The sequence below is a fragment of the Dryas octopetala genome, chromosome 2, assembly GCF_963921425.1.
Source record: "Dryas octopetala chromosome 2, drDryOcto1.1, whole genome shotgun sequence".
Lineage (NCBI taxonomy): Eukaryota > Viridiplantae > Streptophyta > Magnoliopsida > Rosales > Rosaceae > Dryas > Dryas octopetala.
Window position 1 is genome coordinate 20,291,176 of NC_141367.1, and position 70,989 is coordinate 20,362,164.

The 70,989-nt window shown below is 37.0% G+C and overlaps 6 protein-coding genes across 9 annotated transcripts; 2 read left to right on the top strand and 4 right to left on the bottom strand.

Moving 5' to 3' along the window:
- Positions 1–371: 371 nt before the first annotated feature.
- LOC147293917 (uncharacterized) lies at positions 372–1,577 on the bottom strand. The gene has a single exon (XM_086231148.1). The coding sequence runs from the start codon at positions 1,575–1,577 to the stop codon at positions 372–374; it is 1,206 nt and encodes a 401-aa protein (XP_086087274.1).
- Positions 1,578–6,745: 5,168 nt separating this feature from the next.
- On the bottom strand, positions 6,746–10,048 carry LOC147293918 (SMAD/FHA domain-containing protein). Its single transcript, XM_086233719.1, has 2 exons — positions 8,642–10,048; positions 6,746–7,236 (listed from the first exon to the last, which is right to left on the bottom strand). Exon 1 carries the CDS (start codon positions 9,955–9,957, stop codon positions 8,680–8,682), a length of 1,278 nt encoding a protein of 425 aa, XP_086089845.1. The 5' UTR covers positions 9,958–10,048; the 3' UTR covers positions 6,746–7,236; positions 8,642–8,679.
- Positions 10,049–11,941: 1,893 nt separating this feature from the next.
- On the bottom strand, positions 11,942–24,747 carry LOC147293919 (uncharacterized). 4 transcript variants are annotated; one of them, XM_086232928.1, is made up of 9 exons: positions 24,541–24,747; positions 21,782–21,870; positions 18,229–18,298; positions 17,551–17,810; positions 16,625–16,741; positions 15,315–15,366; positions 13,063–13,616; positions 12,357–12,466; positions 11,942–12,264 (listed from the first exon to the last, which is right to left on the bottom strand). In XM_086232928.1, the coding sequence occupies exons 2-7, from the start codon at positions 21,866–21,868 to the stop codon at positions 13,078–13,080; spliced, it is 1,125 nt and encodes a 374-aa protein (XP_086089054.1). In that variant the 5' UTR covers positions 21,869–21,870; positions 24,541–24,747; the 3' UTR covers positions 11,942–12,264; positions 12,357–12,466; positions 13,063–13,077. The 4 variants fall into 4 exon arrangements, with proteins under 4 accessions (XP_086089054.1, XP_086089055.1, XP_086089058.1 ...); XM_086232929.1 differs by lacking the exon at positions 24,541–24,747 and adding an exon at positions 23,454–23,472; XM_086232932.1 differs by lacking the exon at positions 24,541–24,747 and having other exon boundaries at positions 12,357–12,462; positions 21,782–22,835.
- Positions 24,748–25,342: 595 nt separating this feature from the next.
- On the top strand, positions 25,343–25,657 carry LOC147293920 (phosphoglucan phosphatase LSF2, chloroplastic-like). The gene has a single exon (XM_086231149.1). The coding sequence runs from the start codon at positions 25,343–25,345 to the stop codon at positions 25,655–25,657; it is 315 nt and encodes a 104-aa protein (XP_086087275.1).
- A 17,725-nt stretch (positions 25,658–43,382) lies between these two features.
- Positions 43,383–53,561, top strand: LOC147293921 (TNF receptor-associated factor homolog 1a-like). The gene is made up of 13 exons (XM_086231933.1): positions 43,383–43,543; positions 44,361–44,584; positions 45,528–45,639; positions 46,206–46,294; positions 46,394–46,462; positions 46,546–46,675; positions 47,084–47,242; positions 47,585–47,933; positions 48,762–48,874; positions 49,847–49,997; positions 50,662–51,137; positions 51,222–51,426; positions 51,760–53,561. Exons 2-13 carry the CDS (start codon positions 44,407–44,409, stop codon positions 53,143–53,145), a joined length of 3,417 nt encoding a protein of 1,138 aa, XP_086088059.1. The 5' UTR covers positions 43,383–43,543; positions 44,361–44,406; the 3' UTR covers positions 53,146–53,561.
- Positions 53,562–67,456: 13,895 nt separating this feature from the next.
- Positions 67,457–67,899, bottom strand: LOC147293922 (glu S.griseus protease inhibitor-like). The gene is made up of 2 exons (XM_086234406.1): positions 67,841–67,899; positions 67,457–67,722 (listed from the first exon to the last, which is right to left on the bottom strand). The coding sequence occupies exons 1-2, from the start codon at positions 67,854–67,856 to the stop codon at positions 67,529–67,531; spliced, it is 210 nt and encodes a 69-aa protein (XP_086090532.1). The 5' UTR covers positions 67,857–67,899; the 3' UTR covers positions 67,457–67,528.
- Positions 67,900–70,989: the final 3,090 nt, after the last annotated feature.

Sequence of the window (70,989 nt, forward strand, 5' to 3'; positions counted from 1 at the left end):
CTTCACATACATGCTCACAGTCTCCAAGTTTTGGCAGACCATAAACCATATTTTTATCTTGGAGCATCTTCAAGCTATCGTAGTTCAAGTGACCAAACCTTCTATGCCATCTCCAAGAAGAGCCTACAACAGTAGCTCTATTTGCCATCATAGGATTAACACTTTCAAATGTAAGTGGAAAACATCGGTTTCCTTTCATTTGTACAGTGGCTATAGGTTCCTGCAGATTCATGTCTTCAAATATGCAGGCCATGAAATCTCCAAATAGAATCCAATATCCATGCTCAATCATTTGTCCCACACTAAGAAGGTTTTCATCAAGACCTGGTACAATCATAACTTCTGGAATGTATCTAGTGCCACTCTTTGTCTCAACAATCAAGGTTCCTTTTTCCTGTTGACTCCACAAGATCACCAGTGCCCATTTTGACTTTACATCTTACACTCCTGTCAATATTGATGAGAAGGGACTCACTGCTGGTCATGTGGTTACTACAACCACTGTCCAGATACCATACATCATGGTCCCTTTGTACTGATGCCTTATGACAGGCATAAAACATCGTGGCAGTTTCTTGAACCTGATTTGCATAATTCACAACTTGACCTCTCTTGATGGGTTGATGACCGTCTTTCATCACATGGCCAAATTTATCACAATTGTGGCACTTAACCTTCCCTTTGAACCAACACTCACCATAGTGAGCTTTGTCACAGATTTTGCACTTAGCCTTCCCAAATTCAGAACCACTAATCTGCTTCACTATTGGCTGAGTTTTAGTTTCCCATTTTTTGGGTTTTGTCTTCCAATTCTTCTGTGTTTTTCTTGCACCATCATATGTAAATGGTTTGTTCTGAGGTTTTGGAGAGATACTCATGCTTGCAAAAGCTCTCTCAGAACTTATAGCATCCTCATCATGCCTATTCAAACGTTGCTCATAGCTCTTGAGAGACCCAACAACTTCTTGCACAGTAACAGTATTCAAGTCTGAAGTCCTCTCAATTACTACACATATTGGATCATATATCTTAGACAGACTAATCAAAACCTTTTGTACCACTCTCTGATGAGTCAAATTTTCACCATATGATTTCATTTGATTTATCAAATCAAAGAGTCTAGTAAGATAATCTGAGAGGGGTTCATTATCCTTCATTCTCATATATTCAAAATCACGACGCAGACCTTGAAGTTTCACTGACCTCGCCTGCTTGTCACCACGAAATTCTTCCTGGAGCAGATCCCAAGCTCCTTTTGATGTCTCCTGATTTACGATGCGAGGAAAAATTTCCTTTGATACAGCACTCTGAATGATACCCAGAGCTTTGGCATCCTTCATGAGTTGTTCTTCAAGGTAAGCATCGATTTCCTCATCACCATCATCAGTCCCTGATTCACCTGCCTTCTTCAATTTCTCCTTCGCCTTCTTCTTCGATTCTGGAATAGAGACCCCTTTGTCAACGAGCTTCCAAATCCCATGAGATTTGAAGATAGTAACCATTCTAACTTTCCAAAAATCGAATTCCGTGCCATCAAAGATGGGAGCCCGTAGCTCACCACTTCCAGATCCAGCCATAGTTGATTGAATTGAGTCGAATCCGAGAGTTTTCTCGTTGGATTTCTCTCGCGATTCACACAGTAAATGACGCCCAGTTCAAATCGAACCTGGGAGCTCTGATACCATGTTGAATTCTAAGCTCAATAATCTGAAAGAAATGCAGGAAATGAACAGAAAGAAGATGGATCAAAAACGTGGAGCAGAGCTCACGTTGTGCTCTTCATTCCAGTATATTCATTTCTATTTTCTGTTATACCCACGCCAGGAGGCTTATAGCCACTACAACAGAAAAAACAAAAAAAGAAGGAGAGAGAGAGCCTATATCTCATCTCAACCATTCATCATCATCCTCTAGATGATGCCACCTGTCAATCTTTAGTTTAATTACAACTGATTAACTAACAAACTAATCTAATTAAGGCAACTAATAAATCAGTTAGCAGCCTTAATGTCAACACTGTGATCAGAGATAATGATGGGCAATGTGTGGTGGTGGCAACCAAGTCGGTGTTTGGTGGCTTCTCAGTTGAAGAAACAAAGATGATGGGGGGAATTTTTGGCTTGCAGGAAGCACATGATCTGCGGTTAAGTAATATCATCCTGGAGATGGATTCTTGTAATGCTGTGAGAAGAATCAACAACCCTCTCCCATTTGTGGCGGATGTTTACACCTTAATTTGGTTTGGGCCGAAATCACGGCTGGGCTCAAGTTTTATGTAGTTTTGAAGGCCCAACAAGATAGCCTAAGACATGAAACGTTCTGGAAGTTTCCTAGTGCAATTGTGCCGAGAAATCCTTGGTAGATTAGGAGTTCCAAATCAGGCAATTGAAAGTAACTTTGGCTTGAAGAAAAGAAAGCAAGGAGTCCTAGTTCGAATTGAAGAAGGATTTCCTGAAACTAAGCAGGGGAACAATTATATAAAGAGGCATCATGCATTCAGAAGGGTTCTCTCAACAATCAATCAACACAATAACCTACAACTTTTCAATCAGTTCTCAGAATCCTCAAGATCACAAGCAATTTTTGTTCTTCAAGTCCTCAAGCTCTTGTTCTTGTTTTTAGCTCTGCTAAGGTTTACTTTTCCTTAGTATTGATTTCTTTCAAGTTTCGACTCATAATTTTATATTTGTTTACCATGAGATTTATTGTTAGAACTACCATTGTCACTTGTTTTCATAATAATCAGATTATTCACACTTTTTTCATTAAAGTTCATTATTTTGTTGTTATCCAATTACTCAACACACAATCGTTCGCACTTACGAGTTCAAGAACACAGTCACCGAAACCTATGATTAAAGTCCTTGAGGATAAAGGCAAGGAAAACTTTCGGCAGGTTTCTTGTTCCTTTTTCTTGCTTGCAATCGTTTGGTTAATAGTCAGGTCCGGTGCAAGACATAACAAATACATCTCAATTCTGCAAACAGCCCTTGGCCGAAAGCAGTGGCACGCCTACAATTCACTAAAGGACTTTAGTGTTCTTCTTAGAATTCTTTATGATCTGTGCCATGAATTTTAGGGGTAATTACAATGGCGGATAGAACGCTTATAGAAGATTCAAAGACCTCTTGGTCAGTTTCAATTAGGGTTGGGTCGGTTTGATCGAAAAACCGAGACCGTATCCAAAACCGCTTCAATCGATGTCGAAAATAACCATATCGGAAAAGAATCGTACCGAGATATCAGTTTGCCAACCGAACCGGTATGTTCGGTTTCGGTTCCGGTTCTCAGATTCTGAAACCGTTGATTTACCAGGTATTGTTAAAAGATCATCAATTCCTAATGAAATGGATGTAGCAGTGGCTTGTCGGAATCCCAAAGTCTTTACTTGGTCCAGGATGTGTGATGTATATGCCATTCCGAAGTGATCTATTAATCTACTAATAAGTCGTTTAATAGCAGTTCCATCTATCACTTTATTGTGAAAGACCAGATTGGCCCGTTCTGCCATAAGTACCTCCCTATTCCGCTGAGTGGGGTTCGACAATGGGTTTGAGTCAATGATTGGAAAACTTCCTTTTCTCGATCTTGATTCGAAAAGAACTGTCTTTTCTGTATACTTTCCCCGGTTCCGTTGCTACCGCGGGCTTTACGCAATCGATCGGATCATATAGATATCCCTTCAACACAACATAGGTCATTGAAAGGATCTCGGAGACCCACCAAAGCACGAAAGCCAGGATCTTTCAGAAAATGGATTCCTATTCGAAGAGTGCATAACCGCAATATATATTCTTGTAGCTTTTACGCTCATCGGTTTTGTGGTTCAAGAGGTTGAGTAATGAGTATGGAAGAAGTGGTTTTTAGACCCAGGGGCTCCGCTTATACCAGCGCCGTGCTGGGATAGAGAAAGAAATGGGAGGAGGAGGGTGGTACACTGGGCTGGGCTGGGCTCTCTCTCTCATCCCTCTCTTTGCTGCGTTCTCTCTCTCTGTGATGCGTTCTCTCTCTCTCTGATGCATTCTCTCTCTATCTCTCTCTCTGCGATCTCTCTTTCTTTGTTTCCGGTCAGAGGTCCATTCCGAGCCGAGCCGACCGAGAATGCCGGTTCAACTGAGTGCCGGTTTACCGACATTTCGGTACCGGTCTCGGTAATCAAAGTGGCCAACCGAGAAAGGTCCGGTCAGTACACGGTTTGGGGGTCTCGGCTCGGTAACCGTACCGAACCCACCCCTAGTTTCAATAAGAGTTAATTACACTTACACCCCCTGAGGTTTATCGTCTTTTCACATACACCCCTTAGGGTTTCAATAATTACACATACACCCCCTGAGGTTTTAAAACTGTTGCATATAACCCCCTATAGTGAGACGAAAATAATGAAAAATTATGCAAAAAAGCATGCTAAGGGATTAAATAGCCTAATAAGATTATTCAAGGTGTAAGGTCCAACCTGAATACAAATATTTTCTTTTTTATTTATTTATTTATTTTTCTTGTAAGGGGTTATATGCAACAGTTTTAAAACCTTAGGGGGTGTATGTGTAATTATTGAAACCCCATGGAGTGTATGTGAAAAGACGATAAACCTCACGAGGTGTAAGTGTAATTAACTCTTTCAATAATGCCAAATGTCAATTTAGGCAGAGAGAGTCCAACAAAACCGCACACTTTTTAGCTCATTATGCCTTATCTAACCATGGTTGCAATATATAGTTAGATGTGGATACCGGCCCTCCTTGGCTCCATCCAACTATGTATGAGAATTATTGTAGTTGAATAAAAAATCTCATTTCTCTTCAAAAAAAAAAAAAAAAAAAAAGAAAGAGAAGGTAACCATTCGACATGGTTTTATGTATATTCTCCTCAAAAATACAAGGCTTAATTATCGATTTACCACCTAAAACTGTAACTAATTCTCACTTTACCACCTGAAAGTTTTTTTGTCCCAGATTACCACCTGTAACTTACATCCATGTCCCATTTTACCTTGTTCCGTCAACAATTCCGTTAATGCTGACGTGGCGCGCTAGATGTGCGCCACGTGTCACATCTTTTTTTATTTTTTCGCATTTTTTTATTTTTTTATTTTTATAAACTTTGAAAATTCATTAAAAATAGCTCCGAACTCAGAAAAATATACGAAAAATTCCTACGGACTCGTCTTGACTAGCACTAATTTTCTATAAGGTTAAATTACCAATTTGCCCTCTAAAAATTTTCAAAAAAATTAGAAAGTCCAAATTTATTTCTAAAAAATTAAAATAAATTTTCCTCTATTAAAAAAATTCTAGAATTTTCGTAAACTCTTGGACAAATTCTCAAAAATATTTTGAAAAATTACCAAAAGCTTGTTTTAGAGAATTATTTCGAGACTTTACAGAAATTTTAGAATTTTTCTAGAATTTATTTTATAGGGAATTTTATTTTTCTCTAAGACCGAGAGGTCTTTTGGGTAGCAAGTGTTCACGAGAAAGGTAATGTTAGTTTTTAGAAGACTAACGGTGCATACCTCATATTTTTTGGAGTTCGGGAGATTATTCTATGAATTTTCAAAGAGTCTAGAGTATTTTAATTTTCTAGAAATAAATTTGGACTTTCCAAATTTTTTGAAAATTTTTAGAGGGAAAATTGGCATTTTGACCCTATAGTAAATTAGTACTAGTTAAGACAAGTCGGTAGGAATTTTCCGTGTATTTTTTTAAGTTCGGAGCTATTTTTAATTAATTTTCAAAGTTTATAAAAATAGAAAAATCAAAAAATACAAAAAAGATGTGACACGTGGCACACATCCAGTGCGCCACGTCAGCATTAACAGAATTGTTGACGGAACAAGGTAAAATGGGACACGGATGTAAGTTACAGGTGGTAATCTGGGACAAAAAAACTTTCAGGTGGTAAAGTGGGAATGAGTTACAATTTTGGGTGGTAAATCGATAATTAAGCTAAAATACAAATAAGGAATATAGATGCAGGTACAAATACTTCGGAAAAACTGAAATAGATTTTTAGGTACTTTGTGTAGAGATAGAGTTATGGAAGGGCCACCAAATTCCATGAACCACAAGAAATAATCAAATAAAATTGCACCAATCTCTCCATCCAATCATTTACAAAATCGTAAGTACCACACAGAAGAGGGAGTATTGATAAGATACTGGAATGCGGCTTAGCAGGCTGCAGGTGCCACACAGAAAAAGAAATGGACAAAAATGTCGTTATAGCCTTTTTTTTTTTTTTTTTGGCCAGAGTAGTTGTAGCCTTTTGAGGTTTTGTTTGTTGTAGTTGTAGCCTTTTAAGTTTTAACCAATCGAATGTAGAGTGGACATGATTAGAAAGGTTGGGTTGGAGAAATAGAGGAAAGAAAATAAGAAAAATTTAGGGCCCATTTAGCAATAGTTTGATTTTAGTTTCTGTTTTTAATCAAAGATTAAGAAGAAAAAAAATGAGAGAATAGGCTAAAGAGATTATAGATGGAGGATATAAGAAAATGTATATGTAAAAAAAACAAGTATATCCTCATTTCAGTTCACATTTCGACATTATCTTCCCTCATATCAAAGGGGTATAATGATCATACTCCATGCAAACATATTAATTAAATGAATCAGTTTGTATAATACCTTTCATTATTCTTTTGAAATTGAGAGTTCTGTAACATTGTGGAGAAAAATACTATCGCTATACACAGTGATAGTCCACAAATTTTAAGCGACGTGGAGCTTTTAACTTCATAAAACGATGGTCCATCTCATCGGCTCTCTTCGCTTTCGCCTTTATTTCATCATCAAACCTCTTAAAAGCCGTGGAAAAAGTGGATTCACCACCGAACCTCTTAAAAGCCATTGAAACCCAAAGGGCCAACAACATACACCTAACAGTCTAACACCATTGGGTCTGCATAAGGTCGAATGGAACGCCAATGCATGTGAATATATGATAAGGAGACCCCAAGATTCTATCAATGGAATTAACAGAACAGAGCATGAGAAAGACATAACGCATTTCCTCCAATTACTATTTGCTTATATTTAAAATTCAGACCTATAGGGCATTACATTTTATAGAGCTAAAACTGAAATTGGATAAAAAGGAGAACTAATATAAAGTTGACATACTAAGTCAGTTAAGGGAGGTAATACCACAAAGCTCAAGCATTTCTTTGGTGAATTTGCCAGGTACTGTGACTTCTGTGAAGGTTTCCTTCTGAAATTTGGATTTGCATACACTAATATCCTGGAAAAAAGCCACAGAATAAACAAAGAACATAAGGCGTTTACATATGACTAGTCATTCATAGGTCTTGGTATGTAGAATGCCACCAATAATTTCAACTTAAGACAGGCAAAAAAGAACTCAACTTAAGAATTAATGACTCTTGTCATACATTGAGAATGTTACAGATGAATGAGAACTTCTGGTCAGCAGTAGTTGCTATTTTTAAGTTGCAATCTACGACATATTGTTTTCTCAATATTCCGCATATTTAAATGATCAGAAAATAAGTTTCAGCAATTGTTTTCTTAAATTACTTACATATAGGAGTGCAAAATGAACCATTTATTGGGTAATGTTTCCACCAAACCAACCGGACAATATTTACTACCCTCTCCAAGATCCATATAACACACAAAATATATCTGACATTCCCACATGTTACTCTCATAAATACTAGGTCTATTGATGAGCTAACAAATTTATAGCAGGACATGTAGAACAGTATAAGCAGGCTAAAGGAGAAATCCATAAATTGGTTGTCCTGGCAAGTTAAACTCTCATCGTCTCTATCTACCAAATGCTTTCTCTTATTTCCATCCTACCTTCAGATTATTTCAGAAAAGGGAGGACAAATTAGAGCGAGAGGTCCTCTCCCTTGCATAGCACACACAAGAATAAACTAGTTCTAAAGGCCTCCTTAGAGAGAATGCTTTCTGCAATAAAGAATTCAGTTATTTCTTTCACAACACAGTGAACACACACACACAAGCAATTGGCTATACTGAATGGAGCATATTATATGTACCCTCCCTTTTTTTCTGGAGAATTAATCTAAAACCAGTGCTTCGATAATATGCATATGCCAACTCCTCTGTATCAATAGTAGACAAAGCCAAAGCCGACTTCAAACAGATAAATTCAGCACACAATCAACCTACTCAAAAGAGGACAGACTCTATATGATTGCACTATCATATATTAACAGGTAGATAACTTGATAGAATTGCAAATGTTGAACTAGCCCCCTCAGGCCCTCACTATGATTTATGTTCACAAATGCAATTAGATTAGTTTAATCGCATTGCATACTTCGCATAGTAAAGATTCAATATATTCAACTTTATATTCATATCCAAGACTTAAATCAAAGACCAAGTAACCTTAGCACAGTTAACTAGCCCCCTCACTATGCTTGATGTCACATTGAATTATTTTCATCTCATTGGATTTTTTCCCATATTAAACATTCGATAGATGCAACTTTGTGTACACATCCAAGATTTAAATCAAAGACCAAATATCACAGTTAAGTAATGACATATACATAATAGTAAGGTCTATGTATCATAATAAAACCAATACCGTACAAATTCTTTACAAACTCATTCATATAGAAAAACAGAGAAATTAAGCTGCAAATTACCACAAAGCACAAGGTGCTGATGCTCTCAGCTCCTCCGTTTAGCCGAGTTGACCCTTCACCTTCTTCTGCTCTATCACATACTTCCGAACCCTCTCCGCCTTCTCTGCCATTGCTGCCATCATCTCATCTGTCGCATCAATTATCTGTTTCGGCAAATAAATCTCCAAATAATCAAACCACTGACCCATCGTCATCTTATCCAAATCCGGCACCTGCCCACCCTCTAAACTCTCTTTAACACCAGAACCACTCCCACTCCTACTCCCATTCTCACCCTTATCATCACTCTCCCTAACATTAGCCTCGCTAGCTGCCTCTTCATGGCTCTCCTCCTCCAAATTCAGCCCCTTTTCACCATTCTCTCTAACATTAAGCTCACTAGCCGTCTCTTCAAGGCTCTTCTCCTCCAAATTCAACCCCTTTTCACCACTCTCTCTTACATTAAGCTCACTACCTCCCTCTCCACGATTCTCTTCCTCCAAATTCAAACCTTTTGCACATTCATTGTCCTCAACATCAATCACAACCCTATCTCCCAAACCCCTCTGCTCCAAGACATCAACTTTATCACACTCCGGTAGCTCTTCAGGACCATTTTTCTTCCTCCTCCCGCCGCGCGTCTTTCTCGGCCCAATCTTCACTTCTCCACCTTCAATTCCAGACTTCCCCTCAATCTTCCCCAATTCCGAATCAGCCACCACACATTCCTCATTCTTCGAGCTCCGAGTTTGCCTCGTACTCAATTGCGGCACAGGATTTTGCTCCACCGGCTCATCACTCTTTAAAACCCTAGCTTTCCTCGGCCGACCCCGCCTTCGCTTCCCTACAGCCTCACTCTCCTCGCCATTCTCTCCCTCCAACTCAAATTTCACTTCGCTCTCCTTTGCAGCCTCAACCCTACCTCTCCGGCCTCGATTCTCTGCAACCAACCCCACCGTAGCCACCGCCGCCGCGGCTCCTCGCCTCGGGTTCCGTCTCAACCGGCTCTCTTCGCTGCCACCGTGGATCTTGACGGCGATCTTCGTGTACTCCCCGATTTTGATTTCGTCGCCGTCGCTGAGATCCCAGGGCTTGTTCGGGGGAACCTTGGTGTCGTTAACGATGGTTCCGTTGGATGAGTCGAGGTCTCGGAGCACCCATATGCCCGATTCGGATTCGATGGAGAGGTGCTTGGAGGAAATGCCGGAGTCTTTGATTGGGAGGGTGTTGCCGCGGACGAGACGGCCGATCCGGACATTGGATCCGGGTCGAAATTCTAGGGTTTCGCCCTCGCGCGGGCCTTTGAGAATTACTAGTTTCAGAGCAAAGGGCTCCATTTTTTTGAGAGAAATGGGCGGGACGGGAAGTTAAGAGTTTGAAATGCTTTTCAGTCTTTCAAGGCTCGCTCGGCAATAAGCTAGTTTTTTAAAAAAAAGTTTAAAGAAATTCTAAAGTATATATACCCTGTGGGATTTCTTATGGGCCCACACAAATCGTTTTATGTTTATCCGAACTATCTATTTTTTACATTTTTTGTCTATCTAAAAATCAGTCAAATCGAAAATTATTTGTCTATCTAACTATGATCAAACAAATAGACGAACCAAATATTTTCGATGAAACTCTTAATTTGTTTGATCTAAGTTAAATAGACAAATGATTTTCGATTTGGATAATTTTTTACAAAGATGATCTATCAATGAAAATGTAAAAAATAGACAATTCGAATCGACACAAAACTACCTGTGTGGGCCCCAAAGGAAAATCCCTCATTGGAAGGCCCCTAATATATATATATATATATATATATTTTGTTCAAAGAAATTATAAAGCTATATTTAAAAAACAAAACAAAAATCTTGAAATTAATAATAAAAATTATCTTCCATTCCATAAGGCTTCTCCAATGTATACATGCAAAAAATGCATTGACCATTTGAATATCGTAGCACTAGCATTCAAATGCTCGGTGTATTTGCATTCTGCAATGCGGTTAACCCTATTAAACTTATTTACGAGATTTCATTTAAGAGGGTTGACTGGTTGAGTAGTGAACCAATCCGATTAACCATATTGAACTAGTTCACAGAATTGCATTTGAGAGGGTTGAGAAATGAACTTTCCGCAACCACAAGTTAGTGTATGAGAGAACATGCTATGTCAACATTATTTTTCCTGGATATGGTTTCGTTGAAACAAAGTTTTAGGAGACATGTTTTATCTCATGCAATGTGCAGTTCACATGGTACAATAATGTATACCTAATTTCAAGAGAATGTATAGTTAATTAGCCAAGCTTCGAATGTGATCTACTTGCCTAAATGATTGTGATGACATAACAAAGTTGGAAAGTAGCCTATTTATATATGTCATCAGGATAAGAGAGGCTTTTTGGGCATCAAGGTGCTCAAGAGTCTAAACTAAAATGTATGAGTTAGTAGCATCTGTATGCATCCACATATCATAACTAATTAAATAAGGCAGTGACTTGAGCATAACGATAAGGTATTTTGTTCCTTAAAAACGAAGGTCCACAAAGAATGTATTGAATTAATCTCTTACAAAATATGAACAAACATATTCTAACACATAAAGAAACTCATAAGTGCATAATAACATGGTTAGCACTTAGCATGGTTGGACTAGTAGTAATAGACTGGTAGATATCCCACATCGAGAAGTTCAAGAATTTTACTGTGGTTTAAATGGGCTGGTATAAAGCAGTATGAGTAACTGGGGTGTGGGGTCGGGAATTGCTCGTGACCCTATTAACCCTAAACCCTCCCATTGCGGGATTTACTGTGGGGGTCTTTATCCGGTGTTTCCCCCATGTGGCTAAACAAAGAAACATCGATGCTCCACGTGTTTAATTCCCGAGTGGACCAAAATGCCCCCGTGAGGTTTGTAGGTGGTACTGCCTGCATCTGGCTGGTGTATCGCGGTTACTGGTTTCCTCGCCTCTCAAGCACCCCCCTTCTTTTTTACTATTTCCTTTTTCTCTTAAGAATTACTTTTCTTTCATAATAATAATTACCCTTGAATCAATAAAATTTCCTCCCATTTCTGTTTATATGGTAATAATTACTCTTGTAAGGATGGAAGGATGCTATAGAACTTGGCTTTTTTTTTTTCTTTTTTTTTTTTCCATTTTTCTCAAACTCTCACATGGAGTTGATCCTATATAACTCATACAATATCATAGCCCTCAACTCATGTGAGAGGTTTGAGAAAAGAGTTAAGAAGTCGGTTTCGAGATGTTGGACGAATTGTATGCTGCATATAATATAGGGATGGAATTAGGATACAACTTCTGTGGCAATAGAAAGTAGAAACCTGGGCATTTTCTCTTTAAATAGGAGTTTAGACGAAATATGATCAGTAAAAGTATATCATGATTCATGTCACAATTCAAATATACATCAAGATAAGAAACAAGCATCTCAAGAATTGGTGCATATTAACACTGCAAGGAGTCAAAGCCAGGCAAAAGAACTGAGCCTTCAGCATGTCTGGCTCTGCAAATTAGCCACTCGGGAAACACCGTCTGCAATCAAATTTGAACATGTATTCCAGATTGCTCTCCTGCTTCAGGGCTCTACATCTTGAACTTGATGATAAAGCATCCATCAATATCCAACAAAAGACTGAATAAATAACAAAAGAAGCATATTTAACAAAGCATGTAATGAATTTTATAACAGTACACAGTGGAACAATATGGTTCAACAAAGCTTACTCATGAATATCCACAACCCCATCCAGTAAGTGTGCTAAAATAAAATCGCTAGATTGAAAAGAGATGAATTGCCCCCGGCTATGCTATTAGTCCAATTTGCTCCTGCCTTCCTAGGCACCAGACCGAATATGAAAGCCATTAGAGATTTGTCATTATTGAATCATCACAACCAGATGGCAAATTGAGTGCACTTCATATCATAGAATAACTATTGCATCACAACTTCAACAACTTTTGCTCCGAAGTACTTGCTTCTCTTTGAGAAAGCAAATCCTCAGGACCAGCAAAAGTAGCACAAGCCCTGATTGCCTTGTTTAACTTTAGATACCCATTTAAGGCAAACTGATGCACAAATTTTAACCGCCTCCTAGTAAACTTTATCTAAACTCATTTTCACACATCAATATAATTGAGAAAAGTACTTAATAATGTGTCATGCATCACAAACTAATCTACTTTTACCACATCCGAATAATAGTCATCAATCTAAATCTGCTTTTGCCACTCTCAGACTTTGAAATTTACAAAGCCATGGTTACAAGAGATAGTAAATTCCTTGGACATACAATCTTAAGCTTCTGCTCATGAACGATAGTAAATTATATACAAAATCACATACAGACCACCATGAGGTCAAAGCAACCTAAATGCCATTCAGAAATTTGCGTGTTATAACTAAACATAGTATATACCAATGTAAACTTACTGTGAGTGAAAACCCTCATTTTGGCGTGGACGAGGGATGATGTCCCAGAAATTTCCAATGGGGCGGCATTGCACTTGTCAAAGGCATTCCAATCTCCAAGACACCCTTCATCCATTTAACCCTGTTTACAAGTTCCTCCAAGTCCAAAATTGCAGCTTCTAATGTATCAGACCTCATTGAATTCAAAACTATGCTTGCATCAGTTTTCATCCTCTTTAAGGACCCATTGTCATCAACTCTGTCTTTCCCAGTTGTATTTCTCCTCATTTCATTTGATGCATCTTTAATATGCGAACTTGAAACGCTATCTGAGCAACTCGTCTTCCCAATCGCACTATCTGCCATATCCGAATCGACATTTGTTTCTGGTGTGGGTGTCTCCTTTGCTGTTATAATACCTAAAGGTTGCCTTGCCATTTCCTCTGATCCATTGAGAAGTCTTAATGAGCTAGCAGATATATGAGAAGAAAATGAAGGATCTGATACTTTAGCACTAGCCTGGACATCCCTACTTCCATCACCCACAGAATGAGCCATCAACTTTGGAATGCCTCCTGCAACAAAAATCCCATCTAAATCAGGTCCATTGTGTTACTAATTCTAGTTCCTGTTGGAAAGAAAAAGGGAAAGCATAGATTCAAAGGCAAGAGGCAAGAAGTTGGGGTAACATTTTATTGCATGATACCATACAAAGTGAAGTCATATGAAACCTGGTATCAAACATCTTCTATAAAGTCACTAAAAGCCCATGGATACAGTAACCAAAAATTCCACTACAATGGTGGGATTCTTATAGTCGTTGATGTTCTCTTTTTTTTTTTTTTTCTTTTTTTCTACTACTACTCGTTTAAGCTCAATATTAGGACCAGAAAACCTAAGCACTTTTTCATTACTGGTTTCAAACTCTTGAAAGTAGTAGCTGGTTGCACCTCTCCCAAGTCAACCTTAACGATGGAGGAGTTGAGCCAAGATATATAATGTTTGTTAATTGGATAGTGTTTATAAAGGACTCATAATTTGCATTTCACATCTCATTTAATACAACATTAATAAGGTGTAACTACAATGGCTACATGCTTACAACACCAAAATGTGGGTCGAGTAGTAGGGAATCATGATTAAAGCTTTAACTAGAGTGTCTATGGGTTCCACCTTTCGTAGTTGTGTATGCGTGTATATCTCTTTCCTTTTTATATAGTCCACCCAAAAAAAAAAAAAAGGCCATACCTAGATGAGCTATGTGAAAGACAAAGTCATGAAATTTTGGAAGCTCTTCTAAGTATATATCTAGTGACTAATAATCAATTCTTAACACAATTAAACTCACAAAGTTCAACTTCTTACCAAATAAGGGTTTAAATATTAATATCAATGAAGCCCTTGTCAAAACCAAATATTGAGATTCTTGCTCACCAATAGGCAATAGGCATGTTACTCCCACTCAGTCATTCATTCAACTTGAAATTTTCTTCTTGATACTGGAGATAGGGGTTTCACAACCATAACTCTCAAAATAAGCTTGGATGTTTTTACCAATCAACTTACTTCTTATTGCTCAGTCAAACAAACACAAAAGGGCTTTCATTTCGCCAGTTTGAGGTGCAATGAGTCGCATTCGAAACTCCTTCAAGAAGGATTGACAATCCCCAAAGCCAACAAGGCTGGAGAAGATGTATGGGTTTTTAAATTCTGAAGTTCCAAACAGACACCATATTCCTTTGAATTAAAAAGTTGGCTCCAACCTTGGCATCTAAATTCTATCCTTATCTTTATGTTGTATAACTATTGATCAGGTTAGAAAACAGACAAACTCTACCACAGATCAAATCACCATACTCATATGGACATTGTCATTTCCCTTAGGGTCTACTAGGACCAGAAAAAATGGATCAAAAGTGACCAACCCTCCTACCAAGTAAATAAAGGAAGAAAACCTTCCAATGTGTACCACTGACAAGTGCATAAAAGAACCACAAAAGTACTCGGCGTAACAATGTCTTTAATACCAATTTTCATGCCTTTAAAGATCGAGAAGTTGAAGTATGGTGTTCTGAACTCACATAGAAATTGAGTAAAAAACATAAATTTAAAAATCCAATGTAGAATTAATCATTTCTAATGGCTTCAATTTTATTTTATCTCAGTCAATTGTTATGAGCCCACTCCCCAGATTATAGAGCCAGAAAGAAAGACAAAACAAGAGCATACGTGTGCATGTATTTTGTTGAGAGAAGTAACATGTATATCCTTACCTTGATTATCAGGCTTAATTAACCGAACACGAGCATGTCCATTTTCACTCTCCTGCAACGACAAAGGCATTGCAAACAATTTAGTACTAGAAGGGAAAAATAATTGTTTTTAATTGAATACAAAGCATCAAAACCTACAGGCCAGAAGAACCACCTACAGGTCTAAAATTATGATACCAGTTAAAGATGAATGTTCCTTTATAAAAATTAAAGATACAATGTCAACATGGGTGACACAATGGATTCTTGGTGAGGCAAGGATTGTGGCATATATCCGGAATCCGAAGCCATGATGACAAGAAGTGAGAATCACAACAAAGACCAGAACAGAGATAATTAAAAAGATAAAGAGGTATTGTTTTCAAAACTTCCAACAGTAGAACATTCAGTCAAGAATACAAGATGCAAGGTTAAGTGACAAAGAAAGTTCTACAATGATCATGATTATACAAGAATTGTTTCATTTACAATCTTTTCAACGCTCGATCAAGAGCAGTATATAATGCACATGCAAGGAAAAGATGTTACAATATCACCCTATTTATTTGCTGAAATCATCCCACCTCCCTCTCCTTAAAGCACTCAAAATACATGATTATAGCGCAAATCAAATTGGTCAACAGAAAGATTGAAAATTTGGAACTTGTGTAAGAGAGATGGATCACCTCGAAAGACCCAACTTCAGGAACAACATGGCAGGTTGTAAAACAAGAATGGGAGGCGGCATATTATTGGTGTAGCAAGGAACAGATACGAAGGAGGAGAGGAAGAGAGACTGGAGGGGGGAGAGGATGAGAGAGAGAGAGAGAGAGATAATTTTTATTGAAAAAGAGATTTTCATGTGTGGCACCCATTAGTTGGTCCATTACATGAAGTGCCTCATCATCATGTGATGGACATGTGAACTCCTCATCAGCTTTTCACAATTTGAGCTGATGGAAGAAATTATTCAAAACAAACTCAGCTCAGGGGGAATATTTAATCGATTTTAATCTAAGGGAGGGCATAAGAATGCTCGTTTAGGTTTAGGGGTCATATTTGATATTTCCCCTTCGAACAAAGTTTTACATAAAAACATAAAATGGAGAAAAGATACAGATGGACGAAGAATGGCTGCAGTACCATGGCTGTGGGTTAAACAAAACTCAGTTCAAGGGGGATATCTATCGATTTTAAACTAAGGGAGGACATAAGAATCTTTGCCTAGGTGATATTTGATATTTCCCCTTACAAAAAAGTTTTTACATAGAAAAACATAAAACGGAAAAATGGAGAAAAGATACAGATGGATGAAGAATGGCTGCAGTTACCATGGCTGTAGGTACTGTCCAACCACATTCTGGAGACCAATCCAAGGATGGGCGCAGGTCCTTGCAAGAAACTTCATAGAATGACCCTTCACCAAATGGACGAGGTGGCAACTCAATCTGGAAAAAACAGAGAACACCAATTAACAAATAAAAGCAATGTATCTCTTTCACATCAAAGTAACAAGAATTGAAGCTTATACTTAAGATGAAATAGAATGACAGACATGATGGTAGAGTGAATAGATGCATAGCAATGTATCTCTTTCACATCAAAGTACCAAGAATTGAAGCTTATGCTTAAGATGAAATAGAATGACAGACAGGATGGTAGAGTGAATAGATGCATGTTGGCTCATCCAATCTGTTTTTCGTAAACATTGAAAACTATTAAATTTCCAAGTATTAGAAAGCCATACGATAGCCTTCCAGACCACTACACTTAAGTAAAAGACAGGTATCAATCAACCTCAGAAACGACAACTAATAACTTAACCTCCAAAACAATTCCTCTATTAGGCATTTGAAGCAAATGTAATACATCAAAACATTTATATATTTTCAGATAACATTATCTATACATAAATAAAAGGAAGAACTGCAGCTGGATTTGCACTAGACAGACACAATTCATTCTGCCTGATCCTCTAGTGATATGTGTGAATTAAGAGAAGAGCTCAAGGAAAATCATGTATGGCATGGCAGCTAGAGTAATTTAGCAAGTTGTTAAGGTACGGAGTTAATGACGTTGGTTTCATTTAAACAATATACAGTGATTCAGTGAATAAACACCAAACAATTGAGTTTAAAATGATTGGAATGATAAACAGCATAGAATCTGAAGGGGAAGAAAAATGCTGAATACCTTATCCAAATGAACCATGAGATAGAATAGCATGTGACGTAATATGAGAGGAATATAAAACTACCTGAAATTTCTCACCCCCTAATACTTCTGTCACTTTTCCAGACCAATAACAACCATCCTTCCACCAATCAACTAAATCTCCCACCTTCCAGACATCATCGATAATAGCCACCACTCCCACTACACTATTGATATCAGGCATTTTGCTTTCATGATAGAAAGGAGGAAAGCGAGGACGCAACATCAAGTGCAATTTTTTCTCCTTTCTTGACTTTTTACTATCAGAAGGGTGGTTTTGATATATTTTAATCCAAGTTATTTCTGCAGATGAGGACAATATAAGACAATGAAAATGATGGAAATTCATAAGAAAACAAAGAGAACCATTGTTCTTACCCACAATATTTATTACACTAGATAACCAAGAAACTAAAGTCTTCACAGACCTACACAAAAACTAGGCAACTACTACTATTGATCGCTAAATAATAGTAAGATTCTTTCATAACAAGGAGACCATACATTCGTTTAACAGACCATGCGTTTGATATTATATGCAATTCCAACATAATAAATCACTTTATGATCAGAAAATAGTACAACTATAATTATCATATTAAATAAATACAGAACATAAAATGAGAAAAAGAGCCCAAGCTGTTCATTCTGCCATCTAAAATGTAACTTGCATAGCCTAGTGACTCTTCATAAAGGAAACATGCCCAAAGAGATCACTTACTTTCATCTGGAAAGTCAGCATATTCCAAAGCACACGACTGCTGACCATTTCTCCAACCAAAATCATTTATCTGGATGACAATAAAAACATTATTAGAGGGCATGAAACCATTTTTAAAAGACTATTATATCAAATAGTGAACAATAGAGAAAACAACTTCTATCACATATACGGGAATAATCTCTAGCTGAAAAGTACATTTTAAATGCAAAATATGGATGTTATGCACAAGTACACCTTAAACCATAAGTCATTAAATGATACATCACACCCATTTTTTTCAGCAAAGCATCTAATAATGGTATGACCGCATGAGACATATAGGAGCATTGATGGGTAGTACTAATAAAGGTCAAGAATGAGTACATATAATAGTTTAGAAAAAAGTAAATCAAACATAAACTGCTGTAAAGGCTTAGTTGTAAATTGCAATACCCTAACTAATATTGCAGGGGTATTTATTCCACTGATAAGTAAAGGTTTTACTGAAAAAACTCAAGCACAAAATACTTAAAAGGTAGAGAAAATACAAAATCTTCAAAGAAATGGGGAAAAGCAGCCACAAAAATTCTACGTGACTTCCAAAATAGTATGCACCCCCTCAAATAAACTAAACTCAAGTACAAATATATACAACAACTATATAGGGTATTTCAAGTTGGTCCACAAACAAAAAAAAGTTTTTAAATTCATACATTAACTAACGAAAACTTACAATATAGCACGTCCATTAAATGTCACTCTGGACATAGCTAACATAGCATTTATGATACAATGGGAGGATGGTGGGTGGGTGAGGGATCTGCGGGGTGTTCTCAAATGTTTTTAGTTTTTATTTTATTTCTATTTTTTATTTTTAAAAGTTTTGGTAATTTTTATTGTTTTTTGGCCACATGGCAGAAATTTAGTGTCCATGTCATTAAAATTGCCACGTCAGATATGTCCAGCATGTCATTTTAATTTTTTCTGGATAAAAATATATATGAACATGCTATATTGTAAGTTTTCATTAGTTAATATATGAATTTGAATCTTTTTCTGTCCATAGACCAACTTGAAATACTCCTTATAGTTGGTGGATATTAGTACTTAAACTATCATTCCTCTCTAATCATAAAATATATGAGTAGTCCCCCAAGCTGCTTTACTTGCCTTCTTAACAAAAATACCATGCCATCCCACCAACAACTCAACCATAGATTTATGCAACACTCAAGAAATCATAAGAGAGAGAGAGAGAGAGAGAGAGAGAGAGAGAGAGAGAGAGAGAGAGAGGGACACACCTACCAACTGTAAGCAAATGTACAAAGTAGCAAAAAACAATTCAAATATACATTTGCTTGCAACACATACAACATCCTTCATAAGGACTAATTCTTGTTTAACGAAATTTTCCAGCTCTAGAATCTTTCAATGAAATGTACACTGAGAAAGGAAAATACCCAAGCAAATAATGAGGCCTTTGATAACATAAACGGCAAACAACTTCTTGATATATAATAAAAATAGAAAATGTAGAGCCCTCTTACAAAGTAAAGAGGACTTATCATACTTCAAACACCATTGGAGCCTATATTTCAATTTTCAACGAGAAAACTGGAAACCAATACTTTGATAAATCTATATTTGTCTACCAAAATCTAATCTTCACAGACTACTCCATAAACTTTCCATAATCTACCCCTTCACAGACTACCCGTTCTAGCGAACATATAATTCCAAAATGCTCTGGCCTTACACACAACTTAATTAATCTAATGTTGCAGGTGTTTCCGAGTCTCTCTATTGTGCAACAAACCAGCGTGGGCCCACTACAAACATAGCTTGTGCACCAATATTGTCCCCAACTTAACCACCTAAGTCCATCCGGTGAGGTCAGGCCCAATGGACCTATCTAGGTGTGAGGTTTTATCTTAAAAGATCTCGGTATTATTAGTAATGATTCCTAACTTATATATTATAGACTATTAGGTCGCCATTTCGATGTGAACTAATTCTACTTCATCAACAATTCCTAACAATCTCGTTGGATCAACTCACCATTCCCAACAATCTCGTTGGATCAAATCACAATTCTTGAAAAAATCCTCTCTAAGTCCATCTTTGAATCATCGCAACTGTCCATCTCTAAGCACGATCGATCATCCAATTTGTTGGCAAATCTCATGCAAAGACAAACCTAGATTCGAAACTAGGGGAACCCTACAATCTTTGGGAGGTAGGAAACTCTAGCATATATAGATACCTTTGAGGAATCGAACCTCAAATCACATGGGAGCAAACCACGAGCCTGACCACTCGACTAAACCCTCCTTGGTAGCATTAATTAGTCTCTAAAACTCCAAATCGAACACAATAAGGATTTTTCTTGTGTCTACTCCACCTAGTTGGTTTTAGGAATTTCTTTTGAGCTACTCCAATTTAGAAATTGAGTTGCCATTGACCATGTGTCTGTTCCACCTTGAATGTTGATCACCTCGAATGTTGATCAAGTGTTATGTGTCTCAAACGAACTATTCTATGATACTATTTGTTAGGTGCGGGGTCCACTACTAATATATCTCCCACAGTTATATTATCCTCAACTTTACCGCCTCACCATCCGAGTGGGCTCAGACCCAATGGACCTATCCAGGTGCGATTTTATCTCGAAAAAACTTGATGCTATTAGTAGTACATTCCCAATGTGATCCACAATTCCTACCACTCTCTTGGTAGCCAATTTGTTCACATTTTCTAGCTAAGGTTCCTTTGCATCTAGTTGAATTGTCCCCTTGCCTAGCTAGGGTTTTGATACCACTTGATGTAAATCGAAAAAGGTATAGCCCCTACTTTAAATACAATCAGAACCTCAATTCTTTAAGGAGAAATCTGGAAAATCCTGATATACTAAGAAAAAAACCAATACTTCGATAAAAGGCAATACTTTTCTATCAAAATTTGATCTTCAAAGACTATAGCCTTGTTTGATGCATAGGATTGGATAAGTTAAATGCTACATTCATGAGCATTCAAAGAAGAAGCTTCTAAATTAAAGGCTTTACGAAGCTTTTAACTTGAAGGAAGAAGATAGGAAAAAGATGGGAAGACGATGGATTACCCATAAGGGGAAACTTATCCCCACTAGTCCCACCATTTTTGTGGGGATTGGAAGGGATAAGTTTCCCCTTATGCTTAATCTATCTTCTTCCTACAAGTTAGAAACTTCTTTCTTAAATACACATAAATCAAGCCATTTAATCTATCTAATCTAATCATATGCCTTATACAAGGCCTATAAGTGTTGTCTCTTTTATAATTTACTTGCTAATGACTCTTCCTCTTCCCTAAACACCCTAATTATTATTTTATAAGAAATCAAACCAGTTTTGACTTCTGATTAAAGTCTATAAATGTTCCACATCAATATCAAGAAGTGAAAATCAGATACCAATACAAGAAGTTGGAAACTGTTAATCATTATTGTAAGAAAAATGGTTGAGCTTAAAATATGCCTAAGATGAAACGAAATTTGATAATGGATATTGCTAGTAATCTTTAATGTGATAAATACCTTAGATCGAAACCACGCACCCCGAAAACCTGCAAGAAATGATCTTGATTCTACCTCTTGGCCCTCTTTAAATGGTAGGTTATGCATGTCTGTGATGATTCGTCAAAAACATATAGTTGTGACATTAACATTTCTAAGTTGCGTGCAAATTTTGGCATAAAATAACATAAACAATTATTCAAGCATAAATTGGTGAACGAGTCACTAAGGTAATACTCCGAAAGAAAAAAATAAAAAACAAAAATCTTTTTTCAAGGCCCTCATTGAAGTGCCTAACTTGATTTAAATATATCAATGTTTATGCACAAAAGCAAAGCACTCAAAAAGCGAAACAGCCAAGAAAGAGACTTTTTGGATTAAAAGCTACCATAGTATGGTTCTTTATGCAATGGTCCCATATCCTATCACATATGAAACTTCTCGGGTACCTCTCAATATGTATCCAAAACTCCACAGACCTAACTGATTACTTAGTTATGATGTCCTTTTTTTTCAATAGGCTTTGTTTATTCCACCAAGATGACTGTATGAAATCTTTTCCACATTTTAACTTCATTATGAAGTGTTTGAATAAGGGAGTCTGAGGTGAGACTTAGGTCTAAATTCTAATATGGGATTTAACATGCCATAATACTAAAGTACTCTGTTTGGGAAGCTTAAGATGGGATTAGTGAATTCAGGTAAGGATATTTAGAGCCCAAATTGTCATCTTAAAATTTCACCTAAATAGGTATTACTTTCAAATCCTAAGACAATGGGTTTTAAGAAAAAAAACCAAAAAACCAACACCATTATCTTCATCACTCATCACTGCCACTGTCAACAATGAAGCAAATAGCACCACTACCTCATCCCAACCAGCACTCCCCCTATTGTCATCATCGCCACCAGTACCATCACCCCACTGTTATCTCCACCATCATCACTGCCACCACCACTACTATTGTAGCCACTATTATCAACACTACCGCAGTTAAGCCACCACTGCTACCACTCACATCGTTGCTACCATTGGCGCCACCAACTTTATCACCCCACCACCGACTCTACCACCATTACCCCATTGTCACCACCACACGTTGGTCACTGCTACTACCATGATCATCACACACTCCTCCTTTATCATAATCACTATCACCACCATTGCTACCACCCACATCGGCACTACTATTGTCGCCACCACCTTCATACCAACCTCACCACAACCACCGTTACCCCATCGCAACCACTACACAACAGTCACCGCACTACCACCATCATCACACACCACCATTGTTACCGTGTTATCATTGTCATCATCTATGTAGCCACCAATACTATTAGCTTTCTCTAACCATCACCCCTTTATCATTGTCGCCACCACTACCATCATTGACATTGTCGCCACCAACATCATTATTGCCACCACCCCCCTCACCGCCACTACCATTGTAGTCACTACCATCAACATCACTAGCACAACACCCTACCCACACTTCCACCACCACCACCCTACCACCAGCATCACCAATATCAATGTTGCCACCAACTTTAACATCAACCCCCACCACCACTAATACCATTAACCCCATCGTCACCGCCACACAACAGTCGTCTTTAACACCATCATGACCCCTAATATTTATTGATCATCATCCAAAAATTGAAATTATAAATTCTCTTACACATATACCTGCTTCACATACAAACGTATATTCTTTGTTTTTGGATTTACTACATCTTCATTGTTAAGAGGTCCCATTCCAGGAATACAAAGAATAGACCTGAACTCCACCTCACCCTGCACAAGTCAACTCCAAATATGCTATAAATCTCATCATCCTTAATAGGTTACCCACACAAGAGAGTTTATAAACTTTGGAACTTTAAATGCCATCATTTTGAAATACCTCATCCAAATGAAAGTAATTGTTTCATACCAATAGAAAATAACTCCTTAACAATGGAAAACAACTTCACTTTTTCATATGGGAAGTGATTCTTAAAATATCTCCAACCAATTGTTGTTCCCTCCCCACCTAATTTTTGTCTCCCACCTGCCATCAGCAACCTCATATCAATCACTCACCACCTTTACAAGGATTTCCATATCAACCCTCCACCAATCAATAGCCAATATTCACCAAATGAAAAAAGAGAATCTCAATCGATAGGAAAATTAGCATCCAACCCAAAATTAATTGGCAATAAGGGAACAAGCATCTTATAAACTATTATGCAAGACTTTATATTTATAACACCTCCCCAAGCCAAGTCAAACACGTGGACAACCCTTATCATAAAGAAATTGAAGCATCCAACTTAATACCAATTAGTAATAGTAAAGAGGCTCAAAACCTTATAAACTATTAAGAATTAGCATAAAAAATGTTGATAGAATACTTAAGTTACTTAGGGTCTGTTTGCGAGTGCTTCTGTAAGAAGCACTTTTGCTCAGTAGCACTTTAACGCACTTATTCACTAGAAAGCGCATCCAAGTGTTTTTATAATCCAAAAACACTTTTAATTTTTTGTCAAACGCAAGTAAAAGCGTTTATTACTATTTAAAAGTGTTTTTAAGCTTTTCAAACATTGTCAAACAAGCCCTAAGTTTCAACTCAAATCACAGAGTGTTAATAACCCATTACCACCTTTCAACCTCATTTTTCCCCTCTCAAAAATAATTTCGTTTAAAAGAAAAAAAAAAAAAACTTCAATAGCAATATCAAGGATTGGATATGAGAGAGTGAATTTCAAAGTCAAAATTTTCTTTTGGTTACCTAACGGAAAGACCTCCTTTCAACTTCAACGTCGATGGCTAGCCTCAAGTCTCTCGGAGGACGATGGCTGAGAACGATGCAATTGAAAGAGGGACTCCAGAAAGTCAGAAACCCTATTTCTACGCCAATTAAAGCACCTCGTTCGTCAGGGTTTTTGAGGTAGTATCCAATTAGGGGCTTGGATCCTCTGCCAGACTATTTGGTACCAGACTGGTACCAGACTTCTAATCTAAGCCCTTCAATTTGTTTTAATGGTTGAGATCTTCCCACATCTTAACTTTTATATTTTCATCCAAATAATATTAAAACATTAGGAAAAAAAAAAAAAAAAAAAACTCATTACTCCACTGCCCAGTGCATACCCCACCCCCGCCTCACGCCTTCTTCCTCCCAATCACTCTCCCCATCTCCTCCCCTTTCTTTCTCTCTACACTCTCTCTTCCCTCCACGATCTTAGGTGCTGGATAATTTTCTAGCCCAAGTTTGCCCCAATTTGGGTATCTTTTCTGCTTCAGCCAAAACTTTTCTCATCTTCAAAATGGGTATATCTCAACTTGTGTTGAAAGTGGGGGTTACAAAGGAATAATTTCCATTAATTTGGAGAGAAATAGATGAGGCTTACAAGAGGAAGAAGAAGATGGAGTTGTGTTCTGGTGGAGAAAAGGACAACCTGCGAGAGATGAAGGGCTGGAAAATTATCCAGCACCTAAGACCGTGGAGGGAAGAGAGAGTGTAGAGAGAAAGAAAGGGGAGGAGATGGGGAGGGTGATTCTCCGTGAGCTTCGAGGAAGGAAGTGGAGAAATGGCAAGTGTTGGCAACAATTGTTTGAGTTCAGTCTTCATAGCTCCTCTTGAAAACGATGTGCTTTTGAAGAAGATAAAGAAAACTGCTTGCAATTGTCTAATGGTGCCCAATAACTCCTTCAAATTGAACAGAGTTTGTGGGTTGCTTGAGAGTGGAATTGAAAAGAACCCCACAAGCAACAGAGCCTCCAATTCCAAGAATGCGATGGAGGAGTACAATACAGCTATGAAGAAGATGATGAGGAACCCCTATGAGTATCACCATGATCTGGGTCAGTCTCTTCCCCATCTTATAGTAGCCATTTTAGGGTGATTGGGAGGAAGAAGGCGTCAGGCGGGGGTGGGGTATGCACTGGGCAGTGGACTAATGAGTTTTTTTTTTTTTTCCTAATGTTTTAATATTATTTGGATGAAAATATAAAAGTTAAGATGTAGAAAAATCTCAACCATTAAAACAAATTGAAGGGCTTAGATTAGAAGTCTGGTACTAGTCTGGTACCAAACAGTCTGGCAGAGGATCCAAGTCCATCCAATTAGGATTTTGGAACCGAATTGCCGAAAAAAGCCACTTTTTTAAAACTTTGAAATTAACCATTTTTTCATACAAAAGAGTGGAATTTCTGGTATTATAAAGCCAACCCCACTTTGATATAAAATAAAATAAAAAAATAAAAAAAAAAGGCCAAGCCCACTCTTTTGGCGTTTACAGATTTTATCAAAAGTGGGAACCTAAGGGACTGTTTAGTAACCTACTCAAAAAAAAATTTCAAAAATTAAGATTTTTTTTTAAATGTGAGTTTTCAAAATCAATTTTTAAAATTTGAAAACGTGTTTGGTATGAAATTTGAAAATAATTTTTAAATTTAAAAAATGATGACATCTAAGCAAAAAGGAAGTGTAAAAAAAAATAAAGAAAAACGATGTTTTATCATTTTTAAAAGGAGACATGTTTTTGAATTTTTTTAAAAAATTTGTTTTTAAAAATGGTCTACCAAACACGTTTTCTTAACTAAAACTTATTTTTTTGTTTTTTAAAACAAAAAATAGTTTTTAAATAGAATACCAAACAGCTCCTAAAATACCCTTTTCTAAAATAATTTTTTTATTAAACTAAAATTATATTTTTTATTTTTTAAAAAATTTGTTTTTAAAAATGGTCTACCAAACGCGTTTTCTTAACTAAAACATATTTTTTTTGTTTTTTAAAACAAAAAATAATTTTTAAATAGAATACCAAACAGCTCCTAAAATACCCTTTTCTAAAATAATTTTTTTATTAAACTAAAATCATATTTTTTAAAGATAAAATCATAAAATAAAAAATCAGATAAAATGAATAAGAAAAAAGTAAGAGAACCAGTGTCTTTTCCCTTTCCAAACGATCTGGTTTCTTTCCTAACTCAATCTCTTTAACTTAGATAATTTTTAATAGATAATTACAAATAAGTTAATAAAACATTTCAAAATTACAAAAAAGTCAATACCAAATTTTCTATCTCATTTTAATCAATCACATAATTTTATAAATTACGTTTTGATTAATAGCATTGTCGGCCACAGCCCATTACTAGTTTTTCTTTGAGTTAGTTTTACCTTTTTGTCCTAGCCCATTGTTTTTATTTTAGTTTGTTACCTTTAATTTGAACACGTGTCAGTTTCTGGTTAGTTTTGACATTTTTGTAATTTTTTGAAATTTTCATGGTAATGACAGTGACTATAATTTGTAGTATTTGTCATGTCATCTATTGTATAATACATAATTTTATTTAATTCATTTTAGTCAATGGTGACTATTTTGGAATTTAGGAAATGTTCATTTACGGATTTACCTATTTATAATTTTGAAATGTTTTATTCACTTTTTTGTAAATAGCCCAACTTTTAACTAATATCACCTATAAAAAATAAATAAATCCTATGGTTAGAGGAGTTTTGAATTTATTTTTTAAAATTCTCTTTCGATAATGACTTTTTCTCCCCTCTTTATTAAGAATAGAAAATAAAATACAGCATATTAGTTCTCTTTCTCCATCTATGTGTCTTCTTCATAATGCATTTTTCTATCCACCAGGAATTTCTTCAATAGTTTCAATTTTAGTACTTATACCTATACACTTCAAATTATATAGTGATTTTAGGCTCAGTTTGGTATTGTTGTGACTTTGAAAAAAAACTGCTTTTGTTGTGTGGTGAGACAAAGTTGTCGAGTGTTTGGTAAAGAGTTAATTGCACTTATACCCCCTGAGGTTTATCGTTTTTTCACATATATCCCATGGGGTTTTAATAATTACACATACACCCCCTGAGGTTTCAAACCTGTTGCATATAACCCCCTATATGAGATAAAAAATGATGAGAAATTATGCAAAAAAACATGTTAAGGCGTGAAATAGCCTAATAAAATTTCTTAAGGTGTAAAGTCCAACCTCAATACAAATATTTTCTTTTTTGTTTATTTATTTTTTTCTCTTATAGGGGGTTATATGCAATAATTTTGAAACCTCAGAGGGTATATGTGTAATTTTTGAAACCCTAGGGGTATATGTAAAAAGACGATAAACTTTAGGGGGTGTAAGTGTAATTAACTCTTTGGTAAATTGTGTTTGTAAAAGTGATGTGAGTGTAAAACACAACATAAAAGTGTTTAGTAAATTTTAGTGTAGACTATAGAAGTGTAGTGGTTGTACATAATGACTAAAACATGATGCTCAAAGTGTTATTTACTCCTTTGTTTAGTAAAAAAAAAAAAACTTTTACTTGCTTTTGCACTTTATTTTTCTCTACAAAATAGCTTTTTGACTTACAACATCAAACTCACTTTAGATTAAGTTTACATCGATCCCATTTATTTAGAGAGGTGTTATTGGCACTTCCAAAAAATAGTCTTTCACTCCTTTCATTTCTTTATTCTTTAAATAATATTTTTATCAACTTCATTTCCAAAGCCCTTATTGCTTTTTTCTAAAATTTGTAGCTTACCTTTATTTCCTTTGTTGTTTTCATTTTCTCTCTTTAAGCCCAAAGTGGGAAATTTGTTGTGGGAGTAACAAAGAAGAGGTTAGTGTGCTCCAAGTTTTTTCTTGTCCTATGTTTGATGTAGAAAATTTAATATTTTGAGAATTTTATGAGATGATTTTTCACAAAATTATTATCACCAGTTCCAAATATGAAGCACGCACATCTTGTTGCCCATTATATTATGTTCCTCTCATTCTAGTTGTCTCTCGATCCGTCACCTCTCACTTACTTCCTTTATTGCATCTCTTTTTTTCTTTGTATTATCTCTGACCACTCTCTTTTGTATGAAAATCCTTGAATTTTTGTTGAAATCATCAACTACCTCAACCATATGAACTTAGACAGGTTCAGCTGCCTTGGACATCTTTGAATGGTTTCTTCTTGGTGGCCTTGGCCGTGAGGGACCTATTAGTTGAAATGATGGTGGGTCGTCGTCTTCTGTAAGTGCTATAGTCGGATCGGCATTGTCACTCTCGGGAGTGTCGAACTCGTTGGTGTTGGGCGTCTCTGGTTCACTCAATTGGACCGGAGTGTCACCGCATACTTTGCACTTTCCTTTAATTGGTCTCAAATATGTAAAAATGCGAACTTTTTTCTAGTCTTGCCCTAAAAAAATTCAAGTGCGGTCTTAAACTACAATCATAAAATTAAATAAACAACTGCAAATTAAATAAATATGCTTGATAAATAAACAACCATAAAACAATCATAAAATTAAGGGGGTGTTCTTAAATCAGATTTTAATGGATTTTAAAATCTATAGAAACCATCAAACTCTAAGGCCTCGTTTGTTTGGCCATAATAGGAGAATAGGAATAGAAATTGTACTCCATTTCCTAATTAGTCCTGAATGGAATGGTTTTGATAACTCCATTACAGCATTTGGAACAACTCAGGAATGAAGACTAGAAATGGTTTATCACTTCTTACATTTGGTAAAGACAATAATGGATTAAATAATTGAACATTTTTTTTTTAAGAATACCCTTTTAACAAAAAAAAAATGTATATATCTATTTCTCAATTATAGTTGACTAGATCTAAGTACAAAAGATTTCAATTTGATTTGCCATCATCAAAACATTATTGGGTTTTTGTGTCAAGCATTCAAGATTCAATACACCCACACAAAACAACAAAGCCTCAACAAATATCCCACTCCATTAACCATACAAAAATGAACAAAAAAAAAATTAACAAACTAAAACATAAAACTCGAAATCAAAAGCCACAAATCCAGATCGAGGCTTATCTTCTATAATTCTTGGGAGCTCATCAAGCAAAAGCGATTTTAGTAAGAACGAGTGTGAGTTGGATGACTGTAGTTCATCTTTTGTTTTTAGATTCAATTTTTTGTTAAAATCCATACTTTTGTTCTTGGGCTATAATTTTTTTTATATGTTATGAGCAATCTATACAGTGCATGTATTAACTTCTAAAAAAAAAAATTCTTTTGATTCAATTATAAGGATATCTTTGTTTTCCAATTCGTTTGGGGTGTTATGCAATCTTCTTCCACTGTCGATATGGTTATATTTATTATATAAAACATGTCATCCAGGGATGGGTAACACTAGAAATAACTTGAGATGCAGATTTTTGTTAGAGATTATAAATATTTTCAGAGAAAAAATAAGATCGAGAAATTAGCATATCAATTTTTCATTCAAGTGATTATAGCTACTCTGATGATGGTTTTTGTTGTTCTATGTTAATATGGATGTCGAATAATAAGAGGGGCAGTTGCTGTAATTTTTCATTCCAATGATTGAATGAAATTGAAGTACCACCCTCTAGTGGTAATTCTATTCAGGCCATCTAGCGGAATTTGACTCCCGTCAACTCCATAGTTCACTTTTTGTTCCAAACCATAAAAATTAACCAAACAATGGAATGAGAAACAAACTCTCATTCTTGAGATGAATTACCGCAAACAAACGTAGCCTAAAGGAATTGGCTGGAATTCTCATGAAATTTATTATGTGTAAAAAATGCATCCAATTCCATTAAAATCATTCATTTAATGAAATCCATGATTTTTTTAGGACACCTGAATTTCATTAGAATCTATTAAAATCTGAGATTGGAACATTTTGATTTCTTTGGAATCCATTAAAATCTGAGTTGGAAACACCTAGATTTCATTTGACTTTTAAAATTCAATGAAATCCAAGTTGGGGACACCCCCTAAATAAATATGCTTGATATGCTCACAATTAAATACCAATAAATAAATAAAAACTTACATCGTTGGCATCATTTGCACCGCTTGGGCGCATTCGCTCGGCCTCCATCAAATACCAATCAAGCGCAATATATTTCCATCGTGATTTAGCACCGTCAATCGCACGCATGGTTTCACCCCCAATCTATGCTTGAAAATTGCGTAAATTTGATTCCAAAGCAGGGTATTTCTTTGATTGGCACCAAGACAACCGTCGGGACTCCTCTCTAGCCACGCCTTAACTAGGACTTAATCTTCACATGGTGCCCACACATTTCCTCTAGGAGCCATGACAAAGATAAAACTTTTTTGTGTTAATTTGATATCAAAGATTGATGTTTGTGAAGAAAAACCATGGAGGAAGCATGATATATATAGGATTTTGGGGAATATGGTTGTTGGGGGATTTGTGGGATATTTTATAATTTTTCTGAATTTTTTTGGAATTTTCTACAATTTTTTCAAATTCTTGAAGACTTAAATCAGATTTATATGATTTTTAACGGTCTAGTCATCTGGGCGGTTCATTTTTCTTAAAAAAAAAAGCTGTTGGAAGTGAACCATAGTTGTTGATCTGCCAATGGGTAATGGATCTGGGCCACACGTTCCAGCCACGCGTGTTCCAGGGAGATTGGGCCGACATGTGGAGCCTGCGTCTTCAAGAGGTGGTAGCCACTGCCTCCTTCTTCCTTTTCTCAAGTAGGTGGTCCCGGGTGTATTTGTGTTTAGGTCTCACTCAGACCTAGATATTGGTTTCAGTTTGGGTCTCAAGCGATTTTGGGCCACACTTTCTGGCTCATAGTGCAAGCTTGTATGAAACTCATTTGTGACCCAAAATGAGTTTTAGGTCCCTTTTTCCGGTCTTGTAGTGGAAGGCCATAGTGGGGTAGTGATTTACTTTATTAGGTAAAGTACGATTTTTTTAATAATTATAATTTTTTAAAATATTATATATCATACATAATTACTCTTTTGCCCTAACAAAATTTGACAATTTCTTTTTCAAAGTCAAGTTATTTTGGGCAAACCAAAAGTTGGTGAAGCCTTAACACCAAAAGTGTCACATGGCTTTATAATAGTAAAGATACACACCAAACTTAAGCTCCTAGTTAGCGCACAGCCCTAATTGCATCTAAATCGTCATTGCCTTGACAATACTTGTTTTCTTTTTAATATAATATAAAGAATTGCACAAAATTAAAATCTATGCATTTAATTTGTTATTATACATTTTTTGGACTCAATTTGTTATTATGCATAATAAAAAAAACCTATAAGAATGAAATTAAACACAAACCCTAATGCGTTGAGAGTCCGACATTTTTATGTGCATTGTACGATATAAAAAGTTAATGATCAAATACTCCACTACATACTTACTAATAATAAATAAACTCACTTTTTATAATCAATACAACTCGGTCTATGTTATAAGCTTACACTCAACTTTTTCAACGGGCATGCAAGCACTCTTTATTCAGAGTTCGAGCGCCCATTGTAACTGTTGATCAATTACAAGCATATGTGGTTGTAACTGGCCAATAATTTCAATCTTATTTTTTGATTTTTTAAGATTTTTCTACTTTGAGCTTGTGTGTATTATTAATTCTTTTTATATACTTGTATATTAACATTTCACAAGTAACAGGTAAAAAAATTGACTACTTTTTTGACATAATTGTGGGCTTTAATTGATGAAGAGCGGGTTTAAATTGTCAGACAATTTCAACCGAGTTATAAGCGAGCGTTCGAAAGTTTGCGTCGAGTGTTTGAATGCTCACTTCAGTTCGAACGCTTAACAAAAAAAACTTTAAAGTGGACTGATTTATCATTTTTTTCAACGCCTATCATGTTTACTAATGTATTTACTTATTTGAACTTAAAAAAAGGGACTCTACTATAAACCCAACTATTTTTTCAACTCATCTGATAAGCTCTATAGTGTATTTGCATTAGGAAATCGAAATTGGTATTTCATTAAAAGTCATAATCTGAAAAATGACAATCTGTAATTCCCTTGTTTGGAATCATTAATAAGGAAATCTAGAATTCTAAATGGTGAATATGACAGAATTTGTGGTTCATACATCATGATTTTAAATTCAACCTAAATATGTGTCATTTCCAAAGTTCTAAAACAATTAACATTTTTAAAAAATACACACCAATGACAACCGCCACCACTGCAATCACACCATAACCATCATCATTATTGCCACACCACTAAGGCCCCGTTTGGGGTTGCTGTTTGCAGCCTTTTAAGCGCTTATTTTGAGATTTTTACTTTTAAAGTTGTTTGGTAAAAAACTTAACATCAACTTTTTTCAAAAGCAACGCGTCTCTTACAGCGAATTTAAGAAGCAGCAAAGGAGCTGCTTTCAGAATTTGCTATCAAAATAATCATGCGGAGATGTTTAATGAATATTTTTAATACCAAGAATACCCTCATTTAATTTGTGTAATGACAGCCCATTGTCCTCCTTTTACATGATATCTCCATTCATTTTTGCACCTCCACCCACCCAAGCCCAACCCCCTTCCCTTCCGGCCATCCCTCCTTGCTGTCGAACTCAAAGATGGTGGAAGTTGAAGTAGTCGCAGGTATTTAGTTGCCAAATTTCTGGAAACGCCACCCCAAATGGCAAGCTATCTATCAAATTGGCCATTTCCAAGAACAACAAAAATTGCAAGAAGATGATTATCAGAGCTCTTTGGATCTTCATTATTTGCGCTCATGGAATCGCCCAATACTTTGGCTTCCATTCCTGTTCTCAAGAACCTTGCCTTTGTATTTTCTTTAAACATATAGACTTTCTTACTGGACTTTGAAACATGAGGATTCTCTCAATATTTATTTATTTTATCTAAGGCTTCTTCATGTTTTTTCAAATTTGTTTTCAATAGACTTGTTTAATTAACTTGAAATTGCAGATTTGAGACACACGAATTTCAGTGTTATATCTATTTTAGTCATTATGCACAATCACAGCACTTCAATACTAAAATTTACCAAACACTCATAAACTGTTTTTTATATCAACAGCATTTTTAAAAATACAGATTACCAAACGTCTAACTATTTTATTTCACATCTAATTATTCTCACAGTACATTTGAAAGTGATTATTCTCACAGCACAGCAATACCAAACTGGCCCTAATACTACTGCCGCCGCCACCACCACCACCACCATTGCCTCCACTCGCTATCATCGCTACCTTTACCGTCAACACCACTACTATCGAAACCACCATTATAATTCATACCACTTTGGCCACTACCACTATCCTACTTTCATGTTGCTGTCACCACTACTACCATCCACATCCACCTTTACTCACATCACATTTGAATTACATAATATTTAATAAATTAGCCAAACAAAAAACTTTACAATTTCTACAATTTTAAATCACATCTTTAAATTGCTTAACACTTCCAAACTTCCTCATTCAATGGAAAAATTATTGTGTGTGACCATAACACCATGTGACATGATGACGTAGTGTTATCAATCTACTCAAATTATAACACGTGTATAATAATTAATTTCTAAAACCCGAAAATCTAGAAAAAACCCTTAAAATCGTCTAGGTGTTATAATTTGAGTAGATTAGTAACACTACGTCATTATGTCACGTGGTATTACAGCCACATACAATAATTTTTCCATTCAATGACACTATTAAGGTTTTTACAATATCCATAGGGTCTTATGTTTCATACCGACCCCAAACTCCTTCCCCTTATTCAATACACACCCTAAACCTAATAAGAGAAAAATGGGTCCCACAAGGTAAAAGGCCAATGAAGAAAGCTCTTGGGAGGAGCTGACCCTATGCTAGGCCTCACCAAAAAGCCCAAGGCCCGAAGCCCACCCGAAGCCCGCCCGGCCTATTAGGCTTGAAATTTGGACCGGCCCGAAAGTCTCTTAGGTTGGGCTTGGGTCATCCCCTTGAAGCCCATGGGTCGCCTAAAGCCCAGCCCGTTTCGGCCCGCCCAAAGTCCAATTTGGGAATCATAACATATTTAATAGGCTTTTCGTGTGTTTACTCTAATAAATTATTAATATACTTATTAAGTTATCATATAATACTATAATGTTAGTAAATAATAATAGTGTAAACTATGTAATACCATAAATAATAAAGTAATAAACTTTTAAAATTATATACAACATTACAACTATAATAAAACATAAATGTATATGTGTATATATAACTTTTATAATACAACTATAATTAAAGTTATTAAACCACGATCGTCAATTCATTAATTCAACGATCTGAACCGATCATTTTCTATTTTCATAGTCAAAAATCATCCCTACAAAAAATCGGCTAAATCGTAATTCATCTACCCATTCGATTATCATTAGAAAAACCACAATTATTCATTAATTCGACCACCGTTACGTCACTTTTACATCTCCGATTAAGCTAATTTTTTGCAAGAATTCTCTTTGAGTGGGGAACTAAAACTTGAACGATTCGGATCGTTGAAAACACGATCGATATGTGAGATTCTATATATAAATACACTTGAAGAGTATAATTCTAATAACTTTTCCGTTAAAACCTTGTTGTTTCCATAATTATGAAGACCACAACGTGATTTCAACAATCTGACCCGTTCATTTTCTATGTTCATAGTCAAAGATCATCTGTACAAAAAATCGGCTAAATCAAAATTCATTTACCCATTCGATCATCATTAGAAAAACCATGATCGTTCATTAATTCGACCACCATTATGTCACTTTTACATCTCCGATTAAGCTAATTTTTTGCACGAATTATCTTTGAGTGAGGAACTAAAATTTGAACGGTTCGGATTGTTGACAACACAATTGCATCATTTGTTTATAAAATTATGTAAAAATATATATAATAAAACATATGTACATTTATGTTTTATTATAGTTGTAATGTTGTATATAATTTTAAAAGTTTATTATTTATGGTTGTTGATGCCCAAAAATGGTAGAGCAGTCAACGTCGAGTCGAACCACGTAGGCCCGTTGACCCACCACTGAGCGGATGACACGTCAAAGTGGGGCAGGAACGGGTAGCTGGGGTCCGACTGGTGAGCAATGAGAGAGAATGATATCCAGAGCACCCTGCACAGGTACACAAAAGTGAGCGGGAAGGGCACCGGTGTGGTGCCGGCCAAAGGTCCTCCGACGCTCAAGTCAGTGTTCAGAGAGATCTGAGAGCAGAGTGAGTGAATAGTATAATAATGATTTCAGTCGTCCTTTTGTGACAAGAAGGTACCTCTTTTATAGTACCTTTGGAAGAGTGTCAACCAATCCGGTGATGACACGTGTCCCTTGTGATGACTTGCACTGTAGGAGCGCCACGTGTCACCGGTCTCGAGGATCCGAGTGAGTTGACACGGGTCGGGGCCTAGGAGGCTGGAGCTTAGGAGGCCGGAGCTTAGGAGGCCGGAGCCTATGGGGCCGGAGCCTAGAAGGTCAAGGCCCAGGAGGCCGGAGCCTAGCGGGGGCTTAGCTTTTGGGTCTAGGCCCAAACGACATGGTGTTAGACCTTGTGTGACTTGTCGTTATGCCGAGATGATTCATCATACGAACAGAAGTCCCCCAAGTTTCCGAGCAAAAGATACTTCTTGGTTGGGAACTTTGTACACAAAAGAGTCCGAGCAGAACGACAAGTAACCACACACTTGTTCCTGCTTAAGCTACTGTCTAGAAGTCCCCCAAGTTCCTTAGCAAGAAAAGCTGTACTGCAGGAAAGCTTGGGGGTTACATATGAAAGATTCCTTTTTTTTTTTTTTTTTTTGAGAGTTTCTGATCACCCTGTAGTCCGAGCAGTAGACGCTTCGTGTAATCCCAGTGAATCTCGTCCGATTGCAATGGTGGGATGTCGCCCTTTGTAAATGAGAATCTTGCATGAAATGGTAGAGCCTAAATATAAAGATTTCCACACCCTCATCTCTCCTTTTTTTTTTTTTTTTTGACCATTGGAGGAGAGAGAGAGAGAGAGAGATGCCCTTTTTTTCATTTTTTGAAAAATGACTCAAAATAGAGCTTTCCCCCCCCCCTTTTGTGTGTGATAACCGAATACAGGGCTCCCCCCCCCCCTTCTATTATTATTTTTTTTTTGGCTGTCTTGGAGAGAGAGTATGTATTTGTGTGTTTTTCTGTAAAAACTGATCTTTGGGAGGCTGAGGCTCAGATCCAAGGGGGGGGCTCGGATCGAGAGGGGGGCTGCTGCTTGGGTCGGGTCTGGGTAGGTGTGGGCTCGGCGCGGGGCGGAGGAGGGGCGATTCGGGTCGGAGCGTTTGCGGGGAGCGTAGCGGGTCGGACCGGTGCTTCGGGCTGTCTGGTGTTGCGCGGAGGCCGCGGGTCGGGTCAGAGACCCTAGCTGCGTTTTGGGCTTTGTGGTGGTGCGCGGAGGGGTCGGGTCGGAGTGATTGTGCCCGGGTCGGAAGCGCAGAGGCAGAGGGACTGGGGTCGGGTCTGTCTGTGCGACTGCTGGGAGGGCGAGCGCACTTCGTTTCTGGGCGGAGGGGTGCTGCACGGGGCGAAGTTCAGATCGGCTGGAGTTGGTGCGCAGCAGGGGGGGTTGCTCGGCTCGGCGCGGAGGCACGGTGCAGGGGGCTCGGGCCGGAACTGTTGGCAGCGGCTCGGGCTGTGGTGCTGCGCGGAGGGGGGCTGCTCGGAAGTTTGCGCAGCAGGGGGGGTTGTGGTGTGCCCGGATCGGTGGGCTGCTCGGCTCGGAGCAGTGGGCTGCTCGGCTCGGAGCAGTGGGCTGCTCGGGTGTTTTGAGGTGAGCAATCTCTGTAATTTTCTACTCAATTGATATACTGATTTTGCCTTGGAAAATTGAGATTTGTGAGAAATTGTGGTTGTCCAGCCCGAGGCGGACCTTGGAATTCTGTTTGTCAATTGTGAAAAATGTGAGTAGGAGCAGGTGCAGGTGCAGGTGGGTATGAGCCTTGCCGAGCACTGGGTGGGCAACATGCCTTCAATTTTTTGGACTTTGTAATTTATTGGGTGTTGTGTTTTTGGCCAGGTACATAGGAGGCAAGATAAGTGGGTCGGAACCCGTCTGAGTTGTGGAAGCTGCGAAATATAGGTAAAGCTTGGGTTTGTATCGCTCTTCCCCTTGAATTGATTTTTTGAATATTGGCTTTGATAAATGGTTGGTGGCTGAGCATGTGAAAAGTGATAGAGTGAATGTTGTAAATTTGGGGGTGGAAGAGCACATATGAGGGGTGGGAAACCAGTAGCGATCTTGATATGTCCATGGTGTTGTCTTGGTATTCCGAGCACTTCCCATCTTGATTTTTTTTTTTTTTTTTCTTGGATGGGCAGGTGGGGTGGGGTCGGAGGAGGTGGTGCTCGGGTGCACGGGTGCACGGGTGCTCGGGCAGGAGGTGGTGCTCAGGTGCACGGGTGCACGGGTGCTCAGGTGCACGGGTGCACGGGTGCTCAGGTGCACGGGTGCACGGGTGCTCGGGTGCGCGGCTGCTCGGGCAGGAGGTGGTGCTCGGGCAGGAGGTGGTGGGGTCGGACATTCCATGGTTTCCTCAGACGATTCGTCAAGGGATGATGGAGGGTCCGACCAGGCGTCTACAAGTGATGGGACACCGACGAGGCCAAGTGTGTCCCGACCCCGGATGGGGTGTGGAAACATGGGGGTGGGCAAGTGGTCGGGCAGAACAATGCATTGCAGGCTGAGCTACTGCAGGCCAGGAAGGAGGCGGACCAGGCTAGGCAAGAGTTGGGGCAGTGCGATGAGGAGATGAGCCAAGCCAAGCAGGTGGTCTGCTAGGGGCTGGCAGTAATGATGGGCATGCCAACGTTCCAGAGGGAGGTACCCAGGGGGAAGAGCCCGAGGATGGAGCATCCATAGGTGGGGAGCTTGACATGGGAGAGGATCCCAAATAAATGTTTGAAGCAAACATGGCCCGGGGGCAGGGGTGGGCGGACCATCGCCCTATTTTTGTTTGAGTTATATGGCGGGTCGGATGTAGCCCGTACCAAATTACAAACTCTTTTGATTATTCCCCTTGTACTTTATGATATTTGGATGATTTGGAGGGTGTCCAACCTGTTTATGGGGTCGGATGCCCTTCCCTTTAATACATGGTATTGTGGGATTTTCTCGAATGCATGGTACTTAGTTTCCCTTGAATGCATGATATTGATTTTTCTCTGAATGCATGGTACTTAGTTTCCCTTGAATGCATGAGATCGATTTTCCCTTGAATGCATGGTACTTAAGTTCCCTTGAATGCATGTGCCATAGCCGCGCCCTGAATGCATGGTACTTAGCTTCCCTTGAATGCATGGGCGGATATGGGCAAGGTCGGATGTCTGATGGCCCGGGGGTCCATACAGCCAATTAAGACTTTGAATAAAAATGAAGAAAAAAGTGTCCGTGGTAGGACTTCCGTGAATGCATGGTACTTAGTTTCCCTTGAATGCATTTGCCATAGCAGCGCCCTGAATGCATGGTACTTGGCTTCCCTTGAATGCATGGGGCGGATATGGGTAGGGTCGGATGTCTGATGGCCCGGGGGTCCATACAGCCAATTAACACTTTGAATAAAAATGAAGAAAAATCTGTCCGTGGTAGGACTCTCATTTATGAAAGCGATAACATAGAGGAAATTGAAATAAGTCCCCGGGGGGTACAACATGTGTCTACTTGTAAAAGTAGCGGAGGTGCTCGGCGCGCCAAGGGCGGCCGAGTTCCTTGCCGGTTGTGGCGCGGAGCCTGTATGTGCCTGGACGGACGACCTCAATGGTTTTGTAGGGCGTCTGGGGTAGGGCAGGTGTTGGAGACACAAACAGCCATAGAGGGCTTGACCTCTTTCTTCTTCTTGACTGAAGTTATATAGCAGGACCTGGCTGACACTTGATTGCCTTTGACTACCCCCGTTCCACATGGGGTCGGGAACTTGATCAAAAGTAAGTGAGTGGAGAGCCTAACCCTCAATTGGTTAAGGGCCGGTCGTCCCAGGATGACATTGTAAGCTGTGGGGCAGTCGACCACCAAAAACTGAGTAGTTGTGGTAGCGGACGAAGGATATCTCCCGAGAGTGAGGGGAAGGTAGATACTACCAAGAGGGGTGACCATGTCGCCCGAAAAGCTGAGTAAAGAAGCGACCGACCGGTCAAGCCTCTCCTGGTCGATTCCAAGAGCGGTGAAGGCTGGGGCGAAGAGGATGTTGACGGAGCTACCACAGTCGATAAGGATCCGAGCCACATCAAAATTAGCTATAGTGGCCTCAATGACCAAAGGGTCATCGTGTGGGAAGATCAAATCACGTTCCTCTTCCTCAGCAAAGGAAATGGGCGACCACCCGAGCTTAGGAGTCTTTTTGCCACGGTGGAAGTCTACAGCCATAACGCCGGAGCATGGTTGAGCACTTCGGGCGTATTCCTTCCTGGCTCTGTTGGAGTTGCCAGCGAGGGTCGGGCCCCCACAGATGGTATTGACCCGCCCCCGGCGTTGTCCGTCGGTCTTGGCCTTCTCGGTGGCCTCCTTGTCTATAAAGCCATCCAATTTTCCTTCCTGTACCAAGGTTTCTATTGCCTCCTTAAAAGCTCTGCATGCTTCGGTGTCATGGCCATGGTCGTCATGGTAAAGGCAAAAGAAATTCTTGTTAGCCCGGTATCGTGTTTGTGGTGGGCGGGGTGGGAGCTTAGGAAGTATGTCCTTGATCTGGGGATACAACTCTGTATAAGTAACAGTGAGAATTGTATAGACTTTGAACCTGGAGGCATAGGATGTCTGATAGGTTTCCTCCCTTCGTTGTCCTCCACCTCTACCATCACCAAATTGTTTCTTGGTGAACTTACTGAACTTTTTCCCGGACCCCCCATGCTGGTTACCCGAGTAGGGCTTGGGCTGGGGTGGCACTATGATGGCCTGGTCGGTACTTGGGCGATCCATGGTGGGCGGCTTTTTCCCATATGTTTTGAATTCCGCAGTAGCATAGGCAATGGCCTCTTGCATAAGTTCTTTGTAGGTGCGCGGATTGCGGCGGTTGAGTTCAAACAAGAAGTCCCCCTCTAGGAGACCACCCTTGAAGGCGGCGAAGGCTACCTTCTCATCACAGTCGCGACACCGAGATCGCTCTAGCTGAAATCGAGTAATGTATTCCCGGAGGGATTCCCTGCTGCCCTGTCGGACTCGAGTCAGGTCATCCGTGGTGTAGATTCTATCGGTCTGGATGATATACTGACCTAGGAAGAGCTCTCGGAGCTCGTTGAAGCAATCAACCGAGCCCGGAGGAAGTTGGTAGAACCAGTCCCTTGCACTGCCAGAGAGGGTGGAAGGGAAGATTCGACACTTCGTAATGTCATCAGCACCTTTAGATTCCAGAGCGGATCTGAAACTCATGAGGTGATCATATGGGTCTTCCTTCCCTGTGTATGGAGTGATTTTGGGAGGTCGGACGTCGCCAACCGGAGGAGCGGATAGGATGCGAGCTGTGAAAGGTCCAGGCAGCTCCCTTGTTTCTAAAGATGGGTGCCCAACCCGACTTCCTCCTTCCACTCTTTTCAGGCGCTCACTGATGTCCATGAGAAGTTGCTGGAGCTGGTCTGGTGGAAGAGAGCCGCTGTTACCGGAGTCAGCGACTTGTTCACTTATATAAGTGTTACTTTCTGCGCGGCGCCCAGCCGAGAGGACCTGCTCTTCTCCCCGTCGTCGCTTGGGACGGGGGGCCTGCTCTTCCTCCAAGTCTCGGGGGCGCGGGTTGGATCGCCCCTGCTCCTCCTCCAAGTCTCGGGGACGCGGGTTGGATTCGCCCCGGTTCGTCCGCTGCTCTTCTCGCCGAGAGCGGTTGTCGTCGAGCAGATGACGACAGTCCCGGTAAATGTGGAACTCCTCAGAGCGGGTAGGATGCTCGCCAGATCGAGCCCGGCTGACCGGGTGGACAAGTCTCTTTTGGAAACCTGGGGGCGGATGGCTACCTTGCCCTACATCCAATTGGCGGGGAACATTTTGGTCCCTTCGGGGGGGATCCCTCATCTCACCACTCCGGAGAGCGGTGTGTTCGTCCCTGTCATGGGGGTTCCTCCTCTCACCACTCCGGGGAGTGGTATGTCCTTCCCTGTCACGGAGGAGTCGCTCATAAAGCTGTGTTGCACCTTTTTGGAGGTCGAGCTGTTCCTGGGTTCGTTGGAGCTGAGCCTCCAAACGCTGGATGTACTCTTCCTGATCAGATTCGGCAGTCTTCTTACCTCGCTTGTCAACCAGCGGGGTGTTGTCAACTTGGTCGAGGATAGGACCTCCGTCAGACATTGTGAGGGTTGGTAGCTCGGAAGCTAGGAAGCTCGGAAGCTAGGGAGCTCGGAAGCTCGGGAGCTCGGAAGCTCGGAAGGTTTCTGCACCTCAACTGAGGGTAGAGAAATCAATGGGGAAAAGTTGTAAGTTTCCCACAGACGGCGCCAAACTGTTGATGCCCAAAAATGGTAGAGCAGTCAACGTCGAGTCGAACCACGTAGGCCCGTTGACCCACCACTGAGCGGATGACACGTCAAAGTGGGGCAGGAACAGGTAGCTGGGGTCCGACTGGTGAGCAATGAGAGAGAATGATATCCAGAGCACCCTGCACAGGTACACAAAAGTGAGCGGGAAGGGCACCGGTGTGGTGCCGGCCAAAGGTCCTCCGACGCTCAAGTCAGTGTTCAGAGAGATCTGAGAGCAGAGTGAGTGAATAGTATAATAATGATTTCAGTCGTCCTTTTGTGACAAGAAGGTACCTCTTTTATAGTACCTTTGGAAGAGTGTCAACCAATCCGGTGATGACACGTGTCCCTTGTGATGACTTGCACTGTAGGAGCGCCACGTGTCACCGGTCTCGAGGATCCGAGTGAGTTGACACGGGTCGGGGCCTAGGAGGCTGGAGCTTAGGAGGCCGGAGCCTATGGGGCCGGAGCTTAGGAGGCCGGAGCCTATGGGGCCGGAGCCTAGAAGGTCAAGGCCCAGGAGGCCGGAGCCTAGCGGGGGCTTAGCTTTTGGGTCTAGGCCCAAACGACATGGTGTTAGACCTTGTGTGACTTGTCGTTATGCCGAGATGATTCATCATACGAACAATGGTATTACACTATTACTAACATAATAGTATTATATAATAACTTAATAAGTATATTAATAATTTATTGAAGTAAATAAACAAAAAAATTATTAAATATGTTATGATTCACAAATTCGACAAATAAACTAGTAAGCTCAAAATAAACTAGTAAGATCAAAATAAACTAGTAAGCTCAGTTGATTGAGAGTTGAAGCTTGCTATGTGAGGTCTTATGTTCAAATCACAATATAACTAAAATCCTATAATTTTTTTTGAAGATATATATGTGTCTAAACAAGTTTTGGGCCCATTGGGGCCTAACCCGGCCCGGCCCTCCAAGCCCGCAAGCCAAAGCCCGATGGGCGGGCCTTGGGCTTGTGTATTAAAGCCCAAGCCCGGCCCGATCCATTGCCGACCCCTACCCTATGCAATGCCCCCGCAACCCCTTCATTTTTCTCATTTTCTTGCTTATAAATTCTATTTTTTTATCAACTACAAAAAATGCTTTGATTCTCACTACTGCATTTTAATAATCACATTTATTATTTAATAATTACATTTATTACCCATTTTTTATGACATTTATTTTATTAAAAGAGGGATTAGAGAGAGAGGACAAGAAGAGCAAAGTCACAAACATTTTTTTTTTCCCATATCATCCTTCTCCACCTCCTCTCACATAAAAATAAAATAAAAAGAACAATAGAAATGAAAATCGAAAAAAACCAAATTTAATAAAATTAGATTTTCTTTTTTGGGTTCCGCCTTTGCTCAATTCTATCTCTCCCTGCAGCTACTTCGACCCCCCTCTCTTTCTTCCTCTCTTCTTCCTCTCTTTCTCTCTCTAGAATCTCAGAGCTTCTGTTGGCCATTGTGAATAAGCTCTGGCCTTCGTTGCAGGTTCGTATCACTACTCGATCTATATGATGTCGTTTCCGATGTTCCGTTTTTTCTGTTTCTTCTTTAAATTTAAATTCCGTATCTATTGTTTCAATAGGGTTTCTATTTGATCGCCGTTAAGGGGGATTGATTGTCCGCGATCTTAGTTCATTGGGTTCAGATTGGTCTGGGGTTTTATTGGGCTTGAGTTTCCCGCAATTGGGTTCATTGAAATGGTTCTGATTTTTTAGGGTTTTTGATTGAAATTTCTTGCTTCAATCTGTTTGGTTTTAATTCAGCTTGGTTTCTTCAATTTTGTGAAGTTAAAATTCAGGGTTTATTGCTATTTGGTTTTTCGGAAGTGGGTTTTTGGTTTAGGGAATGGTAACTGTTAAGTTGTTTGGTTCCATAGAAAATTAAGGATAAAAATGAAATGAAGTTTCATATTTTTTTCATGTTCTATATCGCTTTGAGCCTGATTGCTGTAAAACTATCATCATCTGAGCTAATTAGTCAGTTGAGTTGAGGTTTTTGTTTCTTCGTCCCAATAAATAATTTTTTTTTTTATTTTTAATTTTGTATGGTCTTCTTCTTAGATTTACAAGCAACCAAACAGAAAGGTTTTTCAAATCTGTTAATTTTTAATTTGTTAACTTCTGGCCCCTGAAATTCAAAATGTTGAGATGCTTGTAATTTTGGATATAATTGTCTTATATTTTATGAATTTTTGGCATTATGGTGAAGTTGAGTAAAGGAAAATGCTTGTAGTGTACAATGCTTCTTTCATGCAATTGGAGTTGAAATCCTAATCTTGAGAAATGGGTTTCTTCTTATCCAGTGAGCAGGGTTGAAGGAGTGTGGGGACAAGAATTTTGGAGTGGGAAATGGCTGGGAGTGCTAGTGAGGAGTCTGGAGCAGGAAGGTCTATGGAGGGAATTTCAAGTGGGAGCCGTTGCCTCTCCGGGGAAGCATTAGCAGAATGGCGGTCCTCTGAGCAGGTGGAAAATGGAACTCCATCTACTTCGCCCCCTTTTTGGGACTCTGATGACGATGATGATGGTGGTATGGTTTTTGTTCTCTATATATGCTAATTGCCTTGCTTTGCGTGCCAGAATGTGTGCTCCTTTATTGCCATCAAATACCAGGCTTGTGGAAATTCCGACTCAAATGGATTTAAACGATGATATGCATTCCGACTCAATGTTTTATGGTTACTTTTGCAGATGATTTTTCTATTTAATTTCAAGCAAATGGACCTTACTCATTTATGTTTGTATTCACTTGTTGCATCATCAAATTCTATCTCTATTACTACTTAGAGGAAGAAGAGCAATGAACAGAGGATCAGTCCAAATATTTTTTCTGAAGTATGTTGATCTTTTGCTGAAATGCTTAGCTGTTCTCTTGAGTGTTTCTCTAGATCACCTCATGTGTGAGGTCATTTTAGAGAACTTAGGTGGTCTCACATAGAGTGCTTATTTGATTGTCCTACTTACCTTTCAACTTCACTTTTCCAATGCTTTGCTTGGTTTGTTTAATTATGAAGGACAATATAGGCTGGAGAATCGTTTCCATATGAATTTTTAAATATTTTTGCAAGTACTCTTCATTTTTGTCTTCGTTCTATGTAAACACCTGTTGCATTTTATTTTAATTTTTTTTATTTGATACATGGGGTGAGGTATCCTATTCTTCAATATATTAATTTCCCTGTCCTCTTCTTTAGAATATACATTTGAGTGCTCATCTCTGCATGGGATCAATCTTATAGCATGCTGTTTCAGTTTCCCTCTCCTCTTGTTTCAATTTTGCTTTTAGTATAATGCATTTTCTGACTTGCTAGAACTCTCCTGTGGTGCGAAAATTTTAATTGGCCTTTAGCATCTGTTACAAATAAGTTTTCCTTCATATTTGCCATGCATTTACTAATGAATGCCTTTTCTGCATTCAATTTTGTTTTAATTATATGGATAAATGTTCACAAACCTATTTTACTTGTTTATAGGGCCAAAACCGGCCGAGTTATATGGAAAGTATACATGGAAGATAGAGAAATTTTCTCAGATTAACAAAAGGGAACTTCGTAGCAATGCATTTGAGGTTGGCGGCTACAAATGGTATGCAACTTTGGATATGATTGTTTGCCATACATGTTCGGCACAGAAAAAAGTTGTTTGTTATGAATTTTGTTTGCTTGGTTTAGATTTTCATATGCAACCTGTAAATTCATAACATACAGACTCCATAAATTTATATGTTTTATATAAGCATTATGCACTTCTTGGGGTTGTGAGGAGGGGGTAGGGAATATATATATTTTTTGTAAGAGTAATTTTAAAGGGTAACATGGGATTTAAAATTTACAAAAATTTTGGAGGCCCTAGTAAGCATTTTTTTGGGGATTCAAGTAGAATCACCTTTTAGCCTGTTTCTTATTAAAAAAGAAAAAGAAAAAACAGAACCTTTTAATTAGTATCAGATTCCAATTTTACCAACCAGAGTAATACTAGCACAATTTAGATTCTGAAAGGTAGCATAGGTATTGGAGTATAAAGATTGTATATATGTCCTTGCATCAAAGTTACCCTTTTAAATTTGGTGCATCTGATAAATGCATGTGGCTTGCAAAAAGTCATTTTAAGACTGCACTTGTTAGTTTTGAGCTTTTTGTTACTTGTGGCAGGTACATTTTAATCTATCCCCAAGGTTGTGATGTTTGCAATCATCTCTCTTTGTTTCTTTGTGTAGCTAATCATGACAAACTTCTTCCAGGTGTGCCATATTTAATTTCTTGGAGTTGCTCTAATGATCATTTTTCTTGGTTTATTTTTGGGGTGTAATTATATAATTTCTCGTTTGTTTGTTTTACAGGTTGGAGTCATTTTGCACAGTTTACAATAGCTGTGGTAAATAAAGATCCTAAGAAGTCGAAATATTCTGGTTGGTTGGTTAATTAATGTTTTGGTTCTAGTGGGTTTTCAATTTTATTCTTTATCACATGTTGAAAATGTAAAATTTTGCAGATACATTACATCGATTTTGGAAGAAAGAGCATGATTGGGGGTGGAAAAAATTTATGGAGCTGTCAAAAGTATTAGATGGGTTTATTGATGCTGACACTCTTATAATAAAGGCTCAAGTTCAAGTCATAAGGTGCTTATTATTGTTTATTCTGTGACTGTTACTGCTGCACCTATTCTATTTCTGACTTCTACTGGGGAAAAAAAGTTTCATAATTAAGTTTCACCATGGCCACATGGTGTTCTAACATAATTTATACTATGAATTTTTAAGGATGTGTTATAAGATTGCACTCTCATCTCTGGTGATATTGAAGGGAATCTTCTTGTTGTGGTCCTTTTTATTGTTTGTGAATCCAACTTTATTTTTTCGGTGAACTTAAATCCAACTTTTGAGTGCAAAGTTAGTTCCCCTTTTTAAACACACACCTTTTGATTTTAGCGTTTGAAATTTTTTTGGGTGGCTTTGTTGTGTTTTCGTTTAACATGCAGTTTATTTGTCTTCATAAGCATTTGTGTAATTTTGTTTCTGGTTTCATAGGGAGAAAGCAGACCGGCCCTTTCGCTGTCTTGATTGTCAATATAGGAGAGAACTTGTTAGGGTATACTTGACAAATGTAGAGCAAATCTGCCGTCGTTTTGTGGAAGAGAGAAGAAGCAAACTTGGAAAGTTGATAGAGGATAAAGCTAGGTGGTCAAGGTATTCTATCTTTGCCTTTGGAACTTTATGTCATATTACTGCTTAGAACGATCACCATGAGCCATAACTATACAATATTTTACTCTGGGAAGACATGAATTTTTGAAAGCTTTTACAGTGTTGGTGTGGTTCCTATAAACATGGATTACCATGGATTTGATGGCATTCTGCTGTGTGTCTGCTGGATTTTTATTAACATGTTCACTTGTATGTAATGTAATACAGATACATACACACATCTATGTGCTCATGGATGCTTGTGTGTTTGTACGTAGGCGATTTATTAGCTTACTGGTTACATTTAATTCTCTAATAACTAATAACGTATTGATATGGTTGCAGCTTTTGCTCCTTCTGGTTGGGAATTGAACAAAATGCTAGGCGCCGTATGTCCAGGGAGAAGATGGATGCAGTCCTGAAAGTAGTCGTTAAGCACTTTTTTATTGAGAAAGAAGTCACATCTACATTGGTAATGGATTCATTATATAGTGGTTTAAAGGCTCTTGAAGGCCAAACTAAGTGCAAGAAAGGTAGGGTGAAATTATTGGATACTGAAGAAATGCCAGCACCAATTGTTCTTGTGGAGAAAGATATGTTTGTATTGGTGGATGATGTTTTAATGCTACTTGAGAGGGCTGCCATGGAACCATTACCTCCAAAAGATGAGAAGGGTCCTCAAAATCGCACAAAAGTGAGTCGCTAACATCCTATGTTGAGCAATGAAGTTTGGATTGGTTTGCTCGATGCATTTAAGTCCTACTATTGGTTGTGTGGTATTGGGGATTACTTTTTTTTTTTTTTTTTTAAATATATATTTCTAAGTGATGTTTGTGTATATTAATTTTAGTTGATTTCTCAGCTATTCCAGTTTGGCTAATGTGCAGGACATTTGGGACTCAGTATGGGTTACAAAAAATATTATCTAGACAAACTAAGCTTCTCTAATGTAGGATTTAGGTTCAAAGTTCTGTCTACCTTCTGAAAAAAAAAAAGAATTCTGTCTACCCTTTATTTTCACAATGGTTACTGTGAATTATGCTTCACTTCAATGCTATTGGAAATGTGGATATTTGAATGCAGTTATATCCTCTTTATAAATTTATTAATTTAGTATATCTTGATATCTAGTTGCACTCTTCAGTGATTAGTAATTTAATATGATGTAGGGCTCCTAAGAAGAAGTTCAGGCCTGTTGTTCTAGTCAAATTTTGTTTTCAAGGGAAAAGATTTATTGATGCTGGTGTTGTAGTGATTTAGAAGGACTTTGTAGAGTGAGTATTTTTATGACCTCAATGGGGTGACACATTTATATGATCAAGAATTTAGTATGTTAGTAACAAATAAGGAACTTATTATATCTGTAATAGGTAATCTAATTGTTGTTGAGGATATGTACTGCATTCTCATTGTGCATGCGATTGGAAAAAGCCAGTGGGGTGAGATATTTACTGAACATAGTTGATAAGTTTTCACTCTTTAACTGTTTGATGTCTGAGCAGCCATTCTGATTTTATTGCAGGATGGGAATTCTGGAGAGGACTTCAACAAAGATTCTATTGAGCGAGATGAAAGACGTCTTACAGAATTGGGTCGTAGGACTGTGGAAATATTTGTGCTTGCCCATATTTTCAGGTCTTCTATTATCTTAAATATATTTTTCTTGCTTGAATCATGAATGGGTATTGCCTTCAGTATTTATACTAATTTCCCATGGTCAATTGGTTGTGAATCCTACTTCATGGCCTCATGTAGATTGCAAATATGTTTCATAGTACATGAAAGGGATGTTATGGTTAATGATTTATCTGTTAGTGAAATGTTTGGTTGACCATGGTTATAGGTTCTTATATTGTGTTATATCAAACTGTTTTTACTATGTTTGCTTCCATAGAAGACGGCATGTCGTTTTTTGTACAGGGGTTGCGCTTTGTGGGGATACACAATATGAATAGGTGGAGTTATAGCCATTAGTTCATTTGATGCATACCTTTTCTCTATGTTGAATTGAGGTGTTGCTGGGGGGTGGAATTGAAAATACTTAATGTGGAAGACCATAACCAACTTGGGATAAGAGATTTTAGTATCCCATAGTATGACTATGGTCTCCCTTTCTTAACAAGTATAGTACTGAGAATGAGCAGTAAGATGTGGCATTCCATTGTCGGCAATTTTTCTTGCATAGTATTGAATATTTTCCAGTTAATCTCATCAACATCAAAGCTGGAGGTTCTTGTCATATCTTAGGTGACGGGGAGTAGCATATATTTGGAATCTTTGCCTTGGAGCAAAAGAGAAAAAATAGTATCTTGCATATTGGGCTTATTCTTTGCTATGTTTCCAGCAATAGACATTTGTATCTCGTGAGGGATTATTGCGGAGCATTTAGATTTCCAATGAAGTTGGCCGTTTTGTGGTAGTTGCATTCTACGTTTTTGTCATTTTGACTGATGAATTTCACTTAATGGATGATGGTAGATATCTTTTGACCAAGTTATCTCATAAGATATCCAATGATGCATCCTACTATCTAGTATTGAAGTTGCTATTCATCAATAATGAAGTCATATTATTGTTTGCATTATTCTATTTCCTATTTACATGCAGCAATAAAATTGAAGTTGCCTATCATGAATCTGTTGCATTGAAGAGGCAAGAGGAGCTCATCCGTGAGGAAGAGGCAGCATGGCTGGCTGAAAGTGAGCAGAAGGCAAAACGTGGAGCAACTGAAAAGGAAAAGAAGTTGAAGAAAAAACAGGTTTGTTTCTGTTTATATATTTTCTGGTTTGAAAGAAAATGTGAGTTTTCAAGGTAGTTTAGAGAATTATGATAATCCGAGTTGACCTATTAATTTGATTCACTAGTTCAGTCTTATAAACTGTTTCTTCAACAGTTATCAGCAGAAAGGCTTTATTTGCTAATGACATCTTAAGTTCTTTGCTCTTTACTCACCAAATGGATATGTGAAAAAAAAAAAAAAAATTTAAGATTTTTATGTTGGAAAGAGCAGCCAAGCATGTGTATATCTATATTATATTCTTTTAATCTATTTGCAACCTTGAAGACAGCACAGACTGCAATGAGGGATCACTTTTCTATGAGCCTTGCTTTTCCTTTTATGTTTATTTTCCATCTGCAACTTTGAAGACAACAGACTGTGATGAGGGATTCCTCTTATAATAGTCTTACTTTTGTAATCTGTTATTTTGGTCCTTCAGATAGTTCAAAAATTGAGTTATGAAAGCTTTCCCAACTCCATGGTGTCAGTAGATAACCTAATACACAAATGTAACATTGCTGTTAACACTAAGTTGAAACCACACCAATGAGATGAAAGGGGGTTGCATCTAAAGTTTGTCAAAAATTGATAATTCATCATCTTTTTCCTTGGATGATACATATTCCTTGCTTCTTTTCTACAGGCTAAACAGAAAAGGAATAATCGGAAGGGGAAGGACAAAGGGAGGGAGGAAAGGCCTGGCATAGAAGTACAAGAGAAACAAGAAGAAGAAAATCCTACTGATGAAATGAAAGACTACACAAGAGATGAGGAGCAACCTGTGGTTGAAAAGCCAGATACACTGGAAGATGTGTCAGACGTGTCTGATTCAGTGGATGGTGCTGCTGAAGTACCTCAGCCTGATTCTGAAGACAGAGATGCTAGTCCAATCAATTGGGACACTGATACCTCAGAAGTCCATCCTCCCACAGAAGCCAGTAGCAGTGGAATTAGTGGCCTATCGTCCGTGCAAAATGGAGTATCTGAAAGAAAGAGTACATCTGTGATGGATGATAGTTCCTCAACATGTTCTACAGACTCAGTCCCATCAGTTGTAATGAATGGGCCATATAAGGGGAACTCCTTTTCTAATTACAAAAACCAAAAATCACCTAGCAGGTAAATATATAGTTTGCATTTTCCTCTGTGCAACTGGATGATTATACAAGATACTTGATCAATTTTCTGAATTCGAAATTGCAGGGGGAAACACCAACGTGGTAAGGCAACAAGTGATGGGAATAGTTGCCCAAATGAGATGGATAATCAGCCTTCTGGGCCTATAGTGGATGCAGGTTATCAGAATGATGTTTCTGGAAGTAGTAAGGTGGGTGAACCTGAGTCTGAGCCTGCTGTTAATTCATTGCAGGATCGAATTAAGTGGCTGGAGCAGCATGTGGTTAAGAAGGTGGGGTCATTTTTTTGCCTTATAATTTTTTGTGGTCCTCCCTGAGTGTTGAGGATTGCCTTTCTATTGTTGGCCTTCACCGTTTGGACCCTACTGTCATTACTGTTCTTTATTGTATGTTGTGTTCACCCATATTTTTATTAGCACATCTGGTTTAAGGTCATACTGTCTTCATTGTTTCCTATTTTATTCGGGTAATTGTCATTATTTCTCATCATTCCATATTCTTAACATATCAGAAGGCCACATTTATCTTCACTAATTGCATTTTTTTTTTGTTGACTTCTTATTTTCCACATTTGACATAATGGTTGTCTGCATTTTATGTAATAGGAAGAAGAGGTTGTTTCACTGCAGAAAAAATTGAGCATCAAAGATCAGGTTGATTTAGAAAGACCTTTGAAAGAGAAGACACCAGCTCTAGCATCTTCTCCTGGAAGCCCTCCTAAAAATGTGCCCTTGACTGGTCAACCGAAGTCGGAGTGCCAGAGTAGTGCAGTTGTGGATTCTGTTCCACTTAGGAAAGTATCCTCAATCAGCATACAACAGACTGATAGAGTGGCACCTTTGACTAGTTCATCCCAGACTAATGGTGTGTCCAAACCTGAGACTCAGAAGGCTGCAACTCCGAAACCAGCTGAAAAAGCCTTGGCACAGCAAGTGCCTGTGGTGTCTAGGCCCTCCAGTGCTCCTCTTGTTCCTGGCCCCAAGCCAACTTCTACTGTTGTTTCTACAGTTCAGACAGCTCCGCTGCTTGCCCGTTCAGTGAGTGCTGCTGGCCGGTTGGGTCCTGATCCATCATCAGCAACTCATAGTTATGTTCCCCAGTCATATAGAAATGCCATACTGGGTAACCATGCTCCTTCTGGTTCAACTGGTTTCACGCATTCTAACTCTCCAAGCTCAGGAGTGAACCCATCTCCTGTGTTCTCGCAACCACCACCAACCATGGTATCTGCCCCAATGTTCTTACCTCAGAGCACTGAAATAATGGACGCAAGCACGGTTAAATCAGGCTTTCCATTTGGCATGGTCAATCGGGATGTGTTGCATAATGGACCCCAGTGGATGGAGAGTTCTCAAAGGGAATCGAGCAATGGCATGAACTTTGATCCTTCCTCCCTGCTTAATGATCAAAATTTTGACTTCTACAAGCCTTTACAGGGTGGGCCACGGGAACACTTGTCCACTGAGTTCCCAGCCTGTACATCAGGGCGCCAGACCCAAGGAGTATCAGCAGATGAGTTCCCACACCTTGATATCATCAATGATCTGCTTGATGATGAACATGGCTTTGGGGCAGCCAGAGCAAGCTCAGTCTTCCACTCCTACAGCAATGGGCCAAGCCACTTAAATCGGCAGTTTTCTTACCCTGGTGATTTGGGCATATCGAGTGACACGGGATCTGCAACCAGCTCTTGTAGGTTTGAGCGAACACGGAGTTACCAAGATGATGGGTTCCAGAGGGGGGGATATACTTTAGGGGGTCATTTCGAATCATTAAGGGAGTTTACTCCGCAAGCTGGTCCACTGCCTTATGTAAATGGGCAGATTGATGGGTTAATTCCAAACCATTGGCAGATGGCTGGTTCTGATCTATCTTTACTTGGCATGAGGAACACAGAATCTGATGGTTACCCTTACTACAATCCAGATTATTCGAATATGGCATGTGGGGTGAATGGTTACACTGTATTCCGGCCTTCAAATGGTCAGTGAAGCAAGCAAATGAACGAACAAACGAACGACACGACGGAGTCTGCCCACAAATTAGTGGGTCACTGTCCGTCATAATAATGTATTTGAGGAAATTATTGGGTCTTTACATTTGGAGTGAGGTTGTAATCTTTTCATAAGAAAACATTTTGTAAAGAGTGTTTCTTCCAGCCTTTTTTTAAGTTGTTAGAAATGAAGCTTTGATCCTGATGTGTCCTGTGGTTTCAGGGTTCATGCTTGAAGCAGGCTTCAAATTTTAACAATACTTTTGGCCCCACACCCACTGTGGTTGGTTAGTCTTTATCTTTCTCGTGATCTGCGTTTCATTTCGTTTTGGTGTACCGTTGGAATCTTGCGTAGCTGCATGGCTTCGTACCTTGGGGCGAAAGTCTTTATTATAATTTTCTTTTTCACCAAAATCAGAGGCTTATCTAATGCTAATTGCCCGACAGTCACTATTAGTTTGGCTTTTTTTTTTTTTTTTTTTTTCTGAAAAAAATTTATTTTCAATACAAATAATTTCATCTTTTCAGTGTGACGACGGTACAAAAAAGTAATTTCATTTTTGACCAGTCAGGGTTTACAGTACTTTGACATTCTATTTATAAAATTATTTTCTATTTATAAAATATAGAATAAATTTATATATATATTCTATATATATAATTAGAAATTATAATATAAACAAAAAATTATAATTCTATTTTATATTTGTAATTCCTTTTCTTTAGAGATAATCTGAAGTGCAAGAAAGCTAGAGTCTTATTTGTATAAGAGCAATATATATACTTATATTTATTATATCGAAAAAAAAAAATCGAAGTAAATGTAATAGAAATCAAATAGAATTACAGTGGATGAATTTTGAAACAACGTATCGTAAGTGTAACATTACAATTCCCCCTCTCTTTAATTGTGTCTCAAACCTTGTAAGTGTAACATTTATCAAGTTGTGACTGCCTTCCTCATCCTAAGGTGTTAAAATCTCCTAAGTACAGCATTCCTTAATTAATGATTAAATGGATTATATTAAGGTTTGATACTCACCAATCACCATAGACAACAAATTAACAGAAGATCAGCAAATTAATACAGTTGGGATATAGCTAGCATCTTCAAAGTAGAAGTGAAACATGCATGATTCATGTTTTATAGCATCTTCTCGTTTTACCACTCTGAAAGGGAGTTTGACATAATCTTATCGTTTGATTTTTTTTCTTTAATTTAACTTGTTCCGTCCTACTTCTTGTTGTTTTATACTTTTATGTGTTGCCATATTGAAGAGACAGAAAAGTCCCATTTGGAATAATTGGATTGGCAATCGTAATAGGTGACTCAAAGGATCGATGACGAGCACTTGAGAATTTTTGCAGTTCCATGTACGCATATTTAATATTTTAGTTAACATTAATGGCCTAAAGTTGAAGGCCTTAATCCTCAGAAGATGCATAAAATACTCCTATATATATGACTGGAAAGGAAGGTGGGAAGTAAATTAAAACCTTGGGATGATTCAACTTTTTGGCTCGGTTGCTTGTGATGACCTATTCAATTTTGTTGAACTCAATTAAGTAAGAGATGATCAAAAGAAAATCTTAAAAAATACCCAGGAGTCAACAGTGAACAGTCAATTCCTCCAAACTAATAAAATAATAACAAAGATCCTCAAAGGGTTTAGCTATAAATATCAACACAGCTCCCTCATGAAGTCATATAAGCTAGCTTAGCGTTAATTGCAACAAGTAACAACTAAAAGAATATATATTAGTTATTATGGGGCTTGTGAACATTGCTTTGGGTGTGCTGCTACTTGTGTGTGTTGCACATGTACAACCCAACAGAGCTAGCAGGATATTGTATGATGAAGAAAGGTGGATGAAGCAAGCACTGAGCTTGCAGTCTCTTCAGAGAGGTGAGGTGCCTCCTTCTGGGTCCTCTGGGTGCACCTACATCCCCGGCACCGGCGGACCCGGCTGCCCACTCTTCAAGGTCAAGAACTATGCAGGCCACCACCATGGCCATGCTAATAATTTGCCCCATGATGCTAATTCTGCTTATCCTCGTCTGATGGTTCCATTTGGTGTGGCTACCAACCACAAATGACACTGATGATCAAACACTTGAGGACTTCATATTTTGGAAACTTGAAGGATGAGTAATTTCTCTGTTTGCTAGCTGCAGATTGGTCTCGGTAGAATAACTATAGGACCTAATTACAGGTCATTAAAAGATCACCAAATGTATATTTTTTCTTTCTTTCTTTCTTATAACAATTTTACAAGCAATTTGTACATTTAGTTGTGTACTCTTTTCAGTTCAGTATACAAATTGATTTATTCCTTGTAATATACACAAATTAAAGACCCTTATGTTAATTTTCAAACGCATTGAATATATGGGAGACAATGGGAGAGGTTGATTGATTTGATCATGTTATGGATTTCTGGTTTTGTGCATGATGGCCGGCCTGACTAATTAATAGTGTATTTTTGGGTCACGCTTTATTCTTTTATTCTTTCAAGTTGATCCACTAATTGATAGAGATTGCAGAAGAAAATTAAAGGTCAAGTTTTGGATCAAATTAAAGTAGCTACTTTGTGAAATAAGAAGCAAGGTTGGCGGTTTGGTAAGGAGAAAGAAATATATGCGTCTTCAAGCTTACCGTGCTTTTGGTTTGCGGCTTAATTTCTTTGACCGGAGCTTGCCTAGTTAGTCATCAACAAATCCAACGTTTTAATTAATATGATTAATTCATTACATGTTTGAACAGAAACAATCAAAATTTCCCTTAATATTGTTAGGCATAGAGAAAAACCAGTGGGCTATTTTAATTTTTTATTGTTGTTTTCTATTTTATTTTTTGATTCATGAGAGGGGGAGAGCAAGTTTAATATATATACTAATGAATTACTACTTTGATTAAATTGTAAACAAACACACTGTACATATATTTTCATTAAGCTAATTTCAAATTAGTAGTAAAGCAGAAAATATGAAATTAATCAAATCATCATATGAAGGCTTTCATACATATATCTTTTTGTATAATTTTTATACCATTTGTCTCTGAAAGTTGTACTTTTTTTTTGTTACATTGGAAGGAATCAAACTATGTACTTAGTCTAATCATAACCCTTATCTCACCCACCCTCACTATTTTGGGCTAATGTCAAAGGCTTAAAGTTGTACTCAGCTGACAAAGATAAATAAAAGAGGTCTTCAAGATCCTGCATCGCATTCACTGATTTGTGGCTACAAAATATATATATCTGTACGCAGAAACATGGAAGTATGGACAATATATATTATATAATTAGTTTTTAATTAATTTCTTCGTTTTTGTTTACCATTTTTCATGTGCTCTAATTCGACCAACGTGCTGCTTTATAATCATTTTGAGATCTCAAAAGGAATATTAAGACGTGTACAATACGCATGGGTTTCAATTTTTTGTTTTTTACTTTCTTGTTTATCATGTGGACATTTTACGAAGAAAATTGTGGAACTTTGAACAAGTTAATTCATAAGTTTGACTAATTGATCATGGTATATAAACATAATTGATATATGCATGACATATATAGAAGAGATATTTAAGTTTCAAGTTCTTTAAGCTAGACATGCTAATTAAAGGTTTACATAAAATTAATAATCGAGGAACCCTAGTTGTGCTTGTTTCCCAAGTCCCATGCAGAGGTTGAAACAGATAAATGATAGAGATAATTAAACTTAGGTTTTTTAGAAAAATAGTTTTTAGATGGAGACCGGGGATGTTTTAAAATTTATAAGAAAATCCTTTTAATTCATAATATATAATTTATAAGAAAATTCTTTAATTCATAGTAAAATCATTTTCCGATTTGAAGGGTATTTCCCTTTATTTGAAGGGTATTTCCCCTCCTAGGGTATAAAGTGGGCTTTGTAGAGGTTACATGTTAGGTTTTAACTCTGAGATTTTGGGCGAAGTCCAAAATCTTGGAGTTAAAACATAACATAAAGCCGTCAAAAAAGAAAAATAAAAGGATTTAATTAAAAACCATAAATCACTACCGGTCTTAATCTAAGAAAAACTCAGAAAATGGACTAAACTCTAAGTCTCCCTAAATGATATTGTGCATTAAGTTTGTATATACCTAGATATACAGGAAATCACAATATATATATGTATACAGATTCGATCAGGTACGAACGAGTGAACATGTAAACGTGTCACTAAGCGCTCGGCGATGATTTTTTAAAACACGCGATAACGCTGCTTCCTCCGTCAAGTTTTAAGGGTATACTCCAATGGGTTCACCCTATCCTCAATCTCCTAGTGTATACTTGGTGCAAGCGTTAGTTAAAGTTTAATTAGTTTTGGGATTTTGGGCGTCTAAAATCTCATAGCTAAATTATAATATAAATGCCGCTAAACCAGCGTCGAGTACTCGATGCTGCAAAATTTTACACTATCGAGCACTCGGCGTTGGACGAATGTTCACACGAGACTATATATATATATTGTTCGAGTAATTATAATATTGGACTAGAACTTCTAAAATTTGAACTTGTAAATGCAATATAGAAATAAAAATCAATGTGGAAAAATATTAATATGTATTAATGATGCTACATCTCTCTCTCTCTCTCTCTCTCTCTCTCTCTCTCTCTCCATATATGATCTCTCTATTGGCCAAAAAAATATATGAACTCTCTTAGTTCTCTACATAATTAAGTTGAATGGAACCACGTGCATATATACATGTGATATACACTGAGATACTACGCATGGAAACGTACTAGCCGGAATTAAAAATAAGCACACATGTTACGAGATATGTATAATATAGTGAACCAAAAGTTAGTAGCTATATATATATATATATACAGGCTCCTTCTGTTGAGGTATACCTCAACTTATTTATGTTGAGGTATACCCTGTTGGGGCCCACACGAGTCGTTTTGTGTCGATCCGAACCGTTCAATTTTTACATCTCCGTAAATAGATCATTCTTGCAAAAAATTAGCCAAATCGAAAATCATTTGCCTATCTAACTTTGATCAAATAAATGGACGAACCAAATATTTTTGATAAAACCGTCCATTTGTTTTATCAAAGTTAGATAGGCAAATGATTTCCGATTTCAATAATGCTAGTTGTCCCACATTTTTTTTTTCACATTTGTATCCCACCTGATGTGTCATTATTTTACTGGATATGTATTTCTTTTTTCTTTTTTAGGTTTTATTTTTTAATTTGTAGTGTCCAATGTATGAATGCCATGTAAGATGGTATGAAATTGTGGTATAAAAATGTGGTAAGTGTAGCATTACTGTTCCGATTTGGCTAATTTTTTGCAAGGATGATCTATCAATGAAGATGATCCTTGCGAACGGTTCGGATCGACACAAAACGACTTGTGTGGGCTCCAACAAGGTCATACCTCAACATAAATAAGTTGAGGTATACCTCAACAGAAGGAACCTGTATATATATATATATATATATAGCTTCCTTCTGTTAAGATATACCTCAACTTATTTATGTTGAGGTATACCCTATTGGGGCCCACATGAGTCGTTTTGTGTCGATCCGAACCGTTCAATTTTTACATCTCCATAGATAGATCATCTTTGCAAAAAATTAGCCAAATCGGAAATCATTTGCCTACTATATATATATGAAAAGAATTATTGCAAATCACCTGATGCATGTTTGCTACTAAACCTACTATGTTTATGGCTTTCAATATTTTTTTTTTTGGGCCAGTATGGCTTTCAATATTCAATTAGACATTATTTGCTAGCTTTTTTTTTTCATTTAGAGCTTCTTTCTCGTCATCAAGGAGGTTTATAAGATAGAAGACTAATTAATATGGGAATGAAAATGGTACGTGGACCATAGGATTTGAATTATCTACTTACATAGACATACATGGTTTGCTCAAATTCGCAACCGTTGACGCGAACACGCGTGGAATCTTGAACAAATTAGTGTTTTTCTGATATATTATATTGTATCTCACTTGATGTGTCATTATTTTACTGGAAGGATATTTTCTTTTTCTTTTTTAGGTTTTATTTTTTAATTTTTAGTGTCCAATGTATGAATATCATGTAAAATGGTATGAAATTATGGTATAAAAATATAATAAGTGTAGCATTACTGTATAAATATTATATGAAATTGGGTTAGTTACTAGTTTATTTGTTATTTCAATTTAAGTATGTTTTATAAACTCAAAATTACGTGTCATATTCATGGATTGATCTTTCACACCCTCTATAAGTATCATGAATCTATTTCATTTTATATATGCTAATAATCCTTGAATTTATAATATATATCCGATTAAAACTTAAATAGAGTATTCAGGTCTAAAGACATTAATTCAAGGTTTCCATAATGGATACTTTCATTAATTCATTACGAGAAAAACGTAAAGTCATACAAGGGAATGATATATACATGTTATAACTATTATGTTTTAAAAGTTAAAGTTTTAAGGGAATATTACAATATTTATTAAGTTAACATTCTCTCTCACGTGCAGTCTCAACCTGAACCATGCAAGTAATCTAAAAGCTCTAATATCATGTTAAACAATCACTGTGTCCTAACATTTTCAATTTTCAGGAAATAGGCCAACAATATATATCAAGCAAACAATATATTTGTGCGTACTTTTGTTTGTACGTAAATATCTAACTAATACAGTAATGTCAGAAGTATTGTTATGATTATATTGTTGTTGAGAAAATGATCACATTAGCTACAAAGATATAGCATTGCTTGGTGGTTTTAAGGAATTGAGTCTCTTCATTTATTGTCAATTGATTCTGAGTTGATAGAATGTTCAAATTTATTCTTGTTAGACTAAACATGTTTGTTTTACTGTCAATATGTATCATGAGTAAGATGAATTATTTTTTCAAAAGATATAATCGATATAAATTAGTATATACTGTTAAATTAAGAGAGTATTATTATAAACTCATGACATATATATCCATGGATATTATTATATTAATGATTGATATACACACATATATTGATCACCCATAATATATATACATCCAACATTATTTGATGAATCATTGTACATTATTATATTCTAGTATGTATTGTCTACTGATCTAGAATAATATTATGCATATAAAGTGGATGCTATTGCATATTGCTATATAGTAGCTAGCTAGACTTCTGTATATAGTCAATGCGTACGTAGTTGGTGGCTATCACGGATGCAAGGGGGTGGGACAATCATGTCCGTCCCTATTAATCGGACGGCCTAGCCTGCAGCTGCAACAGGAGTGTTGGTGCTGTCTAAACAAATCTTTTAAAAATTATTTTATAACCCATAAACACTTTTATTTAATTTTTTAAAACGCAATAAAAAACTTTTTTATTAATCTAAAATTAAGCGTTTTTCACAGTTTTAAAAACAGTGTCAAACAGTCTACCACATTAAGAAATGTTTTTTTATTACATTCGAGGGAATCGAACCCATTTAACATAATTCTAACTCTTAATTACCCCACCCACCCTCATCACTTGAACTAACTCTAAGGCCATTGAGGAGTTACTTTGACATGTTATTCATCATTCTTTTTTTTCTATATATGCATCAACAATTTCTTTTTTTTTTCTCCCTCAAAATGTTTGAGAGTGAGAATTCTTTGGTCGTGCTAGAAGGAACAATTGTCGACCAACAATTCCGGTGTGATAGGGTTTGGGTTTGGGTCGAAACTGATGGCATTGTTACTAGGGTCCCTACAATTGGTTAATTTCGACTAAGAGCTTCACTTCAGGGCTACTAGTTCTCTTATTTGAAGGAAATTACGCAAATTGATAATCAAATAAGGAGTTCTATTCTCCATATATTGTACGTATATTGTAAACTAAATAATTTTTTTTTCTTTCATTGTATTCTGTACGAAGCTAATATTTAAGATTAATATATGGTTTGATAAAGTTGACAGCTGTAATTTTCTTCCTCTCTTTACCTTCCTGTTCAACCATCAAAAGTACATAGGCCGGGGCTAGCTAGGCTTTCAACATCAATATATATTCAAGCTAGGTTAAGTGAAATTAATGAAATAAGGAGTACTTGTATTAATTAAATGCAATAATATTTGTATTCAAGACTACAGAATTATCTAGTTTTCTTCTGATGTATATATGTTCAATGTGAAGCTGAATATATATAAGAGAAAATTACAAATTTGGTCAACTTATTTTATATCTAGTTCAATTTTGGTCCACGATCTTTTTTAAATTCAATTTTGGTCCACTTATTTTATACTTAGTTCAATTTTAGTCCACAATTCTTTTTAAATTATGATTTTAAATCATTTTGGTTGTGTTTTCTTCAATTATAATTAAAATATAAGTTATATTTTATCATTTCTTAGTCATAGGAACCAATTTGGAGTATTAGAATTAAAGAGAATTGAAGTTTGAAAAATTGATAGTTTCGGGTGACCTACGTTGAAGACAATTATCTTAAGTTTTAAAACTTCGATTTGAATGATCTTTATATGGTTGTAAAGAGGAGATTCATAGTTTTAAAACAAGTATATGTTTGCTGAATTTGGCTGAGATTTGATAAGGTAAAATGCATAACAAATTTGAGAAAACAAATCTGGATTTTTATTGAACAAACGAAACAATTACTAGACCAAAATAGAACTTAAAAAAGATCATGGATCAAAATTGAACTATGTATAAAATAAGTGGACTAAATATGTAATTTCCTTTATATATAATTGAGAGTGGCTTGATAAAGTTGATGAGTAGTACTGTTACTGTTAATTTTCCATCATCTATCTTCTCTTTAATTAGTTCTTGTTTCAGTTCAATTAGGTTCAACCATCAAAAGTAATTGTAGGCGTGGTAATTTAAAGCTCCACTCTTGCATGTGTTCCAATAATTAATAAATTAACACATCAATTACAGAACTCTATGCGTCAATTAATTCTTATGGCTATTTTGGTAAATTACCAGTCGAATACATGGCCTCTTGTTTGGTGCTTTGGGAGAATATTGCTCCTTTAATGAAGTATTGATAAGAGCAAGCTAGCTCCAACAGGAAATGCATGGATAGCAATATATTGATCTAGAAATATATGAGATGAGAAATTAGTAGCTAAAAAGGTTAATAAAATTAAGAATTAATTACATATTATGTTGTTAGACGTTTTAAAAGGATTAATAGACTGTACAAAGAACCCTGTGCGTGGTATAGAACCCAAGAATAAGATATATGCACATGCAACTTTCATGTAATAGGTCTTCGGCCAAGTGGGTATTGCTCTAGGAAACCCCAGCTTAATTTCAGCTGTAGCCACGTACCTCTTCCAGATAGAATAATTCGATATCACCCAGCACTGTCTTTTTATACATGAAAAAAAGGGGTTTAATTAAATTTGATATTTAAACTTTGGTCATTGTCTCAATTATGTACTAAATTATATAGATTTATATATCCCAATTTTATAACCAAACTATTATTTTATCTTAATTTGGTATATAATGTGACTCCCGTCAAATGATATTAACAAATTTTGGTCATGTACGTGTACGTGTACATATTGCACATGTCTTAGGATTGACTAATATTAATACCCCTAACTTATTATCCAACAAAAGTCATATTAATACCAAATAAGAATAGTTTGGGTACTTGATTGGCACAATGGCAAAACTTTAGATACATAAATTGAAAAAAGACAAAAAAAAAAGATAAGAATTCGGATTTGATCATAATTAACGAGCGATTTGGTTAAGATGCACATGCGATATTTATGCGATCAAAATTAACGATGATTAAAGTTCCTGACAAAATTGGACGGGATCAAGAAAATGGACAATTATTAATCAATTGGGTGTTATAAGAGTTTGTTAAGAATTGTGATTTTTTTTTTTTGGTTACATTAGAGGGAATTTAACCCTAGACCTAGCCTACCTGTGGTTCATGACATTAAACTGTACGTTGCAGCAAGGTTTTATTTCTGTTAGATGGTCATGGATCTCTAGAAAAGCCAATCAGGCTGCAAATGAGTTAGCTCAGCTGGCTCGAAGGGGAATGTGTCCTGAGGACTGGGTTTCTAAACCCCCATTCTCCTTGCTTGGTGTGCTGTTAGCAGATGGACTACCATTGGATTAATTTCTGTATATACTTTTCTGCATTATGTTGCTCTGTTTCATTGTGTTGATGCTGTTTGTTTTAGTTTGATGCTTGTTGTTTAATTGGTTTGAATTTTCTGGCTTTGTGGCTTCTTAATGGAATGGTTTCCAATTGGTCTAAAAAAAAAACCCCGGACCTAGCCTAATTATAACTCATTGCCCACCTAGTCACACCTACCCTTACCACCTAGACCTAGCCTAATTATAAAACTCCACATGTGAGCATAGTCAACATAAAAATTAAGTTGGGTATGAAAACTTGTTTGAAGTAGTTTCTATTATTTAAAGTAGTTCCTTGATAGGACAATCATCTTTCGACCAAAAAAAAAAATCATAGGTATCCTTCCTCTCTCGATCATAACTTATGAGAAATTATTCTAAAAGCCGGGAGACTGTCTTCAAAAACTACCATAATTAAGATTTTGCTTTGTTTACTAAGGTATGATCATGAGATCGGAGACGTACTCAAGGTCTTCAATGCATGCGGAAATGAAAATAGAAATTGATGAAAAACACCCTTCATTTATAAAACCACTTCAATTTTCTTCCAAAAAAAACAAACCTCTTCAATTTTCTTTCTTTTTAGTCGGACAATACTTTTCAGATAGAAGCAACTGGAAAATTAAGGATGGATGGTGCAAATGCAAGAACATATTACATATCGAATTAGTAGAATTACACATATAAGTATATAACACAACCAGAAATTATTTTCTTTGCTCTATTAATTCGAAATTGTAACACACTAACAGTACCAGGCCCATGGCATGCAATTACTTTATTTAAAACCCAAAAGAGTGTAATTAATATTCTCCAAGACAATTAAACACAGCATATATATCCATGTGATCATACAAATTTAACATAATTAAGTAGGACAAACAACATGAAACTATTTTCTTTTGCTCTTTGAAATTTGAACACCAAAGCATATGTACTTAATAAACACATCATGCATGCATGTATATACACGTACAAATCGATCCAATTGAAAATGTTCGAATCCGGGCTAGCTTGTTAGCCGATCTCAGGCACGGCAGTGACAACGCCGCAGTGATCAGTCCAGACACTAAACCCTAACTAAAATTTTAAATTAAGGACACTTTGACATACTGATTATAGTTGAGGGAGCAAAATAATTATTAAATCTAAAAATTAAAAGAAATTGAAATACACATGTGATATATAGGGGATCATTGCATGTGAAAATTTTAGTAGACTTTCTTTCTTGCCTACGCGTCTATACAAGAAGGAACTAAATAAATATTTAAAAGATAAAGCAATCAATCACAATTTCACAAATGGAGCCACCAACAACATCTTTTTTCTGAATTGTTAATAGACAGCTAGAAGAGAAGACTACCGATAATCTATCATCATAGTTTATTGGGATAAGTCTGTTTTCAATTTTTATATTAAGCTTAAAGATTAAGCTGATATTGAGACGAAGTAAGGAATATTTTAAAGGAAGGACCAAGGAATAAAATTTTGGGTTTCGAGGAAATTTCGATAGAAATTTCAAAGATTTTTAAATTTTGACAAAAATTAGACGAAAATGATAGAAATTTTGAATGAGACTTTACTATATGTTTATTTAATATATTATCTACTACATTGATAAAAAAACATTAAAGAAACCAAATTATATAGTAAGTTTTATGTGATATATATAAGATGAATATAATGCGCGCTGAAGACAAATACTGTTAAATAAAATTAGTATAATGAATAAATAAAATTAGTATATTCTTTATACTCTATAATCTATACACTAAATCCTAATACTAAACTTTATATACCATAATACTTTTTATAGTCTATAATGTATACACTAAACCTTATATACTTTATAATCTATATTCTATATTGTTTAAGATATGGTATAAGATATTAAGATTTAAGCCCTTTAGAGTATTTTTAATTATTTTTTATATAAAAATGTATTAGAGTTTATTGTTTTAGGGTTTAAAAATAACTAAACGAAATCCTAAATTATTTTTTTTATTTCCAATTGCCCAAAAACTCCAAATCTCAATCAAAAGAAAAACTTTTTTTTTTTTCTTTCCTTTCTTTTCTTTCCCCGTGACGCCAACATCCAACCACTTAACGGTTGCCATGTCAACATGTAAAGTTGCTGAAAAAGAAAAATCTTATTATTACCTTTCATGCATTGTGTAGTTTTGGACCTTTTGGTTAACTATTTTATTTTTTGGCCACTGTAGTTTTGGTTAACCATCAACAAATGAACCCCACTTTTTTTTTTTTTGGCCAAGAAAAAAAAAGAACCCCACTTATTTAATATTGCAAAACTAAGATAAAAAAAGTTGTTGGCTCGTTGACCAGGTGATTAACTAGTACAAATTTACAGTTTCTTTTTCTTTTTTACAATCCCAAAGTCTTATTTTATTATATTGCTTGTTTATTGGCTGTGACTCTCCACTCTCCATTCACTCCCTCCAGTCAAGTGGACTGGTTCTTTTTTTTTTTTTTTTTTCCTCTCCATACTTCTCACTTCTTCTTCTTCTCCTTTCTTCGCCACCGTCTGTGCTTCTCTCTCTCTCTCTCTCTCTCTCTCTCTCTCACTAACTTTTATTCCTCTATCTCCCTCTCTGCATCTCCATCACCGGCCCACCTCACCCTCACCCTCAACCTCACCCTCATCTCTCCCTGCTGCCGAAACCCATCGAAAACCAATTGCTTCCGGCCCCTCATCTCTTCATCTCTCTATCTCTTTCTCTCTCATCTCCCCCATGCCGCTGCCCTCTTTTTCTCTCTCAATCTCACTTGCCGAAAATTTTGCCGAAATTATCAAGAAAAATTAAGGATTATGCATTTCGATTTCGACTCTCCCTAAAATTGAAATTTAAACCCTTGGTAAGGACCAGCTGATATAATTAACTTAAAATTTAATGACTATTTCTCTTGGAGTACAAGACTCGGTTAGTGTTTTACTAATTAACTAGGTATTTAGGTGTAATAAATTATTACAGGATATTTTGTGAGTTAGAAAAAAAAAATTTTTATGTAACCATTCTACCAAGTGACATATTAACATATATTATCAATTCTCTCATTACATATATGGAGAGCAATTTTGCTCACCACCAAATATACCACCCTCCTCAAAAAATGCCACCTGTCTAACAATTTAACCATAGTTAATTACAACAAAAATTTATCATAATTATCACAGAAAATTATTTATAATTAAAAAAAAACCAGGAACCCAACCCAGCAGCCCCACCTAAGCCCCTTACTGTAGGCCAGCCCAACACCGGCGTTCACCACCGCCGGCGCCGACCACGCACCCATCCCTCGTAGATCTTAACCCTAAAATCTGAAAAAAAAAAAAAAAAAAAACCATTGAATTTTGCAGTCATCTCTCATGGTTTCTTTATTATGGGGGGTTTTTGCTGCATCAGAACTTGATTTTCGGGTTCCTTCAAACTGAAATCAACCCTTTTCGTTCTATTTGGTTGATTTTGTCATATGGGTTTGTTTCAGAAAGTCGCATATTGGGGGATTTTTTTAGTGGGTTGACTGTTTTTCGAAATCTTCTGGGCTTTGGTGCTCACAATCTAGGCAAAAGGACAAAATCGTTTAATGGGTTTAAAAGAGGAAAATGGAAAGTTGGGTTTGTGGGTCTGGTTGAGATGGGAAAAGGGGAAGATTGGGTTGGGGTTGAAATGGCTTTGGTGGGTTTATCTGAGAGGGGGAATATGGCATGGCTTTGAGGGTTTAAGGGTTGAAAGCTTTTGTTCTGGGTTTGAAACAGAAAAATGAAATGAGGGAAAGAAGTGAGAGATCAATGGATTGAGAAAAAGAAGGATGAGGGGAGGGGAGGGTCTCCGGCGCCGGTGCCGATAGTTGTGGTCGCTGGGCGTAGTACAGACGGTGAGAGGAGAGGAGGTAGGGGGTGGGTTGGGATTTTTGGTTTTCCTAAATATTATAATTTAAATGTATTTATTGTAGAAAACTAGAAAAGTAAGTATGGTTATTTTACAAGACATATGTCTTATTTAGAATGTGGTGGTGAGTGCTCACCACCAAATAGTGGTGGTGAGCAAAATTGTTCTCACATATATGTATGCCATATACTTAATTTAAAACCCAAAAAATCGGGTGCAATTAATATATATTCTCCATAAACACAGCATATATATAACCATATGATCATACAAATTAATCCCCTTGGAAATGAATTAATCCTTGTAATTGTTAACCGATCCTAGGCTCAGCAGTGACAACGCCTAGCTCATCAATCCAGACACGAACTCTGTCACCGCGCAAATCACAGGTGACAAAGGATCCTTGTGTCACAGTGTGGGCCTTGAGCGATGGGTTTTCTCTCATTATAGTGGCTGTTGCTTCCTCTCCTTTTGTGCCCACTAGCTCTGGCCACGAACGCTTTGCTGCAAACAATATCAAACCCACAAACACATAAACTACATACATACACACAATTAAGGATATTTAAACCCAATTAAATAGAAGCAAAAATAATATTAATTAAGATGACTAATTACTCACCAGTGCCACTTGCCATATATCTTGATGAATAATGATCACTTGCTATATGATCTGAATTGGTAGAGTTTCTGGGACTGAGCAAATGGGTATTTGAAGGGGGATGGGATAAAATGTTTTAGCCGTTGGATTTGTGTGCATGTGGCCGGCAGGGATTTAGAGGTAATTTCACTAATATTTGACTAAATACTGCATTTTGGCAGGACATCAGGATTTTTTATTTTTATTTTAAATAATTACAAATGTGAGGTGATTGTGAAATTGTGGAATATTTTCTCTCCTGTGTACGTGTCTAGCTACCAAGGAATTGAACAAATAAATATTTAAAAGATACCCCAAAGGCCCAATCAATCACAAATGGAGCCTAGCTACACCTTTTTCCTGAGAATTGTGAATACAGACAGAAGCTAGAGAACGTTCATGAGAATCTACCGACATAGTTTATTGGGTTAAGTCTGCCCATTTGGCTTGTATTATTTAATTAATTGATTATATAAACTAGATTGAACTTTTAATATATTTTTTTACCTGATTAACTAATATAATTTCAGACCGGTCTTGATCTTTGAAAATTTAAATTAGGCTCCTAATTTTAGTTGTAGAAAAAAAAAAAAAAACCTTTGTAAAACAATTGATAATTTGGAATCAATGCATTATAATACTTTCATGAACAAAAGACCTTCTTCTAACATTTTTAGAAACAAAACTATCAATAATAGGTTCAAATTAGCTATGACAAATTGACAAAAGAAAAATAGCAGCAACATCACACTCTTTCCATTAGCCACATCACACTAACTTCAATAAAATCCAACTATCCAATTTAGTTAACACAACAATTTTTTAATTCATTGTCATCTAATTCAGTTAACTTCTTTAAATTAAACAAGAATCCAAAAATACCTTCATAAATTTTCAACTGTTCAAATTTATTATTTAATGAAGCAAGAGCATCATTTGGGCCTCTGTAGGCAAGTAGGCTTATAGCTTTGTTTTTTTTTTTTTTTCTTTTTTACAACAGAAATTTGTTTTTAAATATATATATATTAACATATATATAATAATAAAAAAATTGTGGGCCCCCTTGAAGATGGGCCCTAGGCGGTCGCACTCGGTGCCCCCCTTCAGGGCCGGCACTAGCATTGTCCATGCTGAAAAATGTATTTTACTTGTGAACTAAGCAATGACATCTCCAGAAGGTAAGCAATGACATGTAGAGTTTATTTAACTTATTTTTCATTTTTTCTTGGGATAAGAATACAGGTTGGTGTTTTACAATACGTACACTTAAGCTTTGAGTTTCCGATACTGCTACTAGATCCTAACTAGTATCTAGGGCGCCTCGTTAGTTGACTAGATTCTCCTCCCATTGGTACCCTTAATGCTCACTACACTTCCCACTTTTCATATTTTTTTAGCGATTTTTTAATTTTTAGGATAAAATTATAAATTTACTTATCTAGAAAGACAACCGATGAATTATTATGTTTTTACTACCTATTCAATTTATTCTCATTTTACCACCTACAACTATTTTCATGTCCCACTTTATTTTTTTTCATCAATTCCGTTATCCAAGCTATCAAAAATACTGATATGACATGGGCATTTTTGTCACCAATATTAAAGAATTAGCTGATGGAATGGACATAAAAATGTAAAGTGGGACACAGAAAATAGTTGTATGTGGTAAAGTGAGACAAATTAATAAATATCTGAATGGTAAAGTGAGAATCAACTAAAATTATGAGTTGTAAAAATACAATTAAGCCACTTATTATCACTAGACTAATAAGTAGTTTTTTCATTAGTTATTTGAAAAACATTTGTTAGCGATGTTGAAAATACTCTCAATCACATACTGGACTGCTAAATTAAAAAGTAGATACTATCGAGTTGAGTTTTTTTATCCATAAAGAAGACTATGAATTCAAACTGCCTTAGTCTTTCCACCCACAAGAAGATTTGAACTCAGGGCCAGTCCTAATCTTTGGAAGGCCTAAGGGCGAAAATTTAAATTAGGCTCCTAATTTTAGTTGTAGAAAAAAAAAAAAAAAAACCTTTGTAAAACAATTGACAATTGACAATTTGGAATCAATGCATTATAATACTTTCATGAACAAAGGGTCTTCTTCTAACATTTTTAGAAACAAAATCATCAATAATAGATTTAAATTAGCTATGACAAATTGACAAAAGAAAAATAGCAGCAACATCACACTCTTTCTATTAGCCACATCACACTAGCTTCAATAAAATCCAACCATCCAATTTAGTTAACACAACAATTTTTTAATTCATTGTCATCTAATTTAGTTAACTTCTTTAAATTAAACAAGAACCCAAAAATATTTTCATATATTTTCAACTGTTCAAATCTATTATTTAATGAAGTAAGAGCATTATTTGGGCCTTTGTAGACAAGTAGGCTTATAGCTTTGCTTTTCTTTTTTTTTTTTCTTTTTTACAGCAGAAATTTGTTTTTAAATATATATATATTAACATATATATATAATAAAAAAAATGTGTGCCCCCTTGAAGATGGGCCCTAGGCAGTCGCACTCGGTGCCCCCCTTCAGGGCCGGCATTGGCATTGTCCATGCTGAAAAATGTATTTTACTCGTAAACTAAGCAATGACGTCTCCACTAAAGAAAGTAAGCAATGACGTCTAGAGTTTATTTAACTTATTTTTCATTTTTTCTTGGGATAAGAATACAGGTTGGTGTTATACAATACGTACGCTTAAGCTTTGAGTTTCTGATACTGCTACTAGATCCTAACTAGTATCTAGTGCGTCTCGTTAGTTGACTAGATTCTCCTCCCTTTGGTACCCTTAATGCTCACTACACTTCCCACTTCTCATATTTTTTTAGCGATTTTTAAATTTTTAGGATAAAATTATAAATTTACTTATCTAGAAAGACAATCGGTTGTATTATTATGTTTTTACTACCTATTCAATTTATTCTCATTTTACCACCTACAACTATTTTTATGTCCCACTTTATTTTTTTTCGTCCATTTCGTCATCCAAGCTGTCAAAAATACTGATATGACATAAGCATTTTTGTCACCAATATTAAAGAATTAGCTAACGGAATGGACATAAATATTAAAGAATTAGCTGATGGAATGGACATAAAAATGTAAA

Coding starts and splice junctions, on each gene's coding strand:
- LOC147293917 (XM_086231148.1), bottom strand. CDS start 1,577: ATGGCTGGATCTGGAAGTGGTGAGCTACGGGCTCCCATCTTTGATGGC.
- LOC147293920 (XM_086231149.1), top strand. CDS start 25,343: ATGGCAAGTGTTGGCAACAATTGTTTGAGTTCAGTCTTCATAGCTCCT.
- LOC147293918 (XM_086233719.1), bottom strand. CDS start 9,957: ATGGAGCCCTTTGCTCTGAAACTAGTAATTCTCAAAGGCCCGCGCGAG.
- LOC147293919 (XM_086232928.1), bottom strand. CDS start 21,868: ATGCATAACCTACCATTTAAAGAGGGCCAAGAGGTAGAATCAAGATCA. Junction 17,811..18,228: donor TGCTGACTTTCCAGATGAAA/GTAAGTGATCTC, acceptor CCTCATCTGCAG/AAATAACTTGGATTAAAATA. Junction 13,617..15,314: donor AATTAAGCCTGATAATCAAG/GTAAGGATATAC, acceptor TTTTTGTTGCAG/GAGGCATTCCAAAGTTGATG.
- LOC147293921 (XM_086231933.1), top strand. CDS start 44,407: ATGGCTGGGAGTGCTAGTGAGGAGTCTGGAGCAGGAAGGTCTATGGAG. Junction 51,138..51,221: donor AACCAAAAATCACCTAGCAG/GTAAATATATAG, acceptor TCGAAATTGCAG/GGGGAAACACCAACGTGGTA. Junction 51,427..51,759: donor AGCAGCATGTGGTTAAGAAG/GTGGGGTCATTT, acceptor TTTATGTAATAG/GAAGAAGAGGTTGTTTCACT.